This window comes from Rhododendron vialii, chromosome 3a, assembly GCF_030253575.1.
Source record: "Rhododendron vialii isolate Sample 1 chromosome 3a, ASM3025357v1".
NCBI classification, from domain to species: domain Eukaryota; kingdom Viridiplantae; phylum Streptophyta; class Magnoliopsida; order Ericales; family Ericaceae; genus Rhododendron; species Rhododendron vialii.
The window spans coordinates 26759034-26829106 of NC_080559.1; the positions used below are offsets into that span (position 1 = coordinate 26759034).

At 38.3% G+C, this 70073-nt stretch overlaps 6 protein-coding genes and 1 pseudogene across 8 annotated transcripts in view; 5 read left to right on the top strand and 2 right to left on the bottom strand.

The window, feature by feature from the left end:
• Nucleotides 1-3780: 3780 nt before the first annotated feature.
• On the top strand, nt 3781-6848 carry LOC131318789 (heat shock 70 kDa protein 1-like). The gene is made up of 2 exons (XM_058348758.1): nt 3781-4213; nt 4897-6848. The coding sequence occupies exons 1-2, from the start codon at nt 4000-4002 to the stop codon at nt 6519-6521; spliced, it is 1839 nt and encodes a 612-aa protein (XP_058204741.1). The 5' UTR covers nt 3781-3999; the 3' UTR covers nt 6522-6848.
• A 4979-nt stretch (nt 6849-11827) lies between these two features.
• Nucleotides 11828-17045, top strand: LOC131318790 (heat shock cognate 70 kDa protein 2-like; annotated as a pseudogene).
• Nucleotides 17046-18932: 1887 nt separating this feature from the next.
• On the top strand, nt 18933-22170 carry LOC131319209 (small ribosomal subunit protein uS10y). Its single transcript, XM_058349369.1, has 4 exons — nt 18933-19047; nt 19124-19269; nt 20465-20578; nt 21814-22170. The coding sequence occupies exons 2-4, from the start codon at nt 19158-19160 to the stop codon at nt 21954-21956; spliced, it is 369 nt and encodes a 122-aa protein (XP_058205352.1). The 5' UTR covers nt 18933-19047; nt 19124-19157; the 3' UTR covers nt 21957-22170.
• A 3003-nt stretch (nt 22171-25173) lies between these two features.
• On the bottom strand, nt 25174-31345 carry LOC131318863 (transketolase, chloroplastic-like). Its single transcript, XM_058348879.1, has 7 exons — nt 30705-31345; nt 27927-28017; nt 27707-27812; nt 27254-27536; nt 27014-27162; nt 26780-26933; nt 25174-26399 (listed from the first exon to the last, which is right to left on the bottom strand). Exons 1-7 carry the CDS (start codon nt 31185-31187, stop codon nt 25440-25442), a joined length of 2226 nt encoding a protein of 741 aa, XP_058204862.1. The 5' UTR covers nt 31188-31345; the 3' UTR covers nt 25174-25439.
• Nucleotides 31346-47929: 16584 nt separating this feature from the next.
• On the top strand, nt 47930-49308 carry LOC131319092 (protein EXORDIUM-like 3). Its single transcript, XM_058349211.1, has one exon. The coding sequence runs from the start codon at nt 48046-48048 to the stop codon at nt 49093-49095; it is 1050 nt and encodes a 349-aa protein (XP_058205194.1). The 5' UTR covers nt 47930-48045; the 3' UTR covers nt 49096-49308.
• A 10090-nt stretch (nt 49309-59398) lies between these two features.
• LOC131319072 (uncharacterized) lies at nt 59399-62926 on the bottom strand. 2 transcript variants are annotated; one of them, XM_058349181.1, is made up of 3 exons: nt 61394-62926; nt 60820-60924; nt 59399-60738 (listed from the first exon to the last, which is right to left on the bottom strand). In XM_058349181.1, exons 1-3 carry the CDS (start codon nt 61461-61463, stop codon nt 60572-60574), a joined length of 342 nt encoding a protein of 113 aa, XP_058205164.1. In that variant the 5' UTR covers nt 61464-62926; the 3' UTR covers nt 59399-60571. The 2 variants fall into 2 exon arrangements, 1 of the variants encoding a protein (XP_058205164.1); XR_009197878.1 differs by lacking the exon at nt 60820-60924.
• Nucleotides 62927-64539: 1613 nt separating this feature from the next.
• LOC131319110 (uncharacterized) overlaps nt 64540-70073 on the top strand; it is a 6218-nt gene continuing 684 nt past the window's right edge. The window contains exons 1-12 of one of the 2 annotated variants that reach the window (XR_009197898.1): nt 64540-64894; nt 66589-66722; nt 66828-66977; nt 67077-67188; nt 67322-67658; nt 67929-68142; nt 68273-68362; nt 68472-68727; nt 68901-69030; nt 69683-69781; nt 69865-69912; nt 70025-70073. The exon at nt 70025-70073 is cut by the window's right edge and continues 44 nt beyond it. Coding sequence is in view for 1 of the 2 variants with exons in the window: in XM_058349230.1 (XP_058205213.1) it covers nt 64618-64894; nt 66589-66722; nt 66828-66977; nt 67077-67188; nt 67322-67658; nt 67929-68142; nt 68273-68362; nt 68472-68727; nt 68901-69013; nt 69683-69781; nt 69865-69912; nt 70025-70073 (1879 nt within the window). In the remaining variant the exon portion in view is untranslated. The remainder of the gene's footprint in view (nt 64895-66588; nt 66723-66827; nt 66978-67076; nt 67189-67321; nt 67659-67928; nt 68143-68272; nt 68363-68471; nt 68728-68900; nt 69031-69682; nt 69782-69864; nt 69913-70024) is intronic. The other variant, XM_058349230.1, reaches the window with a different exon arrangement.

Here is a 70073-nt window from a genome sequence, read left to right on the forward strand (position 1 = left end):
TTTTTTGCGATATTTAGATATTCAAAAACTCACATATAATTTTATATGTTTTGTATGGACCAGCATATAACGTTAAAGACTAAAAACAAGAAAAACCAAAAAAAAATGTTGCATGTTAGAAATTTTTTTGCCATACATATAATGTTGCATGTTAGGAAATTTTTATCACTCATATAACGTTAAAAAATCAATACAAGAAAAATAGAAAAAAACAAAAATAGAAATTTGTCACATATATAACGTTAAATGTTAAGTGTAGTGGGTTCAATAAAAAAATCGAGAAAAATGAAAAAATACGTTTTTTGTTACACATATAACGTTATATGTGGCGTGATGGCAGCGGCGACAATGGTGGTGGCGGCAGCGGCAGCTTGATTGCAACAAAAACGAAAAAAATGGAAAAAATACATTTTCGTGTTAGCCAAACAAGGCCCTTATTTCTTAGGTGGGGTATTTTTGTCATTAAAATTATTAGTGGACTTAATGGGTTATGAAACTTAGAAGGGAACTAGATGGGTTTGAAAACTGCTATAGTGGACTTATGCAAAATTAGGGCCAAAAAATTCAGTCCGATTCGGTTCAATTTTTGTACTATGTTCGGTTCGGTTTCATATTTTTAATACACACGATTACACTATTTCTTTTCCTTTTTTGCTCCACACAGTAAATAGCTACAAATGTTCCAAAGAAATAACAAGTAGTTAGAGGATAGGAAAATTTATAGATTGCCAAAGTAAAATTCAATATTGGGCAAATTTATCAAAACTAGTTGGGCACATACGATGCATGCGCAAGTTGAATTTTAACAAAATTCAACTAAACAATAAATGGGAAGCATTTCGCCATTTTTCGCCAAATTTTGACTTGCACACGTATCGCTTGTGCCTGGGCCTCACCACTACCTTGCAATTGCTTTACTCAAAGTATCTTATCTTGTGACATGGTCGAGTTCAATTCTTGACAAAGAGTGGGGTGCTATGTTCATTCTATTAGCTCTTAGTGGCATGATAACTATTCGAAACTACCGTGTAACTGATCATATTCTCTCTCTCTCTCTCTCTTCTTTTTCTCTTTTGATGGTCCCGTATAGCCATCCGTTTCAAGCTTAAGATATTGTATGACTTGCTCTACAGCGCCATACGCGAGATGCGGGGAGAAAAGTAGTACCCATGTAATCGCGTGATGATTTGGTTGTGTTTTACTTTTGGGCTAGGCTAACACGAGCCGGTGGTTCTAATGTCATTTGTCTTGTGAAAGGTCATTGTTTCTTTCTGCAAGGTCAATATGCTACCACACTAGCCTTGGTGGTTTGAGCCTAAGCCGGGGTGGGTGAAGTGTTCAAGAGCCCCAAGCATAGGTGTGGCGAAGTGTCGCGGTTGTCGAAGTCCAAAATTGAAGGCCAAGGAAGAAACAGCGCTTACCTACGAGTCCAACGGAGTGAATGGTACCAAGATTGGTGCACCGAGGTGCACACGGATTGCCGAAAGCAAAGACCCATTCTCTGTGTATCTGCAGGGCCAGCCCTGGGCTTTAGCCCAGATGCCGGCGCTTTAGGCCTCCGAAATTTTAGAAAAACGAGGGCCTCATTTTTCATTAAAAAAATAAATAAATATATTATATAAATAAATGTTCCGTGTTTCAACACATTGTCAATTCTAGCACAAGTGGTCTATGTGAGGTACGTGAAATTGGGATGAGAGATACTTGGTTCAACTCCTAGGGAGGATTTCTTTTGACAAAGGTTTTTTTCCCCTTATTTTTTTTTGGATCTAGGAATAAATAATATACAACTCTAAACCTTTTGCATTATAAATTAGTTATGTTTTAGTAGTTGTAGGTATTGCTCAAGAGCAAGAGATTCAAATCTTTTACACACCATCAATGTTTTGATAAGTTTTTTTTCCATCAATGTTTTGATAAGTTTTTTTTTCTTTCGTTTGTTTAATTTTATTTCTAACTTTTAATATCAAATTCACAAAATAAGCCACTTTTGCTTACAAATAAACCTAAATAATTTATTCTCATTCAACAAACTTTGATAAAAAAAAGTTAAAAATAGATAATTCTGTTATTGTTAAAGGTAGTATTCTTACAATTGAAGTTAATAACATGAATAGTAAGAGAAAATGCAGTGGATGACCGGCATAACAGAACTGCATTACGTTTGATTCTTTTTTTCAATGGTATGAAAAAATTATTTAGTTAAATTACAAAGCTAAACCATCATATTTAATCTTTTTACTCTATATTTAGCCACTTATATTGGCTTTTTTGTTAATAAATTCTAGGGCCTAATCTTTTAAATTCGCTTAATTTAGGCCTTCAAAATTTCAGGACTGGCCTTGTGTATCTATCCGCATGAGAAAAAGGGAAAAGAAGAAAAAGAAAGAAAAAAAGGGAAAAGAAGAAAAAGAAAGAAGATGAAGCAGAGGAAGGTGCTGAGAAAAGAAGAAAGTAAACGGAAAGTATCAAGAAAGAAGCAGAGTGGGGATTGTCTGCCATTTAACTTCCTTAGGAAGTTGCTTGTTCCTTCTAAATTAAGATTACCAATTTCCAACAGATACTTGCAGTTTTTTTTAATTGAAAAGAATAAAGTAAAGTTAATTTACGAAGAACCACAACTGATCAAAAGGAAAAGAAAAGAAAAACAATCAAAGAACTGCAACTGTACGAAATAAAAAAAATAAAAAAAAATAAAAAAGAAGAAAAAGAACCACAAGACTATGGCAGGAAAGAGTTTTTTTTTTTTTTGCTCAGTTAGGATGCTTGTAAATTTGTAATCTTTGGTGGGAATAGGAATTTGATTGCGAGAAATCAAATTCCTGTAATTCAATAGTCAGAGTAATTCTATTCTTACGTTGGATTAATTTTGTAATCTTCTTCAGGAATAATTTATTTTGAATTTTCCTTTGTGTGGATTGAGCCAGAAATTTAGGATTCTCGATCATATCCACCATTTCCTTTTCAAAGGGATCAGATTTCTACTTAGTTTCAGGAATCAAATCCTTTGTACCGAAATTCTTTGTACCGGTGCATTTTCGGCCATTAATTTAGGGAATCAAAATATTTTGGTACACTAATTTCTCGGTACAGAGGATCTCGGGCGTAGTTTGGGAGTATGATACCTAATAAAATATGTTGTTAGAAATCACATTTCTATTCTTGTTAATTCCAAACGTGGAAAACATCAAAATATGAGATCACATTCTGATTCCCCTAGAGGTACAAGATTAGGTTTTTGTTTGTGTTTTCTTCAACTAATCTTTTGCAAAGATCCATGAAGTGCATAAAAATAACATTGATGAGAGATGAATCAGAGAGTTCGTTTCGTTTATTCCATACGGCTGTAAAACGTGAAATCATTACCCTTCAAACTCTTCAAAGAGAGATCAGGAGAGTTCTGTTTGAAATGTTTGAAATGAAGGTAAAAAGTTTTCTTGGATTGAAAAAAAAAAAGAAGATTTGGTGACCTGTAATGCAGTAGGGCTGTAGTGCATGTTCCATGTCGTCCGTCTCCACAATCATCGATGGATTAGATTCCAAATAACCAATGTATATGATACCGATCAAAGTCTTTAAAGTCATTTGAAAAGTCATTAAGTCGATCAAATAGTCTTTTTAAGTTCCGAGGTGTCTTTTAAATTCTCAAGAAGTTTTCCTTTAATGACACCTAGAAATTTAAATACAACACCCAGGAACTTAAATAGACTCTTCGATCGACTCAATGACTTCTTGAATGACTTCAAAGACTTTGACTTAGAAACTAAGTTTAAATAGACTCTTCGATCGACGCATACCGTAAAAATATCTCGACAGAATAGCTTCCCTATAAAAGGCTGTTCTGTTCGACGGTTTCCACCCCTTATTCTACACTACACCCGTTTACTTCATAAAGCTCAAGTGCAACTATTTTCTCTCTAGAGCATTCTACTACTGTATTTGTTTGATCAGTTCCCGTAATATTGTCAATAGTTTTCGTTTGGTTATCGAGGAAAAAAAATGGCTGGAAAAGGACAAGGACCCGCGATCGGGATAGATCTCGGAACGACTTACTCCTGCGTGGCTCTTTGGCAGCATGAACGCATTGAGATTATAGCAAATGATCAAGGGAACAGGACGACACCATCTTACGTGGCCTTCACAGATACAGAGCATTTGACTGGCGATGCTGCGAAGAATCAAGTTGCCGTGAACGCAACTAACACTATTTTCGGTATGGTCTAAGCGCTAAAAAGTTGTGCTGTTTTTATCCAAGTGCAAGGATTTTCTTTTGTTGATTCTATTGCATGCTTCTATGCCTTGTGTTTTACAGTGTCGTTATTTCTTCATTAATCTGCCAAATAATCAGCGCTTTTTAATGCCCGCAACTTCTTAGAGCCTCTTAGTTATGCATGTCATTTTACACGGATTATAGCTATTAGGGAGAAATCCTTTCGTGTCTTAATCTCGTGATTATTTGAAGGATAATAGATAAAAGTAGCATTGATATTCGCAAAAGTGCATTGATATTTGTGAAAGTGTATTAATATTTATACTTTAATGATTAACGAAGAGTTGGACATTTAGGTGGAGAATTTGGGTCTGGACTGGGAGTGAAGTAGTGTAAACATGGAAGAGATTTGAGGCTGGTACAGAGAGTGGTTATGGAGTTTTGGTTCATGTGATCTAAAACCTTGCCTCAGACGCCCTTCCTACATCAGTACTACTGCTGCAGCCTGTTTGTAGCCTGTACGGAATGTGATTTCCTTTTGTAACAGTGTCTAAACTAGCAGCATAAATTCATACAATATAATTTTGTGTTTTGCATCTCTTTTCTACATTATTATACCCTTTCATATATTTAACACATATCTCTACCTAGTTTGCCATTGGTTTTTGAAATTTTGGTTTTTCCAGACGCGAAGCGTCTAATCGGAAGAAGGTACAACGACGCCACAGTTCAGGGTGACATCAAACTATGGCCATTCAAGGTCACACCCAGTCAAGACGACAAACCAATGATTGGAGTAATGTACAAGTATGAAGAGAAGCAATTCTCCGCCGAAGAAATTTCCTCAATGGTCCTCGTAAAAATGAGAGAAATCGCAGAGGATTACCTCGGCACCACCATAAAAAACGCCGTGGTCACCGTGCCGGCTAACTTCAACGATTCTCAGAGACAGGCCACCAAAGACGCCGGAGTCATTGCTGGCCTGAATGTCATGCGGATAATCAATGAGCCAACTGCAGCCGCCATTGCTTATGGTCTCGATAACAAAACCAGTAGCACCGGTGAGAAAAAGGTGCTCATATTCGATCTCGGGGGCGGAACATTCGACGTCTCTGTATTAACCATGGAAGAGGGTAAATTCGAGGTTAAAGCTGCTGGTGGGGATACCCATTTGGGGGGTGAGGACTTTGATAACAGAATGGTGAACCATTTCGTTAGGGAATTCAAGAGGAAGCACAAGAAGGATATTAGTGGGAACCCAAGAGCTTTGAGGAGGTTGAGGACTTCTTGTGAAAGAGCAAAGAGGATTCTTTCGACAACAGCTCTGACTACGATTGAGATTGATGCGTTATACGAGGGCATTGATTTTTTCTCCAGGGTTACTCGGGCCAGGTTTGAGGAGCTGAACATTGATTTGTTCAGGAAGTGTATGGAGCCAGTGGAGGAGTGTTTGAGGGATGCGAAAATTGACAAGAGCAATGTCGACGAAGTGGTTCTTGTTGGTGGGTCCACTAGGATTCCAAAGGTCCGGCAATTGCTGCAGGATTTCTTCAATGGGAAGGAGCTTTGCAAAAGCATTAACCCTGATGAGGCTGTGGCTTATGGTGCTGCGGTTCAGGCTGCGATTTTGAGTGGTGAGCGGAATGACAAGGTTCAGGATTTAGTACTGGTGTTGGATGTCACTCCGCTTTCCCTTGGTTTGGATGACTTTAGGGGGGTTATGGAGGTTTTCATTCCGAAAAACACCGCCATTCCGACGAAGAAAGAGCGATTTTGGTATACTAACAAAGATAACCAAACCAGTATGTCGTTTGAAGTGTATGAGGGGGAAAACACTCTATCCAGAGACAACAACTTGTTGGGCAAATTCAGCGTGAATGGAATTCCTCCAACTCCTAGGGGCGTCCAGCAGTTCAATGTCTGTTTTGATATTGATGCGAATGGTATTCTGAATGTGTCTGCAGAGGACAAAACTACCGGACAGATGCACAAGATCATGATCACCAACGAAAAGGGTAGGTTGTCGAAGGAGGAGATTGAGAAAATGGTGCAGGAGGCTGCGAAGTACAAGTCGGAAGACGAGGAGCACAAGAAGAAAAACGAGGCGAAGAACGCATTGGAGAATTACGCTTATAACATGAGGAATTCTCTTAACAATGAGAAGAATGGCGCGAAGATTCCTCAGGCTAACAAGAAGAAGATCGAAGCGGCACTTGAGCAGGCAATTCAGTGGTTGGATGAGAACCAGCTCGCTGAGAGGGAGGAGTTTGAGGATAAAATGAAGGAGTTGGAGGGCATTTGCAATCCTTAAATTGCAAAGATGTACCATGGTGCTGGTTCTGGTGGAAGCGATGCTGGACACAATATTGTGGAGCTTGATTAAGATGTTCCAATCTTCAGCTTTAGGATTTCAGTAATGCTGATAAAAAAAAAAGCTTTAGGATATCAGTAATTCCTCTTTGTCCACTGCAAACTATGAACATGTAGTATATTTCGGGTATTTCCTTTCTGTATTTTTCTGTTTTGTTTTTTTGCTTTTGCTTCGCGCAGAACTACATATTGCATCTTTACTATGTCATTGCCTGCGGCTGCAACTAGAAGGTGAAAGTGTTCTGTGAAATTGTTGACTTCGTCTCTTTTTGCCAACAAAATTTTGGGATTACTACTTTTTCCGCAAAGGAGTCTGTGATGGTTCTCTGGTGGGGTTTCTACGAGCATATGAGCAACAGCCAACAAGTAAACAAGTGATACAGAAACTGTTTCTTTCTTGGCTAACTACGAACTTTTTTGAAGACACTATTCTAGGTAGTACTCAGTGGAACTAAACTGTTAGAAAAGAAACGGATATGTAATTCTTCCATTCTTAAGAGTTTTTACATCCAATTTTCTTAGTCAAGATATAGAATCATTTCATTGCACATTGTTCATGCTCGTAAGCCAGCTCAAATCAGAAGGAAAAAGAGTGAACCCAGAAGCAAGATTACTGTACAAGCTGAATTGTAGTGCTAGGTGGTGGTTTACGAGTATTGAATATATTCTAACAAAATATTAGAAACATGAGCACAAAATATGCATATATAATCATACATTTATCAGCAAAGAACTTATACTCTCTCTCTCTCTCTCCCCCCTTTGTGCTAGTGTTCTGCAGTTTTGTGAAACTTACTTAATAAGGTTATAGTTTTGCGGGGGTTTTGAAGACAAGTGGTGTGGTTGAGAGAGATGAGGAGAGGACCAAAGGCTATGTGGTTGATTTCTTATCGGTGTCACTTCATTCAATCTCTAGGGATCCAGAGGCTTATCCGTCTGCTTGTATATATGCTCAGGTACTTCAATGGTTGTATTTGTTTCCGCTACTGCTACTTTTTTTTTTTTTTTTGTCTTTAAGATTATGAATTGGTTAGTTGTGTTTTAGAGTGTTTCTGTTTTGCCTGGTTTCACTTGCCTGATAACAGTTGATTGGTATTGTACAGTAAGCACAGTGAGAATGAGAGCGATGGCGAGAGGATTGGTTAGTGAGAGGACATTTTTCCGACATATAAAACCTCCTCTATTGTATGAAGATATGATCTCTTGAAAGTGGATGCAAAATGCTTCCCACAAAACATGGAATCTATGTGCGGAACTAGCTAGGGCGTGGAAAATCTATCTGCTGTGGAGCCTGGAGTTTTGACGTAGGTGTAGAAAAATTCAGGGATTTAAATATCTTGAATTTTTTGTTCGCTTGATGATAGCTTTTTACGCTTTTTAGTCTTATGGTTACCAGTAAACATTGATGATTAGATATAGCTTTATTCGGCAGACTCACGGGATGATTTTTTAGATTAGTTTTGCACCAAATCCTACAACCGTTTCTCGAAGGACAGAGAGAGGGTGTTTTGCTTACCTCTATCTTACTTGGTTCTTGCTCTTCTCAAGCCTCTATCCGCTACTGATACACTGCAATCTTCTTCACAGCACTTATTCATTTCTAGTTTGCAACCTTGTTTTAGCATTTGCTAGTTAGACGTTGATCTGTCCACTTGGAGTGAGCTCGGTCTTGGTCCTTCCGCAGAACTTAAGCACCTGGAGAAAGTGTTTTCCCCACGCAGGAGTGGGAATTCTAACAAATAGTTTTGTATCACTGCGGAGAGTTTTTTTTTATGTATGTTTTCCTTGCCCTGAAGATTGACGCAAAAGATGAAGATGGAGATCAGTCAGTCACTCAGATACGGAATACAATTGAACTGTTGTCTTATCAAAGGTCATGGCGATGAGACTTGTGCCGTCAGATTCTAATCAGTGTACTGTTCAGTTTCACTCTACTTTAACTTGGGATCACGACCTAGCTCATACTGTGCTAGAGGTATGATTGTTCTCCATTATGTTTTCATCATTTACATCTCAAAATTGCATGTTCAGTTATCTTCCTCGATCCTTAAGCTGTGCAATCCACCTGCTGTTTCGTGGCAGCTTCATATTGATGATTTTCGTTTTATTGACAATAGAGCAGCCGGAGAATGACAATAGCAGTGGCCTCAGTGGCCAGTTTATCCGTGTACTATCCCTGGCTTCAAGAATTCCTTTTTACCTGCGGACTTATTTCATCTCCTTTTTCAATATTTGGATGGCTTAGAAATTGTCTGTGAACCTTGTGCTTATTCTGCCCCTCATCTTCTATTTCTTGCCTCTTGGCATCTCATCACCCTGGTATTTGTTAGTTATGGGTGTTGCCAATGGATATGCAGAATCTTAAAATCCTGCAATTGTACCAGTTTTCTCAGTGTGACAGTTATGGACCTTAACTTGGTCTAACGCCGCCAAGCTTACCGGAAAAAAGGTGCAAGACATTTAGCGATTTAGCGTGTTAGTCATTGACATTCTCTACGACTACAAGCTATCCCTTTCGGGTAAAATGGTGGATAGGAGAAAGTTGTTGGCCTACTCTCTGAGTTGAGGGAGGAGAATTGTTGAAGAAAAAATGCAAATTCACGAGCAAAACAAGAGCTAATTTTAGAAGATGAGCAAACAAAAATTAAACATCAATAACTGTTTTCCAGTTCTATGTTTTCATCAATTCATGAGCAACCATGTAAGTAACAAACACGAGCTAATTTTAGAAGAGCCATTAACAAGTGATAATTAAAAAGAAAATAGCCGTGTATGAGAATGGAGTTCTCCTCCCTTTGTCCAAGAACGTAGGGCCAAAAATTCAGTCCGATTCGGTTCAATTTTTTGTACTATGTTCGGTTCGGTTTCATATTTTTAATACACACGATTACACTATTTCTTTTCCTTTTTTGCTCCACACAGTAAATAGCTACAAATGTTCCAAAGAATAAAATAACAAGTAGTTAGAGGACAGGAAAATTTATAGATTGCCAAAGTAAAACTCAATATTGGGCAAATTTATCAAAATTAGAGGCCGGGCACACACGATGTTTGTGCAAAACAATAAATGGGAAGCATTTCGTCATATTTTGACTTGCACACGTATTGCGTGTGTCTGGGCCTCACCACTACCTGAAAAATTAAAAAGAAGAGTGACGAAATAGAGTATCAAACCAAGCCAAGCTTTGTACGCTTTTTCTCTCTGTTGAAGAAGCTCTAAAGCTTAAGGGTGGAAGAAAACAAAAAAGAATGATAAAATAATCCTACGGATTTCAAGGAGCATTTTTGTAAAGTAAGTGGTGTAGTGGAGGGTAATTAAGTCATGCATTGAATGAGTTTTGGCATGAACAAAAAAGATTTTGATAGAAATAAAAGTGGTTTTGGCATTATCAGCACCCTCGGAGAAAGCCTAATTGAATGGGCTTTAGCTTGAGTTAAATTTAGGAAACTCCCCTCATTTTAGGTGATTGATGCATGGGATGTGTTGTCTAATGTGATTTCAACACCACTGGATGCTTGCAGTTTTTTAATTGAAAAAAGAATAAAGTAAAGTTAATTTACGAAGAACCACAACTAATCAAAATGAAAAGATAAAAAAAAAAAAAATCAAAGAACCACAGGACCAATGCAAGAAAGTGTTTTTTGGCTCAGTTTGGATGCCTGTAATTTTAGTGGGAATAGGAATTTGGTTGCAAGAATTAAATTCTAATAGTCGGAGTAATTCTATTCTTAAATCTTACGTTTCGATTAATTCTGTAATCTTCTCGAGGAATAATTTATTTTGGAAATTTTTTAAACACAACCATTTCCTTTTTGTATAGATTTAGCAAGGAATCTAGGCTTCTAACATCCACCATTTTCTTTTGGAAGGGATCAGATTTCTACTTAGTTTGGGGAATCAAATCCTCCGTACCGAGAAATCAGTGCATTTCGGCCATTAGGTCATACAACAATTTTAAAACATAACAAAAACTCACACAATCTAACGATCCAAAACATCTCGGTACATAGGTACACCAATTTCTCAGATCTCGGGTGTAGTTTGGAAATATGATTCCTAATTAAACATGTTATCATGAATCACACTTCTATTCTTGTTAATTCCAAAAATGGAAAACATTGAAATATGATACTCGCATTCCCATTCCACTGTGGTACAAGATTTAGGTTTTTATTTGTGTTTTCTTTTACTAATTTTTCTTTTGCAAAGATCCATGAAGTACATCTATCTATCAATATCCTACGCAAATATGTTTGAATCCCAAAAGCCACCAAACCCCTAATCCTTATTTTTTAGACTTTTGATTTTTTTATTTGTAAAAATGTAGAGAGAGAGAGAGAGAGAGAGAGAGAGGTACGTGGGAGAGGGAGAGAGTGGGAAGTGGGAGGGGCTATCCCCTGTACCAAATTGGTGTTCCAACTTTATGTACCATGCTTCTAAAATCTAAAAGAGGAGTGCTAGGTACCCCGAAAGAATATCCAGAAATTACTCCGAATTTGAAAATCAATGGTCCAGATTCACTTGAAGTCAATCTGGACCATCGATTTTCAAATTCGGAATAGTTTCTAGGTACTCTTTCGGGGTACATAAAATTTTCCAATCTAAAATCTAATTGATCTAATCTAATTCCTCCAAGTGTCAAAAATCTAATTAATTGGTTATAAAAAGGGTGTTGCTAATACCAAAGCTGTTTTTGTTTTTGTCGAAACTCTAGCGTTGTGTCCGTTCGATACACGAGAACGTTAAAAAAATACAATCATGATTTTTTTTTGGTCCTGTGCATTAAACGGGATACAACGCTAGTAAAAATTGGAAATAAAAGCAGAGTATATAACCTAAGCGAATTAAAAAACGGAATAAAATTAGCAAAGGCGGAATGGAAAACTGAAAGCATTGAAGAGAGATTGAGAGAGTTCGTTTCGTTTTCCTCTACGGCGCAAAACGTGAAATCATTACCCATCAAAACTCTTCAAAGAGAGAGGGAGAGTTCTGTTTGAAATGAAGGTAAAAACTAGGAGTAAAAAGTTTTCTTGGACCGAAAAAAAAAAATTAAGGCCCGGTTCGTTTTGGGGTCTTTTCGGATTTCAAAACCGCTAGGCACGGTATTCAATAAATACTCGTATAATCTGATTTGTTTGGTTCCCTGCCTATATACCAAACTAGGGTTTGACCCCGTTTAATGCACGGGAACACATACAATTATGTTTCTTCAAACCTACTCCTAATCACCCAATCTCAGTGTCCCTGTGTTCCCTATAAAAGGCTGTTCTATTCCACGGTTTCCAGTTCCACCCGTTTAAAAAGTCATAAAGCTCAAGTTCAACTATTTTCTCTCTAGAGCATTCTACTGTTTGTTTTATCAGTTCCCCGTAATTCTGTCAATAATTTTCGTTTGGTTATAGGCAAAAAAAATGGCTGGAAAAGGACAAGGACCGGCGATCGGGATAGAACTTGGAACGACTTACTCCTGCGTGGCCGTTTGGCAGCACGAACGCATTGAATTGTCATAGCAAATGATCAAGGGAACAGGACGATGCCGTCTTACGTTGCGTTCACCGATACACGTTTGACAGGCTACATGTTTGACAGGCAACGCTGCGAAGAATCAAGTCGCCGTGAACGCTACTAACACTGTTTTCGGTATGGTCTAAGCGCTAAGAATTCAATGGTTGATTCTATTGCATGCTTTTATGCCTAGTGTGTTTTACAGTTGTTATTTCTTCACTAATCTGCGAAATAGTCGGCGCTTTAATGCCCGCTACGTCTTAGTTATTCATGTCGTTTTAATGTACTTTCTTTCGAATAAAACTGCAAATTTCACTAGAAGTATATCTAACACATGCATGGTCTGTTCAAACCAAACAAAACACATAATAGACAAGCAGAGAAAAACTTCTCTATGGAAGTTTCCGTAAAGAAAGTTTACGGAAGTGAATCGCTTTCGTCCAAAAGTGTTTTAGATGGTCCAGATTTTAATGAAACTTTTTCGGGGAAAAGTTAATTAAGACCTGTCATAATTAAAAACAAATCTCAGCCATTGATTGCGCGAATAGACAGCTGAGATTGCGCCGCTCCATAAACACCCTATTCACGGAGCGGCCATGAAAAAGTCTATCTCATAGAAGTCTAATCTCTTCTTTTTGGGTTAACTTCACTGACTCATAATAGACTTATTTTTCTTACCTACTGTATCACCGTATTAAAGTAGTAGTAGTCCTTAATTTTAAGTAAATTTTGGAGGTTCAAGGCTCAAAACTTGTTTGCCTTTCCTAGTTTACGGCTTCAGATAAGCGTTAAATCTATGCCGTTTGTCCACTACTTCACTCCAAGGTTCGGACGTCAAATCTTTTGTACCGAAGAAATGAATGTCTGTACGAACCTTTGTTTCTGTCCAATTTCAACCACATGGTTGCACGAAAGGCTTCTCCCGGAAGAAGTTTTTTTTGCAATTCTGTGACTGACGTTACGCGGGTACATCCATGCATTTTGGGTACATGTCCACCCCAGGTGCAATCCTTATCCACTTAGATGTCTCTTTCCCTCAGTTAATAGTTACTACCATCAGATGAGGAAGGGACGAGGGTAGCAGGGCAAGAAAATTCACCAGTGTCAGAAATAATTCCATTGGGTGGTGTTGTTGGCTCTTACCTTTATCAATTGGAAATCATCACCATGGTCCATGGACATATTAATCTTCAGTTTGGCAATCAACAACTCACACAAAACATCTTCGTCCTAAGCATGCATATAAAGGGGTCAGGAAGTATAGAGGTGGGTTTCAATAAACAATCTCATCACCTCCATGGCCCCCAATCCCAGATGGCATCATTTGATTTTTTTTGGGGTGAACTGTAGATTTTATAAAGCTCAATCAAACAATTACAAAGTTCAAAGCAAGGACACAAAACTCCTACCCTAAGAAGCACGGACACGTCTAGCGGCCTCACGTATTCGTGTCGGACACGTTTTGGTCACGAACACGACACTCTCCAGACACTTATTGTGGAGACTCTAGGACATGTTGGCAACACTCTTGGAACATGCTAATGACACATTAAAATGTCTCCGATGTTCATGACATACCTCTATAATACAAATACACTTCACATTTGACGTGTCCCCAACGTGTCCGCGTCCTAATTTTATGAGAAATGACGTATCCAATATCCGTGCTGTGTCGCGTCTGTATCCCGTATGCGTGTCTGTGCTTCTTAGCTCCTAACTACACACAGCTGTACCAAAGCTAACTACACAAAACTGATCACTACAAGGAAAAAAAACATCAACAAAATTGCAGAGCAATGATCAAGGTCCAAAATCCTAGCAGCTGACACTCGCCACCTACTAGCAAGCAAGCGATTAGAATCACTGTTCTTGATCCCTCTCCAAGAACCCGTGCAAGCCCTGATATCCCCCTCAATCTGTCTGATAACACCACTAACATCTGTACTGTGCTGTTGAAAGACCTGAAAGTTTCTTGCCCTCCAAGTCGAACAAAGAGAGGCAGCCAGAGACAATCTATAGACAGTATGAGCCACTGATTTGCCAGCTTTATGAGAGAAGACCCAAGCTTTCTCCTCTTCAAGGCAAAGAAAACTTCTACCAGCACTTTACACCCCCCCCCCCCCCCACACACACACACACACAAAACTTCTACCAGCATTATAGATTGTTTTTTCAGGTTTTTTGAGTTTAATGATTAACGGAGGGTTGGACATTTCGGTGGTGAATTTGGGTATGGAGTGAAGTAGTGTACAGATGGAAGAGATTTAAGGCTGGCACAGAGAGTGGTTATAGAGTTTTGGTGCCATGCCTCAGACGCCCTTCCTACATCACTACTGCTTCAGCTTGTTTGTATAGCCTGTGGGGAAATGTGATTTCAACTTTTGTAACAGTGTCTAAACTAGAAGCAAAAATTCATGCGGTATAATTTTGTGTTTTATATCTCTTTTCTCCATTGTTTAACACAGATGTGATCTCTACCTAGTTTTTCATTCTTTTTTGAAATTTTGGTTTTTCCAGATGCGAAGCGTCTAATTGGTAGAAGATACAGCGATGCCATAGTTTAGAGTGACATCAAGCTATGGCCATTCAAGGTCACACCCGGTCCAAACGACAAACCAATGATTGGAGTAACATACAAGTACGAAGAGAAACAATTCTCCGCCGAAGAAATCTCCTCAATGGTCCTCATAAAAATGAGAGAAATCGCAGAGGATTACCTAGGCACCACCGTAGAAAACGCCGTGGTCACCGTGCCGGCCTACTTCAACGATTCTCAGAGACAGGCCACCAAAGACGCCGGAGTCATTGCCGGCCTGCACGTCATGCGGATAATCAACGAGCCAACTGCAGCCACCATTGCTTATGGTCTCGATAACAAAGGTAGTTGCACCGGTGAGAAAAAGGTGCTTGTGGAGGCTTCGGTCATGGTCTCGGTAATATAACCGGACCACCATCAACCGAGGCCTCATATTGACATGGGCCTGTGTATATCTTTCTGTTTACTCGCTCGGCGTCAAGTCTCCTGTTTACACTTCGGTTAGTTACCGAGGTGTGCATTCCGTTTGGGTCTCTTGGCAGAATGCAGCATAGCAGGAGGGGACCATGAGCGATACGTGGCGAAAAGGATCATCTGGGCCAGGCCTACCCATGTGCTTCGTAACCGTCTTATCCCGTGCATCATCTATGATGTCACCGAGGGCGGTTACCTAAGCGTGACCTCCACGCACTGGCTTGGAGCCCAAGTTAACCTAGGTCTATAAATACAAAGGGATACTCATCTTTGAGAGGTATGCCATCTTACCCTAACCCTAGACCTAAAAGCATCTCTCCTTACATCTAACTTGATCGTCGGAGGGTCACAAGGCTATTCCAGCCTTAGTGACTTGTTGCAGGATCAGCGGCGGAGGAACGGAGTAGCGGAAGTGAAGTACTAGTTCAGGCGAAGGTCCCTCCTCCTAAATCGAACCCCTACAGTGCTCATATTCGATCTCGGGGGCGGAACATTCGACGTCTCTGTATTAACCATCGAAGAGGGTAAACTTGAGGTTAAAGCCACGGGTGGGGATACCCATTTGGGGGGTGAGGACTTCGATAACGGAATGGTGAACCATTTTGTTCAGGAATTCAAGAGGAAGAACAAGAAGGATATTAGTGGGAACCCAAAAGCTTTGAGGAGGTTGAGGACTTCTTGTGAAAGAGCAAAGAGGACTCTTTCCTCGACAGCTCAAACTACGATTGAGATTGATGCGTTATATGAGGGCATTGATTTTTTCTCAAGGGTTACTCGGGCCAGGTTCGAGGAGCTGAACATTGATTTGTTTAGGAAGTGTATGGAGCCAGTGGATGAGTGTTTGAGGGATTCAAAAATCGACAAGAGCAATGTCGACGAAATCGTTCTTGTTGGTGGGTCCACTAGGATTCCAAAGGTCCGGCAATTGTTGCAGGATTTCTTCAATGGGAAGGAGCTTTGCAAAAGCATTAACCCTGATGAGGCTGTGGCTTATGGTGCTGCGGTTCAGGCTGCGATTTTAGGTGGTGAGCGGAATGAGAAGGTTCAGGATTTAGTGCTGGTGTTGGCTGTCACTCCGCTTTCCCTTGGTATGAATGACAATTGTGGGGTTACGAATGTTTTAATTCCAAAAAACACCAAGATTCCGACGAAGAAAGAGCAGGTTTGGGTTACTAGCATTGACAACCAAACCAGTGCTTTGTTTGAAGTCTATGAGGGGGAAAACACTCTATCCAGAGACAACAACTTGTTGGGCAAATTCACAATGAATGGAATTCTTCCGGCTCCTAGGGGCGTTCAGAAGTTCAATGTCTGTTTTGATATTGATGCGAATGGTATTCTAAATGTGTCTGCAGAGGACAAAACTACGGGTCAGATGCAGAAGATCACGATCACCTACGATAAGGGTAGGTTGTCGAACGAGGAGATTGAGAAAATGGTGCAGGAAGCTGCGAAGTACAAGTCGGAAGAAGAGGAGCACAAGAAGAAAAACAAGGTGAAGAACACGTTGGAGAATTACGCTTATAACATGAGGAACGCTATTAACGATGAGAAGAATGGCGTGAACATTCCTCGGGCTAACAAAAGGAAGATTGGAGCGGCGCTTGAGCGGGCAATTCGGTGGTTGGATGTGAACCAGCTTGCTGAGATGGAGGAGTTTGAGGATAAAATGAAGGAGTTGGAGGGCATTTGCAATCCTAAAATTGCGAAGATGCACCATGGTGCTGGTTCTGGTGGAAGCGATGCTGGACACAATATTGTGGAGCTTGATTAAGATGTTCCAATCTTCAGCTTGCGGGTTTCAGTAATTCCTCTGTGTCCACTGCAAACTATGAGCATGTAGTACCTTTCGGGTATTTCCTTTCTGTATTTTTCTGTTTTGGTTTTTTGGCTTTGCTTCACGCAGAACTATACATTGCGTCTTTACTATGTCATCGCCTGCAACTAGATGGCCATAAGTGTTCTGTGAAGCCGTTTAACTTAATCTGTTTTTGCCAACAAAACTTTGGGATTACTTTTCTTTTCACAAAGGAGTCTGTGATGGTTCTCTGGTGGCCGGGATTGCTACGAGCAAATGAGCAACAAGTAAACAAGTGCCACAGAAACTGTTTCTTTCTTCGCTAACTACGAACTACAGTGAAGACATTATTCTAGGTAGTACTCCGTGGAACTAAACTGTTGGAAAAAGAAACGGATATGTAATCCTTCCATTGCTGCATCATGCCACTCTAAAGTGTTTTTACATCCACTTTTCTTAGTCAAGATATAGAGTCAAATTTAATTGCACATCGTTCATGCTCGTAAGCCAGCTCAAATCAGAAGAAAAAAGAGTGAACCCAGAAGTAAGATTACTGTACAAGCTGAATTGTTGGCCACGTCTAGCACCATGGCTGAACTTTGGGCAATTAGGGATGGTCTTAACTTTGCTCTTATGGAAGATATGAAAATTTTGGAAGTGGAAACGGATGCTTTAGTTGCTATTCAACTTCTCTCAGCAAACAACATAGAGAATCGCTCTCTCATTAACATCATCTTTGATTGCAGGTCCCTCATGCGAAAGATTGAGAATGTCAAGATCATGCACATCTTCTAGTTCATGCAAGATGTGATCAGAAACAACTCGTGATCTAATGGTGTTCGGTACTGTCTTCCATAAATTGGAAGATATAAGTTGTGTGTTGTGTGCTTCGGACCATCCCATATGTACATGATATGTATATAGCATATATACACACAGCACTATTCTATTATTAGAAAGCAAAATGCTACTTTCTAGGGAAATTTTCAATTTTATTTGAAGAGAAGGAAGTAAAGTGGATTAACAAACAACCACAAGAATAAAACGAGGGAGAGTTTTTGTTCTTAAGAGCTATATATCAAGATTAGCTTTCTTTAGTTATGTTTTCGTCTGCTATTTTTTTTCATCGTGCAAATAATTTCTTATAGATATCCATAAAATACAGAAAATTGCACATAGTAGAATTCATGACATTAGGAAATTAAACACCGACCAAAATTATAACGGGAACGAAAAAGCTTTGTTTATTTGGCATTTTAGTTTAGTTTAGTTTTGGTAGTGGGTGGAGAGAGAAATAAAATAATGATTGGAGGGAGGGGTAATAAGTAGAGAGAGATAGAGAGAGATAACAAAGTAATAATTGGAGAAAAATGGTAATGATTGGAAAAAAAAATAGGATGATGATTGAAAAACAAAACTAAAATTAAACTAAAATGCCAAACAAAGACAAATCATTCGTAAGAGTTTGCTTTGTTTGGGATTTTAGGGAAAGGAAAATAATTATGAGGGAAAGTGGGAAGAAAGTGTAATACTTTTTTGTATGGCAAAAACTTTATATTCAACCCAAAAGTAAAGTGATTGCCCGATTCATACCCAATCAATGTGAGATTCTTTTCTTTGACATTTTCCTTCACGTGCAGGCCGTTTTGAAGTCTGTCACGTGTAAAACTTTTTGGATCTATTATTGTGTAGCCTTTTTCAGGTTTTGCTATCGTCGAGTGCAGATTGTGATTTTTTTTAACATTTGAGATGGAATGGGCCCGCTCTAACACCATATAAAAAATTTATATCCAACCCAAAAGATTTTTTTGATTTTATTCCCATTTTCTTCACGAATCAAAAAATGGAAGGAATTTTTGTTACTAATTTTTCCTTTTTTTTCCCCTCTGCCCTTAATCCGGACTCAAAGTATGGCCCAGCCTCTTAGCATGTGTGGACTGTGAAGCCCAATTAATCCGGGCTCAAAATTATGGCCCAACTCCATGTGGGCCTTACCCATCATTTTTTTTTAATCGGCGGCCTTACCCATCATCCACACCTATAGATCTAATGCAAAAACCCTAACCCTAATTGCAGATATATAAACTGCTTTCCAAATGGACGAGGGCTTGGATTTGCTTCTAGCTTTCGCGCCTCTTGTTTCTCATCTTCAGGTATCTTCACGTCCGAAATGAATTTCAATGGAATCGTTTCTTGTTTTTCTATTGTTAACGATGGTGGTTGTTTCAGTGGTTTTGTGAATCCGAAGACGTAATAAGGAAGAATGGCGTATGCAGCGATGAAGCCGACGAAGCCGGGTTTAGAGGAACCCCAGGAAGCAATTCACAAGATCAGGATCACTCTCTCCTCCAAGAATGTCAAGAATCTCGAGAAAGGTTTCTCTTTTTTTGTGTTTTTTTTCCTGGTTATGTGGAAATTCGTGCTTTATTTTGCCCTATTATTGGATGTGATTATGGATAATTATAATCAGTGAACTGAGTTAGGGTAGTACGATTTAGTGTTCTGTACTGATAAGAGCAGAGCATTTTGCTTTTTTCGAGCGCGGTTTTGCTATTTTCCAGAGGAAAAACTACCCCGTAATTGAGAATGCGTTTACCAGACTCATTCTAGTATGACTGGTGGCTCTTGACTCACTCCCACAGGGTTTGGGTGGCCATGAGTTCACGGGTTCAAGTCGTGCTAACAACACCCTCTCGAACTTGGTCCACTAGCCCTTGGTGGGGCGGTAGTTGCTGTGGCTCTTTGGTTCCTTCCAGGGCCAGCTATGGGTTGGAGTCCTTATGGTCACGCCCCAGGGAAGGTTGCTATGCCCAGTTGCCCCCTCCTCTACCCTTAGCAAAAAAAAAAAGAGCTTGTACCAGACTCATTCTAGTATGACTGGTCCTGGGTAAAAGTATAGCTGTATAGGTTAGATGGTAATTAGAATTGTTGTTTCGAACATAGAAATGTAATTTCTGGTTTCCAGGATTGGTATGGAGAAGTGGATATTATTTTGGGTTGTGGAAATGTGGTAATTAAAGGGGGTGTGCAAAAAACCCGAGGCCCGACGGACCCGACCCGAAGGGTTTCGGGCGGGACCGAACATGTGGTTCGGTCGAGATTGGGTTCATTTTTTGAAAAAAATCAGTTTTCGGTTCGGGGCTCGGGGTGCTGTTTTTCTTATCCTACCCGTCCAAAAGACGACCAATTCATATAGATTACTTTGGTTTTGATTGGACCCGACCCGAGCAAAAAAAATCGGGCACACGGACGGTTATTCCCACTCCTTCGGTTCGGGTTCGAGGCCGAACCCGACCCGTGCACACCCCTAGTAATTAACCTAATTTTTGGAAATTGGACTAGAACTCCCATGGGTGTTCTTAAAGGAAGCATTGGGCAGTTGTGATCCTTCATTACCAACATTTGGAGTCTCCTAAGGGTTTATATTTAGGAGAAACTCTTTTCCCTACTTGATAATTTTGGAATTTCTTTATATGGCTTAGAACAGAATTGCCTTTGTTGCGTTCTGATCTTGAGGAGTCATTATGCATTTTTGATATCTTGTACCTTTTTCTGGTTATGGATGTGCAGTGTGTGCTGATTTGGTTCGCGGTGCCAAGGACAAGAGACTGAGGGTGAAGGGACCGGTGAGAATGCCCACTAAGGTTCTACACATCACTACTAGGAAGGCCCCTTGCGGTGAAGGTACTGACATTTTTTCTGATTGAGTGGATAATCATATGTCTATCTGTATTTTGTTATCAGTTACATCATGCTGGTATTTTGGGTTGCTGAATATGAAACTGTTGCTTTAACATTCTCGTTGGAGACTTGGAGGTCGTGAATTTATTTTTACTTCTATTGTTTTCATTTTCTCAATAAGCTTAAGAAGATTGAAAATTGCGGATATTGTTCCCCGGTGCATATCATGCTTAATAACTGAAACAGGTCATGCAGTCTGTTGTCCATGTCGTCCAACCGTCCAATAAGGTGTGAAACAGGAGGCCTGGTACAGTGGTACGGGCTGATCGAAAAAAATAGGAGGCCTGGTACGGTCCAGACACTTGGTCAATGAAAGTGTCCAGGAAAGTGTCCTGGATCCTAACACTTTTGGTGAAACAGTTATCCTTTGGTAAAAACGGGAGCACCCAAGTCTTTGTCTTGGGTCATCTTGACAGCAAACCACCTCTGTACTCTGTAGATATTTCGTTTCCCATGACAGGTTACAGGAGCAAAATGTTACTTAAATAAGAGCAACTGACATTCTCATCCCCCACATTCGATTTGTTTTGACCTCGGTCCCTCATCACTTTCTACTTCCCTGATTTCTGTTTGGTTGGGTAGAACTGAAAGGCGTAGGAAGGAGATGTTTCCTAATATCAAACTGTCATTCGCTGAATAAATGAGATGATGTTTTGCAAAATGGGGTACCCAAGACTTTTTGGGCTGTTTGGAAACCTAAACACCATACCCCCTTTTTATCTTGCCTTATCTTTTTCCAGGATGGGAGGGATGCTCTCCCTCTCCTCCCTACAATCTCCCCTCACTTGTTTCAAGCGGTGTCTGTTCCATTTCTGTTCTCCCTCATCCTGGACTGTACCAAAGAGCATTGGTCTGTGCACCTTCGTTCATTTCCCTTATGCCTGTCGTCCTAAAGTTCACATCTTTACTTGGGCCTGAGGTGTAGACTCAACCCAATGTGCGATTCACAATGTATTTTAAGAATACAATCTTAAGTTTTGTGAAATTTAGACCTGTAAATCCTACCATGTCCAGTTGTCCAGAAACGCTTTGCCCCTGCTTTGTTGATGGTACCTTCCTTGTTATGTCTCCTGGGATTTGATGCTCTTGACTTTTGTGGAATTGAGTAGTGTAATCATAGCATGTCCAGCTTATTGGCTTCTGTTTGAGAAACTGAACTTAGAATTTGTATCCCACAGGAACTAATACTTGGGACAGATTTGAGCTCCGTGTCCACAAGCGAGTGATTGATCTGTTCAGCTCCCCAGATGTGGTTAAGCAGATTACCTCCATCACTATTGAACCTGGTGTTGAGGTCGAGGTTACAATTGCTGATTCTTAAACATGGTTTTTTGGGCCTGATTATAGTTTAGTCTGTGAACCTTTTCTCTGTTACCCAATATGGCATTGAGTTTTGTAGCAGAATTTCTTGTAAGATTTTGCAGTTACGATTCCGAAATTAAAAAGTCAGTTTGATGTGCGAGGTGGATCGACTTTTTTTTGTTTGTTTGTTAAATTTTCATTTACAAGAAATTTGAATGTGGGCCATTTTTTAACCTCTTTTGTTCTATTCATACCTATTCATTGTCTGCTGATGCATGGAAATTTCTCTTATGGATTCCTTTCTGGAGATTGGTCGGGAGTGCAGAAGTGTTTTAACTGTTCCTTTGCAAAGTCCGCACAGAATATTCATCAGGTTGCATCCTACAAATAAGAAAAGAAGGATCAAGGACTAAGATCTCCAAGAGATAAAGTTTATCGTTGAACACTGTTTTCCTTGGCATACGGTTAAGTTTGGAGATGTAAATCGGTAATGTGGCCATATTGGGTTATGATTGGAGTTTGCCCCCTTCTTATAAAAGGTAAATATATGGAAAAATTGTCAAAGATGTTAGATGAAAGAGTACAGAGTTCATTTGGGCGATTCTGATGAAGACGACGTTTGACAGGGATGGCTCATCCCAAAGGTCACAAAGGACTTCAGACCATGAAATTTTAGCGCTGTCCTTTCCTTGATGAGATATCTTTGATGATTCAGGGTTCTGGTCTCGCTGCCTCTGAGCTTTGTTAGCTTGTGAAACAAGTTAACACAACCTAGGATAAATGAATGGTGTGGTCTCGCTGCCTCCGAGCTTTGTTAGCTAGTGAAAATCAACCCCCCTATGGGTGTCATCAAAATTAGGGGTGGCAAATTGAACACAGATCCATTAACAAATTCAGACCCATCAACTAGAAAATAGACCCAACCCAACCCATTTATTAGTTGGGTAAGAATGGGTTCAAACCCAGCTAACCCATTATTAATTGGGTCATAATTGGGCATTAATTGAGTCAACTTAAATGACCCAATGGGCAAGGAAAGTAACCCACCAAATTTCATCTCTTAATTGGTCTCTTTTGCAATTGGGAAGTGAGGAGTACGCCCCCCCCCCTCTCTCTCTCTCTCCTCCCAACCCTCTCTCTCTCTCTCTCTCTCTCTCTCTCTCCTCCCAACCCAATCTCCAGGAGCTCTCTCTCTCTCTCCCCGCCCCCCCCCCCCAATCTTCACTCTCTCTCTCCCCGCCCCCACCCCAATCTCCAGCAGCATGGTCTTCTCTCTCTTTTATTCAATTATTTTGTGCTAAATCACACGCGTCCAAAAATATTTTGAATGGTCCGAATTAAAAAACAATTGTGACCGGTAATAATTATTTTGACCAGTCAAAATTGAAAACACATCTCATCCATTAATTACGCGAATGAACCCGTGAAATTGTGCTCCGCCGTGAATAAATTTCTCTCATGGTAGTCCCGCAAAGGGTTTGGATTAAAAAATTGACTTATTTTTTTGTCCTTATTCAAATTTTTTTTGCATTTTTTTTATTTTGTGTCATATTTTTGTGACTTATTAATTTGTTTTGATGAGAGGAATCGGAAAAGTAAAAAAATTTGATCGAAACTTATAATTTTCTGAATAAAGACAAAAAAAAAATCAATAAGACAAAAAAAATTACTTATTCTCGTCTTTTTGAAAAAATTTATGAGTTTCGATCATAATTTTTTTTTACTTTTCTAATTTTTCGATCATAATTTTTAGTATATATGTAATTGGGTTAATGGGCGGGTCGGGTTTGCTTTAAAATAAATGGGTCGGGTTGGGTATGGGTAATTAGACTCATAGTTAATGGGTCTAAATGGGTCAATGACCCATTAAAGACCCAACCCACTAACAACTTACCCAATTTGACCCAAACCCGCCCGTTTGCCACCCCTAATCAAAATTAATGTTGACGGTGCGGTGGCTGTGAATAAAGGTAGGGGCAGGGCAGGACTTGTTGCACGGGATACGAATGGTGTGGTTGTTGGGGCTGCTATGGAGTTGTCTAAAAGGGCCGCCTCAGTGCGTGTTATTGAAGCCGCGGGCTTTCGGTTTGCCCAATTGACAGCTCTTAACGACCTTACCTTGCATCATAGTGGAAGGTGACGCTAAACAAGTCTTTCAAGCGCTTAATGGTTATCTCAACCTATGCAGACTGCGACGTGATTATTCAAGACTGCATCATTTGTTCATTTTGTCATGTTAAGCGTGATTGTAACAAGGTAGTACATGAAGTGGCAAAAAAATCGGAGTAGTGATAGAGTGGCAACTTGAAGGGGTGATTTTCCCCACTGGTTGTCCACTCTAGCACTTTTCTGATGTTAGGGCCCATGGCCAGTGGTGGAGGGACATAGAGACAAGAGTGGGCAGCCAACCCCAATGGCTGCCAAATTTTTAGAGATAGGTATGATTTTTACCCCATTTTTACTAATTTGACCCCACTTTAAAATTTATTTTTGCCTCGGTCCATTTAAGGGTTTTGTACTTAAGAAAAAAGGAGTCAAAATAGAATCTCTACCCACAAAATTCTCAAACGTAGCACTAGTTTGTTCATTCCTCAAAACAAATCAAGAGTTTCATTAAGGATTTGAAACTGTAAAATAACAAGTTCAAAGTGTGTTTGACAAATTTGATCGAAGTGAACATAACATAGAAAACGTCAAATACAAAACGAAAATGGACCCTCTCCAGTATCTGTGTGGGACAGTTGCTGGAGTTGTATCTTACCGCTAAGATACTCTTGCATTGCGAGAAAATGACAGGTACTAGAGAAAAACTCAACCCATACGAAATACGGAAATAGAATGGCCTGCACATCCACACGAGAGCAGAGAGTGGAAATCCTAGGATTCCTTGAAATGGTATAGTGGTCAGAGTCTCTTCTCAGATCGTTTTGGAGTGGACAAGAGAGCAGATTCCTCAGGAACCATCCAACCACGTGTTCAACCTTACCTCTGCTTGGAAATTGCTAACTTCACACCACTGCAGCTATACTCAATGCTCATTGCCCGAAGCCTCCCACAATAAGGCTTGTGGAAATAGTTCAAGGGTTGCGGATTTAGCAATTTTCTATCCATTATTCAGATTCACAGATCAGAGAAGCCCATGCTCCAACAACCATCTAGTGGGAACCTACTTTATCCATTAACCACCATGTTTCTATAATAGAAAGCAGAATCACAAGCAAAACCCACAAAAGGCCTACTGAAAACTTCTCAGGATGAGTCTTTCAAAACATTACAAAATCCATTGAGGAATATATCAGATCAGACGGGGAAAAAAACATCTCCCTCTTGCTAATTGTAGTTTCACTCTTATTCATCCAAGAGGATTTTCAAGTTTTAAGGATTTAGGCTTCCCTAACTTGTCCTACGCAAAGCCGCCGTCTACGATTTAGAAAGCCATATCAACACCCAAATTTCCATTCAAAAGAAGGTGCAAAAAATTGTCACCATTTAACAAACCTAGCTAACATAGAGCTTTGGCCGCCTCAACTACAGCCTCCACCGTAAGTCCTAACTCCTTGTATATCTTATCCGCCGGGGCACTGGCTCCAAAATGGTCAATCCCAATAGCCTTTCCTTTGCTTCCCACCATCTTCTCCCACCCAAAAGTTGATCCTGCTTCAATACTAACCCTAGCAGAAACACTAGCCGGTAAAACACTGTCCTTGTACTCATCCGATTGCTCATCAAACAACTCCCAGCTCACCAACGACACGACACGAACAGTCTTTCCACCCTTTCTAAGCTCATCCCCAGCTTTCGCAGCAATTTCTAACTCCGAACCAGTACCGATCAAGATAACATCCGGTTTATTACCCACAGAATTGTCAGAAATTACATACCCACCCTTCTCTACTCCGGCAATTGATGTTGCAGGAAGGTTAGGTAGCTTCTGGCGGGATAAAGCAAGAACTGAGGGTCTCTTTCTGTTCATCACAGCAACTTTGTATGCACCAGCGGTCTCATTGCCATCGGCTGGCCGGAGCATTAGAATATTTGGCATCGCCCGGAAGCTAGACAAGTGCTCGATGGGTTGGTGCGTTGGCCCATCTTCTCCCAATCCGATTGAATCGTGAGTCATCACGTAGATAACTCTGGCTTCGCTTAAGGCAGAGAGCCTCATGGCCCCTCTCATGTAGTCTGTGAAGACAAAGAAAGTTGCGCAGTAGGGGATTAGGCCAGGGGAGTGGAGAGCGATGCCGTTGCAAATGGCACCCATGCCGTGCTCCCTAACTCCGAATCGAACATTACGTTCCTCCGGGGTTTCTTTTTGGAAGTTGCCAAACATTTTCAGTAGTGTCATGTTCGACGAAGCGAGATCGGCACTTCCGCCTAGAAGTCCAGGAAGGACTTTTGCTAAGGCATTAAGGCATTGCTGAGACAGATTCCGGGTGGCGTCTGCTGGGCTCTCTGGGGTGTAAGTCTGGCAACAAAACATAAATCAACTATCAGAAGAATCATTTTCACAACTTTTTTTTTTTTGATAAGTAGAAGAATCATTTTCACAACTATCTCGATCCGATAACAAAATAATCATGAATCTCCTATGTATCATCGACAGACCTAATTGATTAGCCACTCAACTTATTAAAAAAAATTCCAAATCATTCCCTTGTGGGTAAAATACTTCGCATATTAAACAGATCAAAAATCTATGTACAAAAGATAATTGTCGTGTCCTGCTGTACATCCATATATCTAACTTCTTAAAATTGCCACGTGACGTACCCTTGCCCTTGTTTCTCAGGATATATAGCACACAAAGCGTTAATGAGGAACATATACAAATGGAAACCTACTCACCGGAAGTGCCTTCTCCCAGCCAACAGGGAATTTGCCGTTGATGAGAGATTTCAATTCTGCCGCTTCTTGTTTGTATTTCTTTTCATACTCTGCAAACTTGGCATTCCATTCAGCTTCAAGAGCAGCGCCATCAGGAACATGGCGACTCCAGTGCCTGTCAATTGCAAGAAGCACATTGTCAGATATAAGTTAAAATTCTATGGGCCAAGCACATGTAGTCTTAATTACGATTACTTCTTAACATCCTCTGGCACATGGAATGGCTCATAAGGCCACCCAAGGTTCTTCCTCGTGGCATCAACCTCTTTAGCACCCAAGGCACTTCCGTGTGCACTGTACGAGTTTGCCTTGTTTGGTGACCCATAGCCAATGGTGGTTGTAATCTGTAAAGCCGATAGAAAAGAAACATCACAAAATCTAGAACTGAGAGTGAAAGAAGCTTCAAAGGTGTCATTATCATGTGGGAGACTAGACCTTGATTAAAGTGGGTTTGTCTTTGACAGCCTTTGCTTCTTTAATGGCGGCACGGATGTCATTGTATCCAGTATTTCCGTTCTTTACCCATATAACATGCCATCCAAGACCCTCAAAGCGCATCTCTACCGTCTCAGTAAATGCGATTTCTGTGTTGCCATCGATGGAAATGTGGTTATCATCATAGAAGGCAATCAGCTTGCCAAGTCCCCAGTGTCCAGCAAGGGAACAAGCTTCATTTGCAATTCCTTCCATTTGACAACCATCGCCGAGTATTGCATACCTAAAAAACTCCATTATCATTAAGTCACCTACTTATAAAGAGGATAAAGAAGCATAGAAAGTGACACGAAGAAAGAATACTGTGAAATAAGAGAAACAACCAACAATCCTAGAACTCAGCACTTAAGTAGACAACAGGGTACATAAGGAAAAGCATGTAAGAGATCTTACGTATAGTGATCGACAATCTCATTGTCAGGTTTGTTAAATCGAGCAGCCAAATGCTTCTCCGCCATGGCAAGACCAACAGCATTAGCTATACCCTGACCAAGAGGTCCTAAACAAGGAACCAGGAAGTGCATGCTATAAATCAGCATGTGAGAAAAAAGAACAATCACACGGGGTACTAATGCCAGGGGATTAAGTTGAACTTCAAGGGAAGTGAACTAACCAGTTGTGACTTCAACACCTGGGGTCTCAAAGTTCTCAGGGTGACCAGGTGTTTTGCTCCCCCATTGACGGAAAGATTTCAAGTCTTCCTCCTGATTTTTTTAATTTTGAACACAACATAATAAGCATCCATATATAACTTGGAGCAGTGATTAAAAAGTGTAAGGTGAAGGTGAGGCGACAAAGCCCAAAAAAGACAAGGCGACGAGCCGCGAGGCGAGGCGAGCATTTAAAAAAAGGAAAGATATACTACCTAAATGACCAATATTCAGTCCTTAACATCACCATATTGCATAATAACCAACAATCCAACATATGAAATACTAGTAAAAAAACACAAAATACGTTCATTCATAAAATATATATTGTTTGTGTGCCCACTGCCCACCAACAGTAAAATATATATATCCTATGAAGCACGGATACTCTATTTTGGCCTACGTATCACGTATCGTATCCGTATCTACGGACAATGATATTCTAGGATACTCTCCGGATACGTATCCGATACTCTTTTTAAAGTATCCTGCTTTTAGAATTATTTGTGCGTATCCCGATACATTTCGGATATGCTCCGGATACGTATCCGAACGTTTTGGATACGCACAGATACGTGTTGGATATGCTCGGATATGTTTTGGATACGCGGTAGGGTAAATATATTATTACTTAAAATATATGGGTTAAAATTGCAAGTAGGGACTATATTTTCCTTTTTCCCCCACCAATTGACACCAGAAACACACCGACGATATCTTCTCTCGCAACAACCTCGTAAGTCTCTCTCTCGTTTCTCATCTCTCTCTCTCGTTGTGTGTATTTATGTGTGTGTATATATATAGATATATATATAACTACATAGATACAGTTATATATATATATATATATATTGTGTAATGAAAAACTTCAATCATTAATGAAATTTTAGGAATTAAAAATTATATATAATATATTTTTTATTTACTTTATATTCAACGTATCCCCCAACGTATCGTATTCTTCTTTTTGAAAAAATCGCGTATCCGTATCCCGTATCCGTGCTTCTTAGTATTTATCGTGTGTGTGTGTAGTGTGTACTGTTAGTAGACTAGAACCAAACGAAGAGAAGAAAATGAGAGGGGGGAGAGAGAGGGGTTCTATCCCAGAGACATATCGTGTGTGTGTGTGTGTCGGGAGAACCAGAGGGAAAGAAGAGAGAGAGAGAGAGAGAGAGAGAGAGAGAGAGAGAGAGATGTTCGATCCTAGAGGGGTGAGATCGTATCTGATAGGAGCAAGAAGTAGATCTTTGAAGTGGATCTCTGAAGTCGATCATCAAAAAGAGAAGAAACGAGTTCTAAAGTTGATCTATTGTTCGATCAATCGACGTAACAGTAAGTATTTATTTTAATTTTGCCCTGACGACGTGAGGCGAGATTTTCTGGCACCTCACACCTAGTCGAGCCAAATCACGACTAGTTGTTCGCCTCTTTAAACCTCGCCTCACACCTCTGAGGTGATATAGGCTCGCCTCATGCGTAGTCGTGCCTAGGTGATCGCCTAGTCACGATTTTTTAATCGCTGACTTGGAGTTTCAACAGTGTGGTATAGAAGAATAGAAGTTGGGAAAAGCAAGTTAAAAAATATCAAGCGGTTGAGACACCTATTTCAGGCATTAACTCAAAATGGTGGAGATGACAAAGGTATTTTTTGGTTCCTTCTTGATAAGCAAATAGCTACTTCAAGGAATGCATGAAAAGCAAAGAGAAAGGTCTATATAAACAATATTCTGTCTTCCAAGACTTGTAAACTTCAAACAATATATTTTGTGGGTTACATCTCTATCTAAGTCCCTAACAATAGTGTTGATTTATTTACCTTGGCTATATGATTCACGAGGTGTAACAACATTTCTGTCTTTGCAATTTATGATCAATTGAATTGAAAACATACAATCTGATTCAACCTCCAGAACTCATTCACGAACCATAAAACCGCAGTTCATTCATGCTAACATTATCTCATTCCTACCTCCCGAGAATATTTGCAGCTAGAAATTGTACGAATATCAGCAAACTAAGAAGCTAAAAAGACACATGCAATCACTTAACCATTTCTTTGACATGCGATAGATCACCATTTACATGAGAAATTATGAAATAACCCACTGTAAGTAAAACCAAACCAAGCCTTTTTCAGTTTTTCCCATTCAATAGGAGCCAGCCACATGAATTTGTATGTGTTATTCCGCTCTACTAAGGCATAGTCTAATTGTTCAGAAAACTTATTTCTTCTACTGCAGACATTTAGCTACTCCCCCACCTTTTAGCACTACCATTTAACAGTATTTATTGCATCTATTGATATTTGTTGCATGACACCAAACCATCTTAGTCTCTTTTCTCTAACTGATCTTTGTGGCAACCTCTTGGAGCCGGGCCGCAAGAGAGAAATCTCTTGTGAATCACCTAGCCCCAGCGTGGATGGCCTAGTTTGATCGGACCTGGGAGGGGAATAGTAAGGGTGCGCGTAAGCTGGGCCCGGACACCCCTGACCATCGTACCCCCCCAAAAAAAGCTACTCTACCCATCCACGAATGTATTAACTAGGAATTCTATATTGGTCTCGCTCCGTATCCACCTTAACATTCTCATTTCCATAACACTCATCCATTTGGACCATTTGCATTTCACTATTCAGAACTTGCAAAACAAAAAATCAGAATGAAAGCAAACTCAAGACAAGACCTATAAAAAAGACAAACCCAATTCAAAAAAAACAAGTGAATATGCAACAAATTTACCTTAACACTGTCATAACCAGCAAGATGTAAAAGAGCATACTGCAACATACACCCGTGTCCAGCAGACAGCACAAACCGATCCCGATTGAACCAGTAAGGGTTCTTGGGGTTGTACCTCATCACCTCATCGTACAACACGTGTCCCACCGGGGCACAACCCATGGGCAGACCCGGGTGGCCGCTGGTCGCCTTCTCCACCGCGTCCACCGACAGGAACCGGATCGTGTTGACCGACTTATCGACCAATGCGGCCGCGGCGTCATCGGTCTTCTCCGCCGCCTCCACCGCCGCCGCCCTGACCGTGGCGGCTCGCGATCCCAGTCCCTTCCGTCCCGCGACGACGGTGGAAGAGAGGGAGATGGAGCCGGGTTTGGATCCGGACAGGGCGAGGCGATTGGATTGTTGGTGGGTTGAGATGGGGTTGGGTGAAGAGCGAGAGAGGAAGGATTGGGAGAGGGAGAGAGAGGAGGTGGAAGTAGCCATGGGTAGAGAGAGAGAGAGAGAGAAGCAGAGGAACGAGTCTTTTATCTGACTATATAAAGATTATATATATAGTCTCTACCTACTACCAACTTCTTGTAAATAATGAGTGTGAGGTTGCTTATACTGAGAGAGAGAGAGAGTGTGTGTGTGTGTGTGTGTGTGTGTGTGTGTGTGTTGGGGTGGGGTGAGGCAGAGTCCAACAGAATTTTGATTCAGGTGGGGGGGGGTTTTTCGGTAGGCACGAGGTCAAATGTAGGAAATTGGACGGTTAGATGGGATGGGAGTAGAGAATCGTGGCCGTTGGAGTTTCGGTAGGATTTAGGTGTCGTTTTTCCTCTCTGGGTCCCTCATTTTGTTTGGTAACTCGTTTTGGACCTTTTGGTAGTTGGTTTCTCCACCTGGCGGCCTTTTTTTTTTTTTCCGTCGTTACAAGAGAATAATTACGTACCAACACCACCGGAAACTAGTCCACAGTCACTAATCACCATGAAATTAATTCAATTAGGCTGATAATACTGGTAATCCAGAGCTGGAGTAGGAATGTGATTCTTGATAACAAATTCAACTAGATATCATATTCTCAAACTACGTAAGAATGTGATTTTTCTCGTACCGTAAAAATCTTAGCCAACTGTGCTTTTAGTGAGATGCATGAATTCTAAACAACTAAGCTAATCATATTTAGTTGACGTTTCTCCGCCTTCCTAAATAAGCCAATGGGTGAACGTCACTGTTCTTTTGAGGGCGACTCGCACCGAGTCTTTTTTTATGGGATTCCGTTAATTTTTACTTAAAAAACTACTTTATCCGCCTCTATTCTTTAGTCCTTTTTTAGGATTTCAAATAATTAAGGAAACACAATCATTACATTTTTGAAAACTTGTTTTTCTACCCTTCAATAATTACATTTTCTTACTTTTTTAGTATTATTAAGTAAAAAATGAATGGGTAAAAGTGGAAATTCTTTATCTATTACCCATTTAGTTTTCCTATGGAACACTCTTTTTTGGGACTGAAAAAAGTGCTAATTGGGACTAAAGAATGGGGACGGAGAGAGTTCTTTATCTATTACCGATTTAATGTGATGATTGAAATTGTTTGTTTGCACGTTTTATTTTTCAATTAGTACTATAAAATAAAATTAACTTAGTTGGATAATGTTAAGTATTTGATACGTATTCAAATTAAAATCGTAGTTTGAAATTCTTGACTAAATTTTTGAAACAAGACAAGTGTTTCTAAATCAAATGTTGAACGGAATGAGATTGAATTATGTTTTTGAAGAATTAGCTGAAAGACCAAATCGTACCACATAAAGAGTTCTAACCACCATCGAATCCGTGAAGCTTGGTTCGAGCTCCACACAAAGAAATAGCAGTAAGAAAATAGTAATTGACAATGATCTCTTTCATGCCAATCTTCATTAGCGTAAGCTTAGCTTCAGAGGTGAACACAAATTCTTATTTTGCAGGGATTGTCCTTGGATATCTTTGTGCTGTGTCACCAAACAAACGTAGTTTTTTCACTTTACCTTTCTTTTATTTTTGGTTCTCACAAAATTCGTTATCCAAACAAAGTTGGACGATTCCTTGTGAGAATTCGGAATTGACACGAAAAGCTTTGTTCATTTACTTCGTAATAGTATGCCCTTTGCCAGGGGTTAAACATGTGGTGTTTCGGCTCGATTTTGAGACAGTAAATTCTGGACTGTGGTAAATCTCGTCCGGACTATCGCTGCTACCGCAACTTTGATTTCGGCTCTCTGTTTCTCTGTATATCCCGTTCAGACAGTCACTACCTCCGTCTGGACAGGATACGCCGAGACAGTTCAATATCACTAACTGATGTGCACCTCTCGGAACTTCAAAAAAGAGAGCCATATTGGGCTTTCAGCCAATTGAACCCATCTTGGAGGCCTTGAGACTTAGAGTTGCAATCTGTGGAAGCTCTTTTTATCTGGCCCATCTCTTAATTGTTTACTGGATTTTAGTATTTGGACAATAGAAAAGCCCAAATAGAAAATATCACATGTAGGCCCAAGTTTTACTTCTAGTTGGTTTTGGAAATGGGTTGCTAGCGACAATTCCCAACAACTCTGGCCTTGTTCGGTTGCTAGTTTTGGGTATTTTAATTTTGATGGTGGGTGGAGAGAAAAATACGATAATGATTAGAGAGATGGTTAATGAGTAAAGAAAGAAATGAAAGTAATAATTGAAGAAATGAGATAATAATTGAAGAGAAAAATAGAGTAATAATTAAAAGACAAAATTAAAACAAAGTTAAAAAGAGAAACCAACAATCTATTTTTTAGTTTCACCGAATCCACAACACAGAGGTGTGCGTGCATGGTACAATTTTTTTTTATGACCGGATGCCCGGCTAACTTATGCACACCTTGGCTAATTTTGAAATTTTGAAGTTAATGACCGGACAAACCCCGAGTGACCTCAAGGTTTGGATTGTTAGTCCATCATAGAATTCGAATATGCGATCTTATAGAGAGCAAGCACTTATTTACTTTCACATGCCCATTTTGGCCAAACCCGTTGAGATTGTGTGTTGTGTGCTGTATGCATGGTAAAACTGTTGGAAGCGGGGGGGCTGCTGTCCCGGCTTTCCGGGCCCACTCCGGTCTCGCTCCGATAATCTAAAACGTTCACTTTGTAGAGCTCGTCGAGTAGAATAGCTATGTAAAAAATCAGCTTACTTGGATATCATTACTACTCGACGAGCTTTACAAAGTGAACGTTTTAGATTATCGGAGCGAGACCGGAGTGGGCCCGGAAAGCCGGGACAGCAGCACGCTGCTGCCCCCCCCGGGCAGCAGCCCCCCCCCCCCCCCCCCCCCCCCCCCCCCCCCGCCTCCAAAACTGTTAGAGGCCTTTAGGTTATTTCCCTCCTGTATATAAAGAGAGAGGTGGGTTTTCAGATTTGGAACGGCGATATTACCCAACTGCCCTCCATTTATTCTGGTATTTTCGCTTCAGTGGCTTTAACGTTTTATGGCCTTTTCAACCAAAACGATGTCGTTCTTCTATTTCTTTCTCCTGTTGAGATATGGTTCCCCTCCACATGCACAGCTCTCTATCTCTCTCTCTCTCTCTGCGCAGAGGACTCATCGAAAAATTGCGAAGCTTCACCGATGAAGACAGAATCACAAAGCCCTACCAGTAGAGGCCCGCAAGCGCATGCAAGTCCCTCGTAAGCAACTCGTGTCTGTGGCAGCAGCTTCTATGTCCGCCTTAAGCGATGGCAGAGTAGATTCTAAGGAAGCACAAAACTTATCATCGTAAACTTTCTTTGGGCTCAAAACTCTTCGATGTTCTTATTATTCTTCGATTGTAGTGTTTGATTTTGTTACGAGATTGTCCATTTGTTCGATTTAGGGTTCTTATTATACTTCAATTGTTTTGTTCAATGTAGGATTCTTGTGAGAAAATTAAATTCAAAGTGTTACTTTTATACATTAATTATCCATCTTAACTAATTAGTTTTCACCCTCTTTGTACAGATCCCGTTCATTGATTATCTTCATCTAGAGTGCCTAAGTTCGGTCTTGAGACAAAATGAGGTAGTCGAAAAGTGTTTATTTTTCCTACAACATGAATGATGTATTTAAGTGTTCTTATGTATTTGTCCCTCTCTCATTTTGGGTAGAAATATTTGTCCTCCTTTTTTTTTTCTTTTTTCTTTTTTTGTTTGGGTGTTAAATGTATATACAACATAATATGATGAAAATGTCTCATGCCACAACTTCTGTTATAATTTAGTGCTCGCATAATTTAGAAGGGCATAAAATAACTACTCATTGAAAGAGAGTTAAACATTTATTTTGGTTGTTGCGTGGAAATCTTAGGAATTCATTAGAAAGAATGTGCAACTTGGAAACAAAACATTAAGGATAATTGAACTCGTTATGTTATGTGTCCTTATAAAGTGATATTTTATTTTTTAATGTGTTTGTGGATGGTCTTAAACGAATGTACCAGATTTCTCTTTTTCGTTTGGTAGACAAACCCACCAAATTGAAGTTCTGGACTTATGATTACAAATGGGAGTCGATGGGACCATTGCATCAGTTAGAAGAGGCACTCATTTGGGAGCAAATATGGCTAAAATTTAGGATAGCAGCATCATAATTAAGAGGACGAAGCCACTAACAGATCGTTAGGTAGGTAGATCTTCAAAGAAAAGGAGAAAACTTTCCATTCCCCTTAAAAGAGCATGCCCGCATCAATTTGCTAAGCATTAGCAATTGACTAGGTGAGTTTGGTAGGTGAAATTACCCTCTTGTCATCCCTAACAAAAAAAAATTAATTTGCTAAGCATCCCTTATCTACTAATGAATAATTTAGGTTTTCACTTCGGTCTTTTTACCTCCCCTCAATATCTATTCAATAATTGATTGCATGTTTTAGTCTTTTAAGTAGGGTCGACGTGACTATCGTCGTCGTTATTTGTTGCTCTCTCTCTCTCTGAATATTGGATATTGTTTTCCTTTTCTTTTTTTGATTCTTTGTTTAAGGTTATGTTGGTTTTAAGTTTTCCGTCTTTCGTTTATTCTCTATGCAGTGCCGGCTATAAGATTTTTGGGACCTAAGACGAAATTGTGAGGGGGAAAAAATATTCTCACGAGGAAGGAATAGAGAGGCCCCTACAACTTGAATCATGTATCTGTTGAATAGCAAAATTAAGCTTTTCCATTGGGATATCTGAAGCCCTAATTTTGAGCCAAAATTCGGGGGCTTAAGTGAGCGGCCTCGTTCGGCTTAGCTCAAAGCCAGCCCTGTCTATATGGGTTTTATGAATTCGTGTGGACGTTAAACTGCATGGAATTTAGTAGTTCAAATTTCGTTATCTGATTCATAACGTCGTCAGTTGGGGGCAGGGCATATTCACTTGTTTTGGTTATTGATTCTTTCAGTAAGATATGTTAGTTATAAATCTTGTTATTCTGATAGGCTTTCAGAAGAGATCCATGATTTTTCATAGTTTGAAACCATGTCGACTTTGTGACGGCTACTTATCTCTTGCACTTGGTGGGAAAAACCATAGCTGGAATATTTGCTGCAGGAATATGAAGCGAAGCAATTGTTGAAGCAGACATTTGAGGTTCAAAATGAAAGCCTTCCATCCCAACCAAGATATGGTGACAAACTCACAATATTGCTTCGACTTAGTTATAGAGTACTTTAGCATTGTGTGCTGCATAATTTTGCTTCCACTTTTAATTTGCGGTTTTGATGAATTAAGTAATTCTTATAGATTTGGAGTGAAAGTGAAGAAATAACCGTACTTGTAAAAAACTGTACAACTGTACTTGTTTTGATACTTGTAAAAAACGGGGGGCTGCTGCCCCGGGTTTCCGGGCCCACACTGGTCTCGCTCTAATGATCGAAAACGTTCACTTTGTAGAACTCGTCGAGTAGAATAACCATCCAAAAAAATCAGCTTAATTGGATATCATTAAGTCTCTGATCGGAGCCCATATAACTCTCGGTCCATGGGTTACAGTGGATTTGATCCAGTGTTTCGGATCTATTCTTTTTAAGATAAAAAGGTTCCGATCAGGTACTTAATGATATCCAATTAAGCTGATTTTTTACAAAGTTATTCTACTCAACGAGCTCTACAAAGTGAACGTTTCCGATTATCGGAGCGAAACCGGGGTGGGCCCAAAAACCTGGGGCAGTAGCCCCCCGCTCCCGTAAAAAACTGTATACATTGCTTCGTTGATGAATTGTACACTTCTCGATATCTAAATTATTTTCGTGTTCCATTTTTATATACTAATGTATGTATGGAGTGTTATACAAGAAAATCAGCTATACAATTTTGCCATTTCAAGTATTTTGATAATATGTTAGGAGTGTTTCCATTGAACTATATAGTTTGGTAATGGGCCCAGCGCCCGCACCTTGCGCGCAGTCATCTCACTAGTGTTTTTTTTTTTTGAATATCATCTCACTAGTGTTAACTAAAGCTGATTCCATTGGTTCGAATCTTAAGAAGTGAATGAATCTCGACGATTCCATCCTCCAACCACACCTAAGGAATTGAAAACATTTCGCTTTGGGCTTTCAGGACCAACTCCTCTCTCTGCACACGGTTTTTTAAAAAAAAAAAAATCTCTTATTATTCTCACTTCTATATTTATCTTCCTCCATTTATTACCTTAATTTTTTTTCTTAAAATCCAAACCAAACAGAACCGAGCTTGTGTTTAACTGTGTGGACTCAAATGCACAAGATAATCGTACTACTTTCCTGTCTGTGCATGTAACATAATGGATTTATAAAGTAGAGCCGAATTTAATGTTCATGGCAGTCGTTGTTGTTGACCTTGGGAAGGCCTGATTCGATTTGGGTTGTTTTTGGACCTGTGAAGGCCTGATTCGAGTTGGATCACACTTTGCTAAGGTTAATATGGTAATTGGTGGAGTAAATATTTTCCATACGCACCCGATGTAACTTATACTCCTTTGCTTGATACATAGTGGAACTGTTGTGATGTTCTGTTTAGGAATCACGTAAAAATTTCCGTGTCTCGCGATCTTGTTTTTGTTCCTTGATTATTTTCGTGCGTTATGTGTTTAATGGTTTGATCGAATTCCCAACAGCTGCTCCTGTCTTAATACACGAGGTTGAATACATTATTGTATAGTAAATAGTTCAGAGTACAGTAGACACGGGAACAAAGCTTTAAGAACAAAAAAAAAAAACATTATTGCCTTACTTTTAAATCATTACTTTAAAAAAAAAAAAAATTTTATTGCCTTGCCTTAATAGTTCTGTGTTACTGACTTGTTTAGATGACATTTTGAAAAAAAAATATCAACTCAAAAAACACTCATTATTCTTACTTTTAATTATTAATCTTATTTTTGTCTTCTCTTCAATCATTATTCTTATTTTTTTATTTACTCATTACCCCTATTTTCAATCATTATTCTATTTTCTCTCTCCATTCATTACCCAAAAATCATCCAAACAAGCAGTAAACTTTTGTATTGAAGGGACGGGGAGAGATTAGTAAAAGCCAAACAAGTTGGGAAAACTCCGAGGGAAATGTCCTTTTTAGTCAAGTCCAATTGACATAAAGAGAAAAATCATACCCACTCAAACAGTATTGCTAATCACCAACAATCATAAAATTTCTCCCTTGATTCCTACTCCTATATTGTTGCTATTTGCATCCTTATTAGTATTAGGGCCAACCAATATTATTATTTGATTGACATGACATCTGTTGAATAATCTCGGGTTAGTCTGGTGGTCTTTGCCTGAGATTAATTTCGGGCTTTGCTCATTTTTAAGTTTTCAGGTTTAATTCTTTTTGTTAGCAATGCTCGGAGCTACCTCTATTCATGCGTAAATGTGTTAAAGGAATTAGTCTGACGTGTGTGCAAGTTAGCTCATGACATCCTGCTTAAAAAGAAATTAAAAAAAAAAAACATATGTTGAATCGGTGACCTCGTGATTTACAAAAGTGTGGTTCTTTCGGCCTGTTATCATGTTTTATGGTCTCTTTAATCTTTCAGATCAATCACAACTGGAGGATTAGTTTCAGCATGTGCTTTTGCTAATTCACACTTCTTTTGCAAATTAAAGGTGATTTATGCATGCAGCATTAGCACTAAGCACCACTAGTGTTAGTTTAAATTCTGCTTTGGTGTTAGTTTAAAGTTTAAATCTTTTCCATAAACAAGTTTTCCGATACATTTCTCCTCCCCTAATAAAATGCTATTTTGTCGTTCAAAAAAAATAAACTAGTTTTCCGGCTCCCGAAGAATGCTGTCGAGACAAAGGTGATTTATGCTTGTAACAGGGAATCGTAATAAATTTTGGTATTTTCGAAGTTTTTATTGAACAAAAAGTAACAACAATCATCAAAGCCTAGTAAAACTTGTTGGGAGGTTAGCTTTATTCTTTGAATCAGACCTTTTAATAGGCTGCTATTAGATTGCATTGTTTCGTAAGATAAATTGGTTCGATTTTGATCTTGTTCTTGGGTTCACCACAAATTGGAAGAAGCACATTGATGTAAGTGATGATTAAATGAACCAAGCTTGATTTTTATCATGACTGAGATTTTAGAGAGATGCGAAAGCCTACAGGGTCGCTTTCCATTGAAATTCGTGTTCAAGTGATACTTCGCTTTTTTGTCTTATTTTCTTGGTTTGTTCGTCTCTTTTGAACGTCTAAGAAAATTCCATTAATCATAAAGATCAAATGATGAAATTATTGCACTAGGAAAAGAAATGCATTGAGAGATATATTCGATAGTACGACGTCTCTTCTACCTCCAAGCCACTCATAATACTTTGGTGAGTCATTTAATACTTAAGGAAAATTCTCTTCATCGAGGCAAGAGAATAAACAACGCAAATGCCTGAGAATTGAACCGTTGAATTTGAGAGTGCGACTTTTTGGAAAAAAAAATAGTGACAAATTTTTCCTTCCACCCTCATATCGGATAATTATTCACTTGGAGAGTACGAAAATAAATCCTAGAACGATGAAAATATTTTTGGCAAATGAATAAGAGATACTCCTATTATATATTCACCCAACTACTTATTTTTAATTTAACTTCTCGTAAAGATGTCTTGTTTGAAAAGTACATAAGAAAGTGAGTAAACGCGTGAAGTGGGAAATAATGTACACTTAAAATTTTCTAATAATAGTAGTAAATAGAAGTACTTAATACTAAATTAAGCCATGTGAAATTAATGAAGTTTGACCTCGTATATAAACGCCAGTTTTAAGATTAGATTTATAAAAAGAGGGGTCACGCCCCACATAGGAATAGCCCGGGCCCACCTTCACCTGCCACCTTTTTCACCTCGCCGTCGTGTCACTGCAACGTCTTTCCCACGCGCCTCCGTTTTTGAAAGCATTGTACGGTGCTATTTCAGTATCGCCGGAAGCGTGTAAGAGGAACCAAAATTTTGTAAAAGCGGGGGGTTGGATTCTAACAACAGGATTTTGAAATTTCAAGATTTGTTTGGTTTAGATTTTAAGAGAGTTTTTTTTTTGTGTAGGAGAGAGATAAAAAGATAAATGAGATTAATAATTGACGAAAAAATTTATGAGAGACCATAAATAGAGGGAGGAATTGAGTTTTAAAACCCAAAACGAACACATTCTTAAAGTATTTATATTGTGTTTGGATGAGTTTTTGAAAATTTTTTTATGAGAGTAATGATTGGAAGTAGAGGTAATGAGTAGAGAGAAAAAAAAAAGAATAATAATTAAAGATAGGGATAATGAGTAGAGGGGAATGACTTCGGTGTCCCCGGTCATTTTGGGGACACCGTAACTTTTGGCATAACAAAACTATTATGAGTATAACCAAAACATATCATGAGCATAACAGAATCATAGCAAAGTATAACTTTTCTGTTATGCCCTGGTTGGGTTTGGTTATGCCTTGGTTGATTTTTTAGATATTCCTTGGTTATACCTTGTTTGGGTTTAGTTATGCTTGTAATGGGTTTTAGTTATGCTCATAATGGTGAAATTATGCCAAAAATTACGGTGTCACCAAAATAACCGGGGACACCATAACATCATTCCCTTGAAAGTAAGGATAATAAGTATTTTTTGAGTTGAAATTTTATTTTTCAAAAAGGAAAACGAACAAGAAATTAAATGTTTAAATAACACCCGATATGAAATAATAATTTTTACTCACTCCGTCCGGATTTAATAGTCTTTTTTTTGGAGTTTGTGTCATTTTTCAATCGATTATATCTTTTAATTTAAAATGTTTTATGTGATTTCGAAAACATTGTATTATAGAACTAATCGAGATTTATCAAACAAGATTCATATTCGATATGAAATTCATTACGGATTCAAAGATATAATCCGTTTTTTAGCTGGTTAGAATAGAACTAGGGACAATTAAATCCGGACGAAGGGAGTAACAAGCAAAATAAACAACTAAAAAAAATCGAAACATAGCAAGGTCCGTGGCTCCCATAAGAGCATCTCCAACCCATACTCCATTTCTTCATTTTGGAGGAAAAACATTCTCCAACCCATCCTCTAAAACTCTTCTCCATTTTGGAGGATGAATCTTGATCCTCTAAATATAGATGATGAAGGAAAAAATAAATCTCCTCCAAATATGTGTTGGAGTTGAAAAATAGAGTGTTGGATTGGAGTTGAGATAAATAATATAATCCTCTAAATCTACTTTTTAAATAAAATAGATTAATTTGATCTTCTCAAATAAAAATTTGGAGGGTGCTAGATTAGAGATGCTCTAAGCCCTCAAGTGCTCCGTCCCTGCTGAGTGTAAGCCGTTTGTCTAGCATTCTCCCAAAGTTCCCGCAACTTTGTCCCAAAAGACGCTCCGTTGAAGCGCGTGAATAATTGTCAGAGCACGCGTGTGTCATTTCTGATCCGTGTCCACCAAACAATACAAAAATTTTGAAAAACACAGACAGAGAGAAGGAAAGCCGGAACTGTTAGTCCGGTTAGTTGACAGATTTGTTTCCCGCATAATTGATTAATGTTTGATTTTTGATGTCGGACTGTAGAAAGTGATTTCTTGTCAATCTTTTAATTTCGGCATGATTAGTCGAGCTACGCGTACGTTGATCCAGATATTCTTGGGAAAAAAAGTCAAGAGACAAGTGAGCGCACTAAACGCCAAAGGCCTAAAGCAGAATTGATGATCTGGTGGTCTAGGGGCCCACCTCGAATTGCCCTAAGATTTGTTGTTCTTGCTTCTTCTGTTATTTGCAGTTGGGCCCCGCCTAGGTTCGCCTTTTCGGGCCCCATCCATCGCTCTCTCTCTCTCCAGCTGTTTCGATGGCCCCCCTCCTCCTCTCTCTCTCTCTCTCTCTCTCTCTCTCTCTGAGCTGGTCCTGTTTGATGGCTCCGCGATTGACTCGTTTATTATTGTTTTGAGATTTTCTAATCTTTGTTCGAACATGTAGACGATTTCCCCATCGTTCTCTCGAATTCTGGCATCGCCTGGCAGCGGTTTGACAATGCCTTATAAGAAAGTACTAAAATGTTGGCACAATTATCAGTATAAATTAGCAGAAACTACATAAATTGATTTTGGCACTCTAAAGTTTTGATAATCATGCTCTAACATTTGTCTTTTGGTATTCATGTTGTGTGTATTCTGAACGCTAAAGATGCATATTATAATGTGGTTATCAAGAAGAGGTGTGTAAAATCAATCATGGTAGCTATTAGCAATATATACATCGGGTGTATTAGCTAATGGACTTGCTAAAATAATTTTTTGTGGAATATAGATATTATTTGATAGATTTCGATAAGATCTTGTGAGCGGTGCAAAAAAATTATAAAATATTTTCATAAATATATTACTTTTTAAGTTTGAAAATTGCAAATAAGTTCTTATGTTTTAGGCCTCATTCCAATATTTTTTTAAGAAATAAGTACTTATTTTCAATTTTCAAGCTTAAAAATAATGTGCTTACAAAAATAAACTTTCAATTTTTTTCCATCGTTTAAAAGATATTTTAAACAAGATACATATTACATATTTTTAGATTTCAATAAACTCATTATTTTTAAGCTTAAAAATTGCCAAAAATAAATACTTATTTGAAAATAAGTACTCCCTCCGTTCCAAATTGGATGACAATTTTTGAAATCTGTGTCAATTTCAATTCCTTATATCTTTCAATATGAATCTCAAAAAATATGCAATATGGATCTTGTTTGATAATTCTCGATTAGTTCTATTATACAAAGTTTTCAAATTCGTGAAAAACATTATAGATTGAAAGATATAAGCAATAAAAAAATGGCACAAATTTCAAAAATTGTCATCCAATTTGGAACGGAGTGAGTACTTTTTTGAGATAAGGTCGCGTTCATCAGTTCATGGATCAAGTTGCCTATTGGTCTTTGACTTGGGAATTTGAGAACCACATGAAATAAGTGGTTGGCTTGGTTATCTTGGTTTGAGACTTGGGATTTGATTCCTTTTTAAAATTCAAGGCTCGATTCCTAGTAGCTCGTGGGACTATCTCACCTCACACGTAGGCGTATGAAAAGGATATCAGATGAGCCTTAGGGATTAGCCTTAGATGCACGGAAGTAATTGACCCAAGATACTCGCATTATCAAAAAAGGAAAAAGAAAAATTGAGAGAACCTCATACAAATATCAACCACACGAGGAAATCAAAGACGGAGCCACTTGAGGGCCTATGGGGGCCACGGCCTCTGTGTTGTTTTGATTTTTTTTTAAAATTTAATACTATTATTTTTAGTTGTTTATTTAGTTTGTTAAGAATTATATTTCATATTAGGTGTTATTTAAATGCTTTAAAAATGTGTTCGTTTTGCAGTCTCAAAATTCAATTCCTCTCTTTGCTCATGGTCTCTCATAAGTTTTTTCTTCAATTATTAATCTCGTTTCTCTTTCTATCTCTCTCCTACGAAAAAAAACTCCCTCAAAATCTAAACTAAACAAATCTTGAAATTTCAAAACCTTGTTGTTATAGTCCGGCCCCCGCGTTTTCATAATTATGGTTCCATCAGGAAATTATGACCAGCAATATCATGATATCAATCCAATTATGCTACGTACATACATGAAAATACAAACACAACGCTAAACACAATCTCTCACGTACATGTGGACCGCATCGTATATTTGCACCATTACACTCCATTTTTGTAGTAAAAAAGGAGTTTACATCTATGCTTGGGAAGAGGTGAGGGACCAGGGAAGTAGTGGTAGTACCAAGTACCAACAAGTGTTTTAAACCTCCCACCAATGTTTGGTCGGTCGAGTAACTGTTTTCCCACGAATCCGCAGTGAACGGAAATTTTTTCAGTGCTAAGCGGGTATCACGTGGTGCTCGCTCGGTGCATCCGAGCTATTTATTGTATTTTTAGACGGCTCAAATTTGGAGAAAGAAAATAGACGTACGACTACGATTCTCTCTTTTTGGTTCCTAGTAGGAGTAATAATCACATGCACGCACTGTGGACTTGATTCGTATCGCCAAAGGTCTAAAATATCTCACAGGGACTTCAAAGTCTTTCACCAACATGGCTATAGCACCGAAAAGTAACCGACGTACTGCCACTGCCACTACTTCAATGGAACGTACGCGGTTGAGTGTAGACATTATGGCAGTGTTTTCTTCTGAATTTGATAATTGGATATCTGGGTGAACTTGCAAACTTAATTAATTTCGAAACCGTAAAGTTAATGATTAAGAAAATTTTTCGGTGGTCTCAAAGTTTGCAATGTTTAGCTTTCGTAAGATTCGGACATTCAATCTAACATACAGGGGCGGTCTCCAGAAGGTGCAAGGGGGACCCAAGATGCTACACAACTCTAAATACTCCTGGATATTATTCTAACTTTTGGGTTAATTAGAAAAAATACTACGAAATTTGTCGCTACAAGTCCTTTGATTGAATTTTTTTTTAGGTTGTATATATGTAAAACTAAACGGTGGCTACACATATACGTAATATCATCTATTATTCGGGCTTCGCGAGTAATGATGTATTCTCTGAATTGTACAATTAGTCATACTATATTTTTTATATTGCTATGTAAAAGTTATGAAAAATGGTCCCTGCATCACAAGTTTGAGTCAAATTTGTTGCGGTGCTTTTCCCTTTGAGATGTATAGTACTCATTTTCTTCCAAAATGTATACTTCTGTATCCACTTTGGTGATTTCGTTGTTTGCAAGCTGAAAAATGTATCTCACAATATTCATTTTTGCTACTTTTTGGCGTACAATGAATTTATCTGATATTAATATTTAAAATGAGATTTTGCTGTTAATTTATGAATACACGTGATTTGATCCCCCATATTAAGAATAACCTGCAAATTTTGTTGCAAATTATAAAATGTTAAATTTAAATAAAAATAAATAATCATATCAATTGAGCTACTCCCTCTGTCCATTTTCCCTTTGTCCAGTTTTAAGCGTTTACTACGGGTCTGCATGTCATTTTCAATGACTTATATCTCTTGACAAATATTATGTTTTATATTTTTAAAATTATTGTCTTATATAAATAATTGAGATCTATCGAATTTTATATATATATATATATATATATATATGTAATTGAAAATAACACGCAAAATCGTAGTCGATATTTAAAAAGGGACAGAGAGAGTATAAAATTATGATTAAGCTGTACCAAAATAGTTAAAAATTAACTTTACAAAATGTCACTACTACATTAATTTTACTTCTCTCAACTTTAAGTACTCCTATAAATTTACAGAGGTGCTAGAGGTACAGCAAAAGTTGTACAAACAACTTACACAGATCCATTTTTGACCCGTTTCGGGTCTCACAAAAACGGGTCTCACAACAATGATCGGAGTCCCTCATTTTTTTCAAAATTTATTTTTTAGGGTATCTGTAAAAAATCATCTCAATCCGATATCGGTAATGGCGTTTACGAATCATCCAACTTTGCTTTAAAATTCGGCCCTTACTGATATCGGATTGAGATAATTTTTTGCAGGGCCTTAAAAAATAAATTTAAATAAAATAAACAACTCCGATCATCTTTATAAAACCCAAAATGAGTCAAAAATAGATATGTGCAAACTGTTTGTACAGCTTTTGTTATAGTCATATCATTCTGATAAATTTATCCTGACAAAAGAAAAAATGTGGTGGTGAGAAAAGAAGGTGTGTGTAATCTGAAAATCCCAATAATACCCCCGAATCCATTTCCCGCTCTAAACATGAAAAAATAGTCTGAGAACATCTGTCAGATGACGAGAAGGATATGATGATGGAGTTGAGTTTTGTTCACCCTTCATTTAAAAAAGTGAATATTTTTTTTTATTAGTTAAAATAATATGAATCTCATCATAAAGTGATGTCATATTTACCAAAAAATATATTATACGATAAACATGACATCACTTCATAATGAAATTCACACTATTTTAATTAATAAAAAAATAATATAATGTTCATTCTTTTGTAAAGAAGGCGAATAAAATTGCACTCATGAAGCTCCTCCTCCTCTTGTGCAACGCTCTGAGTCCCTAGGCCCCGCCCCACAGCTAGACTTTAAGAATCTATCTGTCCTCCATTACCCGCAAATCAATGGCATCGGCTCCCCACTCCCCTACTCCACGTACATTTTGATTAGTACTTCATACGTTCCATTTTTTTTTTCATAGTTCTATTTCAACCAGATAAAAAATAAATTATAACTTTTTAATTAGTAATGGTATTTGTATGTAATATAGATTTTGTTTAATAGATCTCACTGAGCTCTTTTAAACGATATTTTAAAAATCACCTAAAAAATTATAAATTGCAAAATATAATCAATTAAAAAGTAACACAAACTCCAAAAAAAATGACTAAAGAAAAAGAACGGAGGGAGTAGTAATAATAAAAAGCAGAATTGAAGAGATATTCGTAAAGAAACGAGAGTTTATGTGACATTTTCGCAATTAATTTTTTCTTTGATCAGGCAATTAATAGATTAAAGTCCATATTTTCACCAATTTTTAGACAGATTGTTCTCATTGCATGCATTGACTAGAAATTAGTAAAGAGTATCATTTCGAGAAAATAACTTGACCAATGTCATTAAGCTTGTGATCCACTAGTATAGCGGAAACACACCCTTATAATTGGAGAGAACATTTATTTAAAAACCGTGCTAGAGAGAGAAGAGGTGGTTCTAAACAACTCTAAGCAAACAATGTTTGGCTAAATGCAAAGAACCATTTGTATAAGCAAAAAGTAAGTTTTTTGAACAAACAAAACATAAAAAACAATTAAGAGTGTTTCTACTAACTTAAAAGCTGTGTACTATAAATTTTTTGTTTATTCTTATTAAAAAAATACATTTATTAGTTCTACGCCAAACTTTTACATATTGTTGCTTCATTTCGACGAGACAAATAAAAAAATAAAATATTATGACTTTTACCCAATTTTTAAAGAAAAATCCAACAAAAAGTCTAAAAAATCATGAGTTTTTTCTTGGATAATTCGGAAAATACTTGCGTAAAAGTCATACTAAATTTTTAGTTTTTCGATTCTTCTCATCGAGATGAATTAATACATAAAAGTTTGGCTCAAAACTAATAAACCAGAATTTTTTTAAATAAAGACTAAAAAAAATTGTTGTCCACAACTTTTTAGTTGACGGAAACACCCAAACCTTGTTCGTTTAAGGGTTTTGAATTTTGGATTATAATCATTATCATATTTCTCTTTAATCATTACTTTTATTTTCTCTTTATTTTTTTCTAATCATTACTCATATTTTCAATTATTACTTTATTCCTCTCTACACTAATTATCTATAAATTCAAAATCTCAAAACAAATGGGCTCCCAAAGTTAATCCAAACAACCTTTATTCGACTCAAAGAGAATGATTTTCTTGAGTTTGATCTTTAATTGAGATGAAAGCACTAATGCAAAAGAGCCATACTATTCACAAGGAAAATTTACAGAGAATCACGTTAGGAAAAACGTGTTTGAGCTCATTCGAATTCAAAAGTAATATTTATCAGTGTCTGTTGAAGATGATTTTTTACAGGTTCTTATAAAATAATATTTAAAAATTTATAAATATTTTTTTAGATTTTTGTAAAACTTAAAATGGACCCAAACGCATTTTTTTTTGCGTAATTTCCTGCAAATCTTTTTTCCAATTAGAATTTCCGAAATAGAAAATAAGCCAAAAAGGCCCTAACGAGTTTTGCAAAGGGACCCTATATATAGGTAGATATACCCTTTTTATATTGTGCGATTTATCTCCAACATCACTCTTTATTTAAAAAGCCTCACTTCCCCCAACACCTCCGACTCTCTTCTTCAGCTCCTGCCACAATGAGCCATGGCTGCGTCCGCCGTCATCCGGCGCCACCACTTCCTCTCCTACTCCTCACCCTCGCCGCAGCCTCCCTGCTTCTCCTCACCGCACCGGTAGCCGCCTGGCGCCCATGGCCCAACCAGAAACCCAACGCCACCGAACTCATCTTCGGAGCCTCCAAGAAGTACGAGGGCTCGTCCGAGTTCGTCAAGCTGAAGTACCACATGGGCCCCGTCCTGACGGCCGACATCTCCGTTCACACGATCTGGTACGGCACGTGGCGTAACCCCCAGAAGAAAATCATTCGCGAGTTCATCAACTCCATCTCCGCCGCCGATTCCAAGCACCCCTCCGTGTCCGGCTGGTGGAAGACCGTCCAGCTCTACACCGACCAGACCGGCTCCAACATCTCCCGGACCGTCCGGCTCGGCGAGGAAAAAAACGACCGGTTCTACTCCCACGGCAAGAGCCTCACGCGCCTGTCCATCCAGTCCGTCATAAAATCCGCCGTGACGGCCTCCACGCGCCCCCTCCCGATCAACCCCAAGAGCGGGCTCTACCTGCTGTTAACCTCCGACGACGTGTACGTCCAGGATTTCTGCCAGAACGTCTGCGGGTTCCACTACTTCACATTCCCGTCGATCGTGGGGTACACGCTCCCGTACGCGTGGGTGGGAAACTCGGCCAAGCTGTGCCCGGGGACGTGCGCGTACCCCTTCGCCGTGCCGGATTACATCCCCGGGATGAAGCCGCTGAGGTCGCCGAACGGCGACGTCGGCGTCGACGGGATGATAAGCATCATCGGCCACGAGGTCGCCGAGCTGGCGACGAACCCGCTGGTGAACGCCTGGTACGCCGGCGGGGACCCGATCTTCCCGGTGGAGATCGCCGATCTCTGCGAGGGCATTTACGGAACCGGCGGGGGCGGGTCGTACACGGGGCAGATGTTGAACGGCGCGGATGGCGCGACGTACAACATGAACGGGATAAGGAGGAGGTTCTTGGTCCAGTGGGTTTGGAACCATGTGGTGAATTACTGTTCTGGCCCTAACGCACTTGATCAGTGAATGTCACTCCTCCTGTCTAGCTAGTTGTACTCCCTACTATTTTTGCTCCATTGGGTTCTTCTGTCTTCTCTGTTTCGTTTTGGGGTTTTATCTGAATTTCGTTTCTTTTTTTTTCTTTTTTCTTTGTTCTGGAGGTTGGGGGGTTTTGTGAGCTGCTTGTTCATGGATAATTTTAATTAGTTTAAACTTAATTTGTGTTTTGTTTGTTTAAAACTGTAATAACTACTCTATTCCGTATACTATATTTGTATACAAGTTTATTAGTGAAACACTAGTATATACCAAATAAAAAAGAAAGTGCTCCGTAATAGTAGGTTAGTGTTTCCCGCCTTTATTGTTTCTTTTTTTTTTACCATCAGATGCGTTTGGGCCGGCTTAAACGCACTTCAATTTAATCTCTCCTCCGTTCGAGGTGGACCATCTGCTCTGGAATTATAGGATTGACAAGAAATTACTTTGTTGCAAGCTGACTCTAAGAATCGAATCTTAATGAATTATGTGAAGAACAAATCTACCGACCAATGAGACATATCTGGACTGGGCTCGGTTTCCCGCCTTTTAGAGTTGGGGTTGGTGGCTCTTGATGGGGAAATTTTATTGCCATTTCAGATATTTTTTTGGGCAGTTTTTTAAAGATTTCGGCTGAAGATGGGGGGTAAGGTAGTGTGGGTACTGGATGTCAAAAGGAGCTTCTGTGCGTCCGTGCTTGCCATATTTACGCAACCGTTCCCTCTCCGCGTCGGAAAATTTTTCAGTGCAGAGCGGGTATCATGTGGTGTCCGTTGGCGCATTCGAGCTATTCATTGCGTGTTTGAATTGCTCAAATTTGGAGAGAGAAAGTGTTGAGTGAGAGGAGAGAGAAGGTTTCAATTCGAGCCGTTCAAAAGTGTATCGGACGGCTCGGATGCTCCGAGCAGGTACTACATATGATATACCTGCTCGCACTGAAAAATCACTCCTCAGAGCAAGTTTATCAGTTCTTAAGTAAATGCTGGTAAACAGTATATTTTTTCATTTTACCTATTCACATATCTTTCAACACTACACTAATATTATCTATTTAACCTATTCTCTATTAAAATATTATTACTTTTATTTTATTTTTTTTCTGAGGAAAGAGAGGAAGAAGGAAAAAGAAAAATTAATAAAATATTATACACATGGTGAATAAAGCTTAAGTATATTTATCTATACGCTATTCATGGATGAATTTTACCTAGGTTTTTACCTAATCTGCTGCCATGCTTATTTGGGGATTTTGCTTAGGTAAGCTCTTCTGATAAACTTGCTCTCTGGGTCATTTACTAGTATTTTTTAAACGGTACAATCACACAGCCGTGGGTCCCTCTTGAAACATTATTCAATGCCCATAAGGGCATGGACACGTGGTGCCCCAAACTATTTTTAAAACACTCATTTGTGTGGTTCATATCACAAAATACGTAAAACTCATACAAATATGTGATAGAAAAGAATTGTGTTCCTGCCCCAGAGTATGTAAAGCCCACAATATAATTACTTATTTTTTAAATTAAAAGTGATATATAGTGAGATAATGATTTGTCTTGTAAATCGAAAAAATAAATACTCACTTCGTCCATTTTTTTTGTTTATTTTTGAATTACGTGACATTTTTTAATTACTTATATCTTTCAATCTATAATATTTTTAATAATTTTAAAAATTTGTATTATAAAACTAATCGAGGTTTATCAAGCAAGATCCATATTGCATATTTTTTAAGATCCACACTAAAAGATACAGACAAAAGACATAAAAGAAACAAACAATAGACAATGAAAATAGGATGGGAAAGCATTTAAAAATACAATAATTCTAGTGACACACCCAAACACATATCCACACTCCTATGAGTGATGGGCCCTATACACATACTATACTCTAGTGTGTGTATAAGACTCACCACTTATGTGAGTAGTGAGTGTGTATTTGAGTGTGAATTTGAGTGGTAGTAGCACCATTGTTAAAAATAAGAATCTTTGGGTCAAAGAGGGAGGGGGGAACTACATGTGAAAACAAAAGCCGGGTTTGTCTTGGGCTCAGTTCAATGAGCAGCATATTTGTACCTTCTAGATTTCCGTGGAGTTGCAGATATTATTATAGGCTTTGTTTGGAATTTAGAAAAAGTGAGCGAAAAGAAAAGAAAATTAAATTTTTTTTTCCTCTCTAATTATTTGGATTAGAGAGAAAGAGAAGAGAAAATAATAAAGAGTTCAAGTATTGTGAATAGTATCATTTTCCTTTTCTTTTTTTTTCCCACACTTTCCATCCCTTTCTCTTCCAAACAAAGCGTCTTGATCAATATGATCTTCAAATACTTTTATTTTGAATAAAAAAAAAGAACGAGCTCCAATACGAATGTGATGTTATCATATGTTTACTGATAATAATTGATCCACATAGTTTTTGACAAAATTAACGTTTTTGATGATATTAAAATTGATCATCATAATTTGTCCAAAAAGGGTCCATATATTCCCTCGAACATGATTGTTTGGGGATGCTCCTCTCGCTTTTACACTCCTCTCTAAAAATTCATTTGTCACTTTTGTACTTCCAGATATATACAACATAAAACTAAAATAAGACAAAACATTTTTTGCAAAACGAAAGGCCCATGCCATGACAATTTTCAACATCTTGAGTTTGAGTTGGGAGCTTTGAAAGTAATTTTATTTGGCCTCACAATAAGTTCTCTAGCTCCATTTCCTTTTTTGCCCTTTGAAGAATCTTAATATATAGTCTCAAAATATTGTTAGTTTTACCAAAAGACAAATCTTGAATTTTTACAATACCCCACAATCTTTTTTAAACTAATTTATAAGGGTTGAGCTCCTTTTTGGTCCATGAAAATGGCCTGGACCGTCTAGTTTTGTTTGTTTATGGGGCTTTCCTAGCCTCACTTTAATGATTGAAATAGTTCATACTCCCTCCGTCCTATAATGTTTGTTCGGTCCGCAAAACGAGGACTACAAAATAATGCATTTCTTTCAAGAAAAAATTCGAATTTTTTACATAAGTTAAAAAAGCTCATCGAGATCTAGTAAATTGTTGAATTTTTTTCCAACTTTTATTTCAAAAATAGTATTATTTTTACGTCTCCGTTTTGCGGACCGGACAAACATTATGGGACGGAGGGAGTATTTTGGAGCTCGTCAAGAACATTAAGCATGCCAAAAATTAACTTGATCGGGTATCATCTGATATTATTTCCTGTATACTTGTAACATTACATAACAAGAATACAACATTGAATCGAAACTCATTTAACCAAATTATCTTAAGATAAATACATTCCAAAATGATATCAAATGGTATCCGATCAACCTAATTTTTGATTTGACAATTTTTTTGACAAATAACGAAATGTTAATGATTTGAATCATTAAAATGGACGCAAGAAAGATCCATAAAAGGATAACTGGACGGTCAATCCATGAGCCATTTTCATGGACTGGAAGGATCCTCGGTTTGATTTGGGTTTTGAGAAAAAATTTTAGGTAGTGAATGGAGAAAGATGTGTAAAGAAACAAGAGTAATAACTAGGAAGAAAGCTTATTAAAAACCATGTGCGAGAACAATGGCGGAGCCAGGATTTTCGATAAGTGGGGTCGGAAATTTGAACTATGTGTACTGTGTAGCTCACTTTTCTAGTTGCTAATTAAAAGAAACAATTAGGATTAACAATAACAAAATGTAGCTTAGATTTACAATTGACCTCGAAGATTTTTCATACTTTGGAAACGATGAATGATAACCTCGTTTGCAATGGTTTCAAAAATATCTTTATCTATATACACAACCAAACTATCATGCATCCATTTGGTCCCGCGTACAATTTTGAAACCTACTCTTTACAATCTTCATAGCGGAAAATGCTCTCTCTATATCATGATAGTAGCAACCAGTAAAATAAGGGCCAAAGTAAGAAGCCTATAAACCGAGGAATATGCCATATCTCTTCAGGTCTCAACCATCTTCTGCGCAAGGTCACTAATTCCTTTCAAATTGAAAAACTACTCACTAGAACGCACATCCATGATGTAATTTTGCTAGTGAAGATTCTATTTTGACTCTTTATTTGACAAAAATAAATTTCTAAATGGTGTCAAATTAATAAAAACTATATCTATCTTTATAAAAATTTGACAGCTAGTAAGATTGGGTGCCCTCTATTGCCTCTATGTCCATCCGCCACTGCCCGAGAAATAAATTGGTTCAAGAGACCCAAAATGAAGAAGGTTTGACAAGCATAATTGCTAGCTAGCTTTCCAAAAGCTACTCCATTACTCTTGCAATCCCTCATTTCTACCGTAACGCATTACGATTTGATAGTTTTTACTAACTTTTAATGCTAGGTTAAAAAGTCTTGCACTTTTTACCCGTGACGTACCCTAATCAAAGTTTTATACGTACAAAATTGTCATATCAACACACAGAGGCTATCAAATCTGCCCTAAAATTTTTGGCATATCTCGAGGAACAGATCCTTTTCAACACTTCGCTTAGTTTTAGGTAGTAGGAGTAGTAAACTTTATTGGGATTCGCCCCTTGATGCTTATTATGTACTCTTTTCTTTTTTGTTATCCTTTTCTCTTTTTTTATTTGCTACTATATTTTCTTTTAGCTTTTTCTTAAGTTATCTAGATCTTGTTCAGTTTGAATTTTAAGAGAAATTTTTAAGATTAAAAAGAATAATGAGTGAGACCACCAAACAATCAAACATACTTTTTTTTCACGCTTCACTTTTTGTAAGTGACACGTTTTGACATGCACTCATTTATGTGTTTTGTGTCGGCAAACACACTCTAATACTAATAGGAGTAATTACTCCTATTTTGTGGGTTTGCAATATTGTTTTGTGTTTTCAGTCCCGGTGATCCAATATGCCTCACACCCCAACTCCTTTGGATTGAGGATTTTGAAGACAAAAGAAAAGAAATTGAGAGAGAGAGTATTTTCTCTCATATTTGGATGACCGAAGTGGTGGGAGAGTAGAAATTATAAGAGTCAGGAACCCTTCAAAGAGTCATTTTTGTTTCTTGCCACTTTTGGTAAGATTTGTGAGAAAAGAACGGTGAAGGATTTCAAATTTTTTTTTTTTTTTGTCTATTCAAATGAGATGGTGAGAAAATATATTAATCATTTTTTCCCTTTGCTCACTAGTGTGTGAAGCCACATACCTTTATTTTTCATTTCTCATGTAAGTAGCCAAAAGCTTTTAGTCCTGTGCTCCACGTGAAAGTGTGATGGTAAAAGTCTTTGAAGCACCACGAGGCGATACTCCAAGAGCAAGTAATACTTAAAGACACATTCACAATCACTTGGGTGCCATACATGCATGTCGTACTGGTGGGCCCCCAAGTGAATTATGAGTGGATGTGGTTTAGATTTTCGGGCCTCATCTGATTGTGAGTGTGAGTATATGTGTTTGTATTTGTGCATGGCACTAACATTATTATTTCTTCCAAGGGATTAGCAACTTTAGTTTTATCTAATTTGATTGTGCTCACATTTAGTGATTTGTTTGCTTTCACTAGTGGAATCTACAAGTCTAGCAATATTACGAAAAATGAAAAAATCTGAAAAAAGAAACTTGCCTTATTTAGGCCATAAACATAATTTTTTGAATCTTAGCTAATAATGATAAAGGAGAAGGCCGACTTAGATTTTGATTTCTGCTCGGTATTGGTAAATACTAGAGGACGGGTATACGCGATGCGTGTGTAAATTGGATTTTCACAATATTTTTGTAAAAATGCTTCTCACTTATTGTTTGATCAAATTTTCACAAATATTGTGAAAATTCGACTTGCACACGCATCGCGTATGCCCCGGCCTCTAGTAGGGCTTTAAAGGAGACCAATTTGTTCTATCAAATTTGGTTCCCCATTCACAGTCGAGGCACGAGAAGAGAGTGATTGGTGAGTCAAATTGTGCATATATAAGCATATATAGATGTGGATATAAAAGAGTACAAAACAATTTTTTTTGTTTTTGTAATCCTGTGCATCGAACGGGAGTGACGGCAGATATATTCGTGCATGTATCCGTTCGGCCAATTATCAAGTGGCAACAAAACTACATCTTAAAAAATGGCCCACAAAACTACATCTTCAGGTTACATGATCATGCCAAAAAATGAACGAAGAAAAATAGAAAACAATAAATCCAAAAGTAGGTAAATGAATGAGTATTGTAAAGAGCTATGGGTTGTAGACTTGTAGATGAAGGTACAAACTTATTCAAAGTTTTTGACATTTGACAGACTTCTTCGCAAAAATGGTTCCTCTGGCTTTCTCTTTCTCACGTGAGGTGTTATTTGGCAGTTTTTTTTTCTATGAAACTAATCGGTAAAGTTGAACTATTAAATGGACGGAGCAGTTGAAGGAAAAAAGGGGTGTTTTGAGGATATCTGGACGTGTAGTGGGGTGGTAACTATTTTTGGGAGTTTTTTTTTGTGCGTGTTAAAATGTCTAACTCTAATGTATTCTCACAATTAACTAATTTGTTTTGTGTTTTTTTTTTTCTCTTTAGAGGGTATTTTAGAAAAGAAGAATACATGACAGGGGAGACACCAAACTGGTGCGCCTCTTTATATATTAGAATAGATAGATTACTCCGTAGCAAAAAAATAGGCTTAAAGAAGTGAACAATATACCTAAGAATCTGAACACTGTTCCTTTGGAATTTTTGTTAGACATTTGCGTCATCTAGGAGTTGGAGTCGCGTTCACTGAGTAGTATTCTACTGGGAAAAAAAAAAAAAAAAAAGGAGGAAAAGAGATCTTAGGGTTCGGAACTAAAAGATATCACGCAATTCTAGGATGGTGGAGAGTGAAACTCATGAAAAGAATCAAACTTGGAATATCATTATGATAAAGATTAAAGGGGGCACCTAACCATTTCCATACCCTTTTTGGCTCCTGGTTATAAACGTAGCTTTTATTGGCTTTTCATGCAATTTTCACAAAAGTAAACAAATTTAGTACTCCTCCATAGAAGAACCACTTCAAATTTTACTTAAATAGATAGAAATGGTGATGTTTTGTAGAATTATTTTTGGTTCTATTCTAAAGTCTTTCTTAAATACTTTCTCGTTTTATATAAAGGGGCAATTATACTCTTCTCGTTAATTTGTAAGCATAAAAGCATTTTTCATACAATAATTTTGGCTCATGATCTTGCCACTTCTCTATTTGTTAATGCTACTCTCCTTTTTGTTTATATTATGGTGAATTTACTAAAACACCCTTGCACTTGAAAAGTGAGAAAAAGCTACTCCCCTTTTTGTTTCTATTATGGTGAATTTACTAAAACACCATTGCACTTTATGATGCTAATTTTTTTCTCACTTTTCAAGTGCAAGGGTGTTTTAGTAAATTTACCCTAATAAAAACAAAAAGGGGAGTGACATTAACAAACAGGGGAGTGGCAAAATCAGTTGTCATAATTTATCGGATATACTATTATGATTTATTTGAAGAATTGATTTTGCCACTTCCTTTTTTGTAAATGCCACCTCATTTCTCTCACAACCGGCGGAAATGCAGCAACGGCGCCTAAAGGGTTATTGGCCTTTTGACCAACATGTCCCTCAATTGTGTGCAGCTAGACAAAGAAAGACACTTTTTTTTTATATTTGTAATGCAAGGTGTCTCGGGTATCTTGCGTGCAATCAAACAAAATTCCTACAGCCCCTCATAGACTTTTCACACACCTACATAGAAGGTGAGGCTCCAAGAGTTACTGACAAGAATAATCGAACATGAGACTTTAGATGGGAGCAAATTTCTAAATCCCAGACTTAGGAAAAAAAAAACCTTTGTTATTGCTCATTTGCCTCACCAAACCCAACTTTGAGTGAAGCTCTCAATCCAACTTAAGTATGAAAAGGTTGGACCCAGCAAAGCCACTTGCCTCTACTTCTACTGCTGCACAATTTGGTTGACAGCTAGATGGATTGAGAGCTTCACTAAAATTTGGGCCATTAGCTATCAAACCTTCTTTCTGTCATAGGAGTATAATTTTTCTTAGCGAATTGATTCCTACATCCCCTTTTCATATTCATATTCTTTTTTTGTCTTTTAACATAAAAATACATACCATTTCAACACTGAAAAACACAAAAAAGGAATGTGTGTCAAAAAATGGAGTGTGAAAATCAATTCACTATTTCTATATCAAGCATCATGGGGAACATTTTGTGTCCATGGAAATTTTCACGTACAGCTCCGAATGTTATGTGATAGGTTAATACAGTGAAATTCATGTCCTTTAAAATATAACGGTGATCAATCCCTGTTCGGTTTTGGATTTTGATGGAGGCTTTTAAGAGTAATGAGTGAAGAGAGATAGATAGGAAAAATTTATTAGAGACCATGCTAAAGGGTTTTGAGATTCCAAAACGAACAAGGCCACGTAATTCTGCATGCTGTGCAACAGGTAAATAGGAGTAGCTCATAACTGTTTTTTGGGTCCAATTTTAAATACTTCTTTTCTTGAATCACTCTTTGAGACTATTTGGATTTTGGAAAACTTAGTCAAGGCTTAAGCTCGATAATTACATGATATTAGTGAGCCAGAAAGGAACATAATCCTGAAAAAAAAAAGTTTATCTTAGCAGTCCAAATCTTATACACAGTTAATCGAGGTCCTATAACTTTGTCAATCGTTTGCTTTTCTTAATTAAATCCAATTATGACAGCTTATATCGATCTGCCAACAAACCACCTCCACTGAAAAAGGAAATCCTCTTACAATGTATCACAATTAATTCAAAAAATAAGTACTTATTTTTCTTAGCGGGACGGGGCTCATCTTCTTACAGGAGAGGAAAGATCGACAACAATCAGATACCGTAAATTTTTCCCTTAACCAACTATGGCAAAAGAACAAACTGGAGCTAGTTCAGTTGGCCAGAACTTTTGTATCTTCTTATTAAGAGGTCAAGAAAGGAAAAATCAACAACAATCGGATACAGTGAATTTTCCCCTTAACCAACTATGGCAAAAGAGATGGTCCAAATAATGTCACAAGAAGATACTCCTACTACAAAACGTGAATGGTTAATTCACCAAAGCTTTTAAAAAAAAAGTGAAGTGATATGAAGTAATGAAAAAATAAGATTTATTTTCTTGTGTGTTCTCTTGACAAGGAATCTTGTAAGAATGCTAAAATTTCTTCTTTTTGGCGGGATCTATTTTGCATGAGAGTATTCTCCAGTGAGAAAATTAAAGTTGTAGGTCTCACAATTTTCTTGGTAACTGAACACACAGAAAGTTAAGGGAAAAGTTGATTTTTTTATTCTTTCCGTGCAACTAAACATGGCTTATGTTACATAATGCGCGGGTGAGAGCGCCTTTCAAAAACCTCTCAAACAATTAAAATTAGCGAGTGTGAGAATTGAAAGTGTGAGCAAATAGTGAGAATTGAAAGTGGGAGGAGCGTAGGCCATTTTGAAGGGTTATGCGATTAAGAGGCTGCACAAAAAACAGAACCATTAAGAAAAAGTGGAATTGCCTGTGAAGAGTGGGTGCAAATTGATCGGCATTAAAAGGGGAAGAGGGGGTTAAGGACAATAATTATCTGAGGGGGGGACCTCAGTGAAATGTCATCATGAAATAATTTTGATTCAAGTAGTGACTCAAAGCCAGCTTTTTCATTTGAATAGATTTTGAAGCTAGGGGACACAGGATTTTGAAGCAAGAACCAGTCCCTATTGCTCAAAGCTTTGAAATTTCTTTCCAAGTCTGGACCACTCTTTTTTTGTGGTTTGACATTTGTCCGGGCTAGTTTATGCGCATCTTGATTATTCTCCTCCCGGGTTTGGTCAAAGTCAGATCATTCATGCCGGGAGCAAGGGATTCGCAAGAGATTATTTTTTGCGGCCTGACTCCAAGAGGTTGCCAAGTCTCGAACTTAATATGTTTGAGTTTACGGCTTATCTCTGTTGCCAGCTACCCCTTGGGGTTCTGGACCACTTTATATTGTCAGAAAAAACTATATTCTGTAATGCCCAAAAATGAGCTTGACAAAGCCTCACAGTTAGTTTCCCATACCTAGTTATATGGCAAATTTTGGCAAACTATCCAGTCAAACCTTTGGAAGTGATTGTCACCCTCACTGTTATTTTAACCACACTTCTTTTGATCCTCTTGTCTGTAAATTTACAAGATTACCCCATCGTTTGTCTGTTTTATCACACATAGAATGGCAATATTGGAAGTTTACATTGCAGGAAGAGGAAACAAAGAGTACAAAATAACCTATGGGCACATGCTTCATTTCCTTTCCCTATCTCTTCTGCAAATCCAAGATTCGAACACTAGCTCTGTAGCAACTACGAGAACATGTCTGAGGGAAGTAACAAAATGAGAATTCACACCAAATTTCAAGAACCATGTCATTGAAAAGTTCTAAACTATATTAGTTTTAGCTCTCTTTCTCTTCAAAGTTCAAACTCTTCAAATTACCACATCAACAAAAGCTTTTGAAAATAATGATGAAGAATTCAATTAATCCTTAACGAAGTGGAACTTTTCAAATCCAAAAAAAGAAAGAGTTAAAGAATCAGAATCGAAGATCTCATCGGAGTGTGCACTAGTTCTACTTGCCACATACGCGAGGAAAATAAATATTTCGATAAAAACTTTTGCTTCTTCCGCTACAGATGCTCTAATAACATATCTGGTGGATATATGCACGAGTGGAACGCAATAAACTAATTGGGACCCCGTAACAAATGCATGCCAAAAGTTGCAACATAGATTTGAATTGAAAAGAGTTGGCAGAAATTAGATGCCCACGTATCCACCTACTATTGACTCAAACATCTTTGACTAAGCTAAAATGGGTTCTAAAAGAATATGAAGTTCTTAATGGCAACAATTTGATTGGAGAGTACCTAGTATTTTTTTTCCGAAAAGTCTAAAGCCACCGATGGCCACGTGGGGCCCACTCCGGGTCCTGGACGGATGATTCGAGCTGTTCAATAATTTTTTAAAAAAAAACCCGAGTGGGCTGATGAAAAATCAGCTTCATCCGATATATGTAGGTGCTCGATCCACTCTTCCATTTTTTTCACGAATCCGAATGAAAAAATGGAAGATTGGATCGAGCACCTACACATATCGGATAGAGCTGATTTTCCACCGTCGGTGGCTCCCATCGGTATGTGTAGCAGCATTCATTTTTTTCCCTTTCTTTATAGAATGTAAGAGTTATAACTGTATCCTCATAAAAAATCTGCAATACTGCAAAAAAAGTGTTCAGATGAACAAAACTGGTACACCTATCATTGCTGGATCAGTGAAAGTTGTAAAACTGTAAAGGCCATTATAGAAGGACTGGTGGTAACCTCAATCGGGCGATCTCCGTCCGAAGAGTGTCTAAAGTTGCACAATAAGTCCATCAGTTCTGTAGAATGAAATAAATGGCAGACTGACACCCTTTTACTATGGCAAATATAGGTACTCCACTAAATATGCTATCAGTCTCACCAGAAAATACTGAATGCAGTTTGCAGAGAAAGGTGCATTGTGCAAATAAATGTAAATCACAGAGACAGGAAGAAAACTGCTAGTGCAATGAAGATGGCTTTGCGTACATCCGCAGGCTCCTTCTGCACGTATCAATGAAGACGCATGAGCATGAGTATGAGTATGAATCTAGTCCAAATGGACAGATAAAAGCTGACTGTAACCTTCCTTTTTTGGGCTGGGCCGTTCCACCAGATTTTTTAGCCGAGGCCCAATCTCGTATGTGACGGGCGCGGCGATTGGCTTCGTGGCCACAACTGCCTTCCCAACTTTTGCAAACAATGAGCGAAAAAAGGTAAATTCAGTTAGTGTTCAAGGTATTAAACTCTTAGCACAGGCTGTTATGTGAAGGCCAGTTAATGTTCTGAACAAGCCAGGGAAGTAGTGAGATAATGGTTTCATAACTAGTATACCAGGAATAACACATTAATCCGGAACTACCCTATGCCAAAAGAAATCAACGCTGCATAATAACATGTCCACTGTGATAGAGCAGAATCTAGATTTTGATAAAATCGATATCAAATGGCGATTTAAGTACACTTGGTCTGAAGGTCATGCACAAGATAACTAAAAATGATGTACAGATGTCTTAACATGCATGGTCGGACGAAAGGTTTGGAGGAGGTGAAACGCGTCATAGATCATTTCTCTAACCACATAACACCCCCTTCCAACCCTCCCATACCCTGCAAACGATATTTGATGTGATAATTAAATGAGTCCTTGATTTCGTACCGAGGCAGAAAGAATAGTTATTGAACGGTCCATCTTCTAAAACTGTGGACTGTGCTGCAGGACAAAACATTTAATCCACATTACCAGTAGCAAAACAAAGTTTCAATCTTCCCGCTCAATTGTCTATTCATCAGGTTCCCAACATATAGATATAACCCCATGGCTTTGCTGCATATCATATTCGCGGAGAACCATGCACATTAGATAGTGTAGAAAAGATAAAAGGACATTTGAGATGGATCACATTTTACTGCACAAACTATAAGCAGAAATTCCTAGTCTCAGTAAAACTTACGAGACACAAATTCCATGGCTCTTAAGATGATGATGATCATTCCGCACCTGCCCTGTGAAATGACTGGTAAAACCATGCTTAAAATATTTAAGGACACACATGTATCGTTATTTAAAATGTAAAAATTGGCCTCCTGAATTTCTTGTTCCTCATGAAGCTTAAATAAGATAAAACTAAGCACATAACATTGAGTATGAACAAACACTTCTAACTAAAAGCAAATTTTTAAACCATACGATAAAGAAACAAATTTTACCACTCTGATCACAGACAGATACAGACATATAGCACCTTTTAATGAGCACTGACTACTTAATGCAAGTACAGAACTTAAGAACTTTGGTCCAAAGACTCCAAACATACAACTTCTTAGAAGGACCCTTCTATTCACAAAGCACTAAGTGTGCTGAAAATCTTCTGCCAAATTCTTATTTAATATCTTCAAGCAATTGCAGGCCTTCCCTCTACAGAACAAAAGTACTAACATGAAAAGGTACAGCTGTTAGTAAACTAATCCAGAGTTCCGTAGTAATTTACAGCAGATGAGTTCTTGCAAACCAGCAAAATTCGTGACAATCACTTTTGGCTTTTAAGTTTTTCATTTTGCAGGTACTTGGGAACTCCACAAGCAACGGTTCCAGCTATAAACAAGATGACTGTTGGGGTAAACGATGGGTACACGATGAAGAACTTATCCAATCTTCTGGTAGAAAGCCTGTGCATTCCAGAAAGATAAAAGGTTACACTCCATACATGAAATAGATGATCAAGACAGAAATGATTTTTTATTCTTGTCTTTCCGATATTGCATTTATTCATTGTGCACACGACGGGTGACTACAGTAGTCCTATACTCCTGTAGGTGTAGATACTAAGGTCAGGAGTCAGGACCAGCAAGATCGATCATATGTTCCTAACTGCATTACCAAACTTTAAGTATGCATGTTTACTGCAAAAACTTGAAGCAAAAAGCAGTATAGAGTATGTGCTTCCTAGCCAAGAGGAAATGATTTTGCCGATGGTCTGTCCTCCAAGAGCTTGAAGAAAATACTCCTAAAGTAGAAGGATGTCTTCACTTATGTTGCTAACATACGTATGCTTACAGAGTAAAAGTGTCTGCATTGGCGAGAATTCTATGCACTATGTCGTGATACACAGTTACATTAGCAAACAAGAGTTTTTAGATCAATTTCGCTCACTCGTTTCTAGACTTTTTGTGCAAATGAGCTGAGCTTTAGGGTGTTCAAGGCTTCAAGCTTAGCTTTCTCAAAGTTCAATGAGCTCGAGCTGGAATAGCCCAAATATTAAATGGTGTAGCTAGGATACTTTCGCTATACATTTGCCCTATAGGCCTTATAGTCCATTTGTGATATCCATATCCACAGGACATGTGAATTTGTTCCATTTTAAATTCACTGGTTCGAAATTTCTTGGCTGTCATTAATTCTTATGAAGTCAATTTATACTGTGTTGTGTCCCGACATTGTCTTAGATGCGACGTTTCGTCTCGACTGGGGACAGCATGAGTGTTGACCTCATCCGAGCAGTCCATGCTCGGTAATGGACAACTCAGATTTTACCTCGGCTAAACGGTTGAGATCTGTTCGGCCAAGGTGAAATCTAAGCTACTCATTACTAAGAATGGCCGGCTGGATGGGACTAACACCATGTCTTGAAAATGAACCAAAATGTACGCTTGGCTCAAATATTCATCCCCATTTTTAGTTCTAGTTAACACTTTTTGCTGTCCAAAAAATATTGTCCCACTTCCAAACCAAAAGGGTTATAGTTAATGAATATTCTATTTACTCTTCTACTTTTAAATCAGTAGTACTAAATTTAAAAAAATAATAATAATGATTGAAGGTTAGAATGGAAAAATATGATGATTAGACATGCAATAATTATGTTCCTTTTATATAGTTGGGATTCCCAAAAGGAACTAGAAAATGGGAACGGAGGGAGTATCATCGTTGAAGAGAATAAATGAAGGATTATTCTAAACTCTGCTGATCAAAGGGTGTAGGATAATATGGATAATAAATAAAAGATGCATTGATATTCGAAAAATATATATTAATATTTGTGAAAATGTATTAATATCCGTAAGATATGTATAAATATCCGAACTTATTTGAAATTATTAGGCTGCATTCTTTTGGATTTAAATTAAATCTGAAAATTGTCCTTATTTGAAATTTTTTGGCATTTTTTAGTTTTGCGCCAAATTTTTTTGGGTTATTAATTCGTCTCTACAAGAGAGAACGAAAAAGTAATTTTTTTTTTACTTTTCCAAGTATTTTGAGAAATAACCGCTTCTTAGCACAAAAAGTGGTTATTTTGTCATTTTTGTGCTAAGAAGTGGTTATTTATTAAAATATTTAGGTAAAAATGTCAAAATTTTACTTTTTCGATTCCCCTCGTTGAAACGAATCAATAACTCCAAAAAAATTGGCGCAAAACTAAAAAATACAAAAAAAAATTAAATAATAATAATTTTCAAATTTAAATTAAGTTCAAAAATAACATTATTATTCGCCTAGTGGACAGACGTGTTAGCAAGAACGAAAAAGAAAATGAACTCCACGACAATTGTGACCGAAAACGGAAAGGGACCCCAAACGACAATTGTGCTTTACTACGTTTGGGTTCCACTTGTACTCCGGTCAAAAAACAACGAATGCATCCAACAAGTTACCTGCAGCCAACAAAATTTTTGGCAACAATCGAACTTCACCCTTCATGAGCAGCCAATCTAGTGACCGAGTCAACTACGAGTCTGCCAGCAGCTATCGTGTTTCATTTCTCGCCTCAACTCTCTCTCTCTCTCTCCGGCCGACAGCCTTTACAGCCATGTAAATTAATCCTTTCTATCTCCGATTTATTAAAACCCCAACTACTCATCACTCGTTGATGGAAATCAATTTTCATGGCGATTCTTGTGCTCCCGCGCTTTCACTACCTGACCCACACCTCACCCAACCTTACCTACCGTCCTCGAACCAGGCTACGCGGTTCTTCCGTTGCCGTCGCGTCAATGCCGTCGAAACGCGAGAGGATGGAATCGAGTGGGGGACGGGACACCGGCGCCGCCGTTCTTTGGTTCAAGCACGACCTCCGCCTCGACGATCACCCCGGTCTCGCAGCCGCGTCCAGGTGTCGGACGGTTGTTCCGCTCTACGTGTTCGACCGCCGAATTCTCTCCCGTGAGCTCTCTCTCTCTCTCGCCATAAAAATCTACATCTGTATACGTATGTGTTACTGTGTCTGTGTATCATGTTGTTGAGAAATGGGCCAAATCTGGACGCACACGACACTGGAGCGAAGAACAGTCGAGGAAAGAAGGCGTGCATAGATTTTTATGTTGTTTCTCAGCGGCTCACACCAGTTTTCACTATACATTGAAAGAAGAAATAGTGGACATATTGGAAACAAAAAATGAAATAATGGACAGATTAGAAACAAAAAATATTGTACAGAATAGAATAAAAGGATTTACCCCCCCAAAAAAAGAAAAGAATAGAATAAAAGGAAGAATGGACAGATTACATCAGCTGTGTATAGCATAATATTTGTATCTTTATGCAACCAATTACCTTATTACCCATGTCCAGGTTTTGGGGTGCTGCCTTGGTCAAACCACGACATAATCAGCGAAGTGGCAATCTGAAGATGAATTAAGCTTCACAAACCGAACGATCTATTCAGACTATTCGTATATATGTACGAATTATTCTGTGTGTATATGCATATATGCATAAATTATTTATCAAGAAACTATGTCATATTTAGGTTGCTCTGATCAAACTCTCTCTGGCTGAATCCAATCAACTGGCAGCTCCCTTTACTCCATCAAATGATCAATCAATTGAGAATAGTTTGAATTTGTTCAATGAGTTTTCTTATAGTAAACTTCACTGTAGAATACGAGATAAAGTAAAGCTTACGTATTGTGGTGCACATGATGAGAACCTGATATAAACTTGTACTCCTAAAAGTTTGTTTGCTCAATCAGATGTTATTATAAAAAAATGGGATACTAAATATATGAGGAATATGGAAGCTTACCATTGGCTTTCCAGTTCATGGACGGGGTTGAGCTGTTGAGGTCGTATTTCTATCTAATGCCCTGATATGAGGTGCTAAAGCTTGGCTATTTCGTGAATGCTTTTGAGAGCGGGATGCACGTGAAGCTTTGAATAGCATGACCATATGGTTCTCTTGTAGCTCCTTATTCCAAAAGATGAATCATTGGCAAATTATTTAGCTTACCTGATCAATATTTGACACCTGGATAACAAAATTTTCCCACCTTGAGTTGTACTTATGCCTGTGGTTTGTATCATTTCTATGTCAACTTACGTATTTCAGAGATTTCTAAGTGCTTTGCAGAATTCTCAAAGTGTTTGAAATATTGACTGTAATCAAAATACATTTAATTTAATATATACCCATGGCAAATGCATTGGCTTAGACTTAGAGAAGCCTGAGAGTGATTCATATTTCGGTAATAATGCAATTATCAAGTTTTTTCTTTTATGTTGGGATATTGGAAATACCAAATCTTACCTAGCTTAAGGGAGAGGTGAAAGGGAGGAGTGGGGATTGCACCCTTGACCTCGAGAGTGGGGGTATATGCTCCCACCCAATAAGCCGACAAGTTGATTACTGGACCTTCTTGCCTTTCTGAAAAATTTAGCATATTAGGTGTGAGGTAAGTCCATGGTCAATGGGTTCAAATTACACGAAGTTCATTGTCGGGACTTGGGACCAGAATGAACAATGATAGGTGATATCAAGTGCATTAATTGTCTTATATGGTCTGAAAAGAGGATTACGTAACTTAGAGACCCTCTCATCGCATGAGAAGAAAGTTCATTTCTTGTCATGTTTACTGCAGGCTTTTCTGATGAAACGCTAGAAGTGCTTCTTCTTGCTTTGGATGATTTAAGAAAGTCATTGAAGGATCAGGGGTCTGATCTGGTGATCAGGTTGGGGACTGCAGAACATGTGTTGCAAGAACTTGTAAAAGAGGTTGTTACACATTAGGTGCGCTTACTGTGATAGTTTATTGTTCAGGCATGAAGAAAAAATCAAGCACTATCCACTCATTTTGCTACATTCATCGATAAGGAACAGGTTAAAGCCACCAAGATATTTGCTGAGGAGGAGGTAGAGTACGACTTATGTAGAATGCTGGATGTTGTTGGAAAGACCTTATCAACAATGTCTATCCCAGAGGGGAATCCGAGATTTGTGCTGTGGAACACTCCACTTTATGATATCAAGGTCAGTATTATCCTTTTCTGTTTTCGTTAGTTATTTTTTTGTCTGAATGAGTTAAAAGTCCTTGACATGTGATTCTTTGTGCTTATTTACGTTATCTAGAACTTGAAAGACCTGCCAGCATCCTACGATGAGTTCGAGAAACTAAAGTTTACAGCAATTTCACCTCTTTTGCCCCCAAAATTACCAAATTTAAAGGTCAAGTTGACATGGGGTGAGCTCTATGCCTTTAAAATTATGTACATATAGTGCCTTTTCAAATTATTTTTTGGTTTGTTGTTTTGCAAAGGTCTATGGTAAATGATTGTGATTGGACTTGGGAGAATAATAACAGCTTTATGAATCAGGTTCCATACCCACACTGGAGGATTTGAAGAAATTTATGAATGACTGTCTCGGCAAATCAAAAGATCATTGGACTTCAATCAATGGAATCTCAGCTGAAAGTTTGTTCCGTAGCAATAAGTTTGTGGCTTCAAGAAATCAAATTCAAGGGTTGGCGTTGTCAAAGACAGTGGACAGCAACCAAAGCAATTCTTATAACCGTTCCCGAAACAAGAGAAATGAATCTGTTTTTGTAACACAAAGAGGCAATGTCGTGGGAGGTGGGACAACTGTCGTGTTGAATGCATTGGCTGCATATTTGAGATACTTGGAGGGCACTGTCAGGGACGACTGGCAGGAGTATGTGGTTGACTCATTATTCTAAATTCTGTGTATCTTGTTACTTCTGAATTTTGGCTATTTGAATTGCCTTGTTTCTGATTTATTTTATCTTTCCTTTTTCATCTGTGTGCTCGTGTGTGTGTGCAAGCGCGCGAAGTTTTCTTGTCTTTGTTTGTTTGTTTGCACAAAGTGTAATAAAATGGATTAAAGCCCTTTGTTAGCCAACTAGTACCATAATAATCACTCTAAAAGTTACCATCATAACCTTGTGGTCTAATACTTCCACAGGGTACATGAAAAGTTACGCCATGCTGAAAGCCGTGAAGGAGCTTCATTTGGTACTCTTTTCGGGCCTGCCCTCTGCCTTGGCATCATATCCAGAAGGAGAGCACATTATGAAGCTATTAAATATGAGAAAGAAAGAAATGGTGGATTTCTGTCTCCCTTTGGATATTCAGCAGCCACTGTTGCTGCAGTTGCTGATACTGTTTGCTCGATGGAGGTAGATATATGTCATTGATGCATCCTTCTATTAAGTTCTTTCGTTGATTTATTGGTGCTTATTAATATTTCGACTGTATGACATGTTCAAATGGAACGCTAATTTAAGATTCAGCTGACTGTCATGGCAGTGGTATTGGCTTATGGCTTCAAAAAGTCAATTTGTGGATAAAGGAAGGTACACCATACGAATATGGAGATGGAAAGGCTTTCTAATTCAGGTGAGTGGTTGACACTACAAGCACACTTGTTAGTTTGCAGAAATATTTTTGAAAACTCAATACCTGCGTTTTCTGTAGCCTGCCTTTAAAAAATTGTTCTTTCTCCTAGTATACGGTTGCTGGTCACGAAGGTCCAGCTATTCTTCTTGTGCATGGTTTTGGTGCTTTCTTGGAACATTTCCGCGACAATATCAATCGTATAGCTGAAGGCGGCAACCGAGTTTGGGCCATTACGCTTCTGGGATTTGGCAGATCAGAGAAGCCGAATGTTGTGTACACTGAAGTTATGTGGGCTGAATTGCTCAAAGACTTCATTATTGAAGTTGTGGGGGAACCAGTGCATCTTGTTGGGAATTCAATGGGCGGTATGGATAATCTGTTAATTTACCAGTCTATCTTTTGTTTTTTGTATCATACCCAACCACCCGCAGACCATTCCTTTTCTGAGTTGTTTTTTTGGAACATTAATCTTATTAACTTGTCACTGAGGTACTGCTCTGTAAGCTATGTAATCTAATGTTGTATTCTTGGATCCCAGGCTATTTTGTTGCAATTGTTGCTGGTCTCTGGCCTGCTGTAGCGAAGTCTATTGTCCTTATTAATTCTGCTGGCAATGTTGTTCCTCAATATTCTTCCGTGCCTTTGTCGAAAGTAAGGGGACTTAAATGGTAGTGCACATGGAATACCTATCCAGCTTTTACATCAATCGTTTATAAATGTTTCTTAATCTTATTGGCAATTTATCTTCAATTATTTAACTTCTGTTCATGTATTTGCTTATGTATGACTGTCGTATTTAACTATGTCACAATATTCTTTTGCTGGAAATAATGCATTGTTATGTTGTCCTACTCTGGTTTCTTGGAAAGGATATGCTAGCAAAGCAAATTCTATGTTTTCAAGCATGTACTTTGTGCTCTTCTTTTTCTCTAGGAGCCAATTAGAGCCTTGCTGCCCTAGTGGGTATGAAGTAGCTGGATAGGGGTGGGTATGAAGTAGCTGGATAGGGAAAAAAAAGCTTGAACTCATTTTGTTAAGAGTTCAAGCTGGTCACTTGAACCATCAAAATAAATAAATAAAAGCTGGTCACTTGGGTATAAGGTTTCCCCATCTTAGGGTTGCTTCTAGCAATCCTTAAATGAAATCTAGACTAATGTTAACCTCTAGCTTTTTGACATTTTGTCATTATTTTGAAGAAGGGTAGAAGACTATTTTTTTGTCCAGTGCTCTATACATTGAACTCTTTTCAATCATTCAAATAAGTCTTTTGCTTCCTAGAAATGGCACTCTGATGATGTCTGTGTATGTTAAATACTTCAGGAAAGGCAAACTTCAGCAGCTGCTTGGTTGGGTGCTAGACTCCTACTATTCTACTTGAGGCTGAGTGTCAAGAATCTAATGACAAACTTGTACCCAACGGTATGCATTCCTCTAGTAACTATCACCAACTTTTGCTTCTGGTTGTTTAATGTTGAATTTAACTTAATTATTATGCTCTGCAGCAAGTAGAGCGAGCCGATGATTGGGTTATTAACGAAATGGTACGAGCTGTATCCTCATAAATGCAATCGACACTATTTTTGTGGTCAATCGCTAGATATTTTTTCACGCATTGAAAAAGATGGTTGATTTCCATTGCACTTCCTTAATGAGTACTCATAGTCACATGATCCTGGTGTGGTGGTAGTTCTTGAAAGCATATTCACCTTCA

What these genes read in the sequence shown, in the direction of transcription:
- LOC131319209 (XM_058349369.1), top strand. Translation starts at nt 19,158, where the DNA reads ATGGCGTATGCAGCGATGAAGCCGACGAAGCCGGGTTTAGAGGAACCC. An exon ending in TGTCAAGAATCTCGAGAAAG is followed by an intron (nt 19,270 to 20,464) that starts GTTTCTCTTTTT and finishes ATGGATGTGCAG; the next exon opens with TGTGTGCTGATTTGGTTCGC. An exon ending in GAAGGCCCCTTGCGGTGAAG is followed by an intron (nt 20,579 to 21,813) that starts GTACTGACATTT and finishes TGTATCCCACAG; the next exon opens with GAACTAATACTTGGGACAGA.
- LOC131318863 (XM_058348879.1), bottom strand. Translation starts at nt 31,187, where the DNA reads ATGGCTACTTCCACCTCCTCTCTCTCCCTCTCCCAATCCTTCCTCTCT. An exon ending in ACAAACCCACTTTAATCAAG is followed by an intron (nt 27,163 to 27,253) that starts GTCTAGTCTCCC and finishes TCGGCTTTACAG; the next exon opens with ATTACAACCACCATTGGCTA. An exon ending in GTGCCAGAGGATGTTAAGAA is followed by an intron (nt 26,934 to 27,013) that starts GTAATCGTAATT and finishes TGCAATTGACAG; the next exon opens with GCACTGGAGTCGCCATGTTC.
- LOC131319092 (XM_058349211.1), top strand. Translation starts at nt 48,046, where the DNA reads ATGAGCCATGGCTGCGTCCGCCGTCATCCGGCGCCACCACTTCCTCTC.
- LOC131319072 (XM_058349181.1), bottom strand. Translation starts at nt 61,463, where the DNA reads ATGTTTTGTCCTGCAGCACAGTCCACAGTTTTAGAAGATGGACCGTTC. An exon ending in TAACTATTCTTTCTGCCTCG is followed by an intron (nt 60,925 to 61,393) that starts GTACGAAATCAA and finishes TGTTTGCAAAAG; the next exon opens with TTGGGAAGGCAGTTGTGGCC. An exon ending in GCCCAGCCCAAAAAAGGAAG is followed by an intron (nt 60,739 to 60,819) that starts GTTACAGTCAGC and finishes TGATACGTGCAG; the next exon opens with AAGGAGCCTGCGGATGTACG.
- LOC131318789 (XM_058348758.1), top strand. Translation starts at nt 4,000, where the DNA reads ATGGCTGGAAAAGGACAAGGACCCGCGATCGGGATAGATCTCGGAACG. An exon ending in CGCAACTAACACTATTTTCG is followed by an intron (nt 4,214 to 4,896) that starts GTATGGTCTAAG and finishes TGGTTTTTCCAG; the next exon opens with ACGCGAAGCGTCTAATCGGA.